The sequence below is a fragment of the Thunnus maccoyii genome, chromosome 15, assembly GCF_910596095.1.
Source record: "Thunnus maccoyii chromosome 15, fThuMac1.1, whole genome shotgun sequence".
NCBI lineage: Eukaryota > Metazoa > Chordata > Actinopteri > Scombriformes > Scombridae > Thunnus > Thunnus maccoyii.
The window spans coordinates 24,106,359-24,178,447 of NC_056547.1; the positions used below are offsets into that span (position 1 = coordinate 24,106,359).

Consider the following 72,089-nt stretch of genomic DNA (forward strand, 5'->3'; position numbering starts at 1 on the left):
GCTAGAGCCAGGTGATTAGCTTAACTTAACATAATGGCTGGAGGCATGTGTACAAATGTTTAAAAAAATAATTCATAAAGTCCCAGGATAAGCTTAAATTTTTTGGTCAAACAGTTTTTAGTTCTGTCAAAAACAAGCGGCAGCAACCATGGCTTGAAGTTGAAGTCAATGCAGAAGTCCCTGAAAGTGCAATACCACTCCCATTCAAATAGCCTCAACTTCTCTCATGAAATACTTAGTCAAAATATTTTTTCAACGAGTCATTATGGTCTCAATCGCTAAATTTGGGCCCTCTGATGAGTGTGTTGGTGGTCATTTTGGAAATGAAGATTTGAAGGCAAATAGTAGCTTATAATAATGATAATAATAATAACTTTATTTGTATAGCACTTTTCATACAAAATGCAGTTCAAAGTGCTTCACATTAAAGAGATAAAAAAACAAAAGAGAGACATAAAGAACATAAAACAGGAATACATGCGTAAAATAAAAGGAGGCAAACAAGAAAAACGGAACACAGTTGCATTAAAAGAGAGGACAAGAATAGCTTAAAAAGGAAACAGCAAAAATTCTTAAGTAAAAGACATAGGCCTAATCAATCATGAAAAAGAATAAAAATGTCTTAAAATGGAATGAAGTGTCTTAATGATGGTGGGATATGGTGCAAAAGAAATGGTGCAAAAGTCATGCTATAGAAAAGCTAGGTTAAAAAGATGTGTTTTTAGGTGTCAATATATTTTTGATGTCTAGTGGGGCATGTCTCCAAACTCCTCATTTGGAGATTCCTGGCTCCAAATGGAAAAGATGGAGCTGACTGTAAGCAGTAACTCTGGGCTTCAAACAGGCTCCAGTGCAAACCAATGGATGATGTTACGCTTTGCTACATCCATCTTTACATACAAGCTATGGTCTAAACTCATTAAAGCTAATGAATTAACATGTTATACTGCTATTTGTTTAATCTGTACAAAAACTGATGTGTGAAACCAACGAGTTATGGTTTTACAGGAGTTATGTACAGGACTAATTCCTTTGGACAGAGCCACGCTAACGGTTTCCCTGTTTCTTGAGCTTAGCATAGCTAAAATGCTAAACCTCCTGGCTGTAGCATATTTAATAGACAGATATGAGATATCTTGTAACTCTTGGCTAGAAAGCAAGTACGAGTATTTCTCAAAATGTTGAACTATTCCTTTGAGTGATTCTCCACCTCACCTTGGACCTTTTCAATTGGCTAACATACATTTGGACAAATGGTGCAAAAGTTAACTTGACACACACACACATGCTGTAGGCTACATAAAGAAAACCCTGTTCACCATATAGTGTACAGGCAGACAATGACACGGATGGAAGATTCTGGCTTTCACTCAACAGCACAATCTCATGGGTAAACAGACTTTGCAGCGGTCAAAGAGGGTATACAGTGGTTATGTCACACACACACACACACAACTTTACTGGTGTGTGCGTAGTGTTATTGTATGGCTGAGGCAAGCACTGCAGCAAAACTGGCTCAGCATCGAATAAACATTTAAACAAACTAATCCATAGCTTTAGTTTCAAGGGAGATTAATCTACAGTTTCTGCAATCGATGCCAGTCTTAATTCACATATCTAATAAATTTCATGCATAATGTGACCTGCCATCGGTAATGTATTGGAGCAGTTGGATGGAGAAATAGTGACATTAATTTTGCATTGTTCTTCCGTCTGGATTTTCAGATAACAGCAGTTAGGGGAGGGAGAGAGAGAGAGGCAGAGATCAAGGGAACTTTAAAGACTTGGATAAGGGACAGAGCTAAGCTTAAACCTGCAGTGCGGAACTTTTACGAATGTCTGTTACATTCAAGCCCTTGCCAAATGAGTTCACCCAATGCTGATTAAGCCTATCACCACCAAATAAATCTCTCTGTATTTCATAGTATACAGAGTTTCAAAATCTGGTGTCAGTTGTTACATTCCCACGCTGGCCAGATGAATGCATACTGCACATGCTCTATGGGCAGAGCATGCGCACCTGTGCGGCTAACTTCTGGTTAGCCCTCTGCTAACTTGAATGGGGACAAAATAATTTAATTGTACGGCTTCTCTAGACTTTCCAAATGATATCGGACTGAATGGCTCAAATTCTGATAGTGTAACGAGTCATCTGGGGGTTGTGCATCACTCAAAACAATTTATCCACCGTTTTACAGCTGCAACAGCAGTGACGGAGTAGGCTACGAAGGAACCTACAATGTAAGCACGTTAACAGTGTTTTTGTAATTACTCTCACTGTCAGAAGGGGGAGGTAGAAGTACTCCAGCTTTAAAGTCCTATTGATGCAAACTAATGATTGTTTTCCCCATATGTGCTGTGTGTATGTTCATGTCCTTTTCTTCATTTTTGACATCACATTAGACAGACACCAGTGCTTCCTGCCATCCAAGGCTAGAACTGAGAACAGAAAGAAGTGTTTGCATCATTAGGCTCCATCAGCCGGCTTTGACAATCTACTGAGTCATCATGTGCCACTACTGTTTACCTCATTCATTATGAAGCAAATATCACCATTTTATTTGACACAACACCATTAGCTCGTGGGTGTATGCGTGCCAAAGTGTGTGAAAACCTGCGGTTGTACACTCTCTGGAGCTCTGGTCTAATTTATGTTTTAGGTTCCACAGGATGCCCAGGATAGGCGGTAGTGAGTGAGTGAGTGTGTGTGTGTGTGTGTGTGTGTGTGTGTGTATATGTGTGTGTGTTAGGGGTTGTTATATTGATGCATGGTGGCTGCTGATCCAGCCTCATAAACCAGCCTTGGGTTTGAAGGCCTGGGCCACATCCATTGCAATCTAACCTTGTCATGGCCCATATGCTGGAGGCCAACTTTGGCCACCCACACCCTTCATTAATATTCAAAGAGATAACATCCGTTCTCACATAGGACTGTAGGTGTGGGCCAATAAATGGGGCTGATATTGGTCTTTGATTTAATTCAGGAATAAGGAGAAAGTGTTACCTGACTCCTGTTTGATTGACATGATGCAGTTTGATACTGTATTTAAAGGATAGCTTTGTCTTTTTTCTTAAAGGGGTCCTATTATGTACATTTCCAGGTCTATATTTCAATTCTGGGGCTCTACTGGAATATCTTTGCATGATTCACAGTTCAGAAAACTCCTTATTTATCTTATACCGGCCCTTTATACAGCCCCTCAGTTCAGCCTCTGTCTGAAACACGCTATTTAAGCTTCTGTCTCTTTAAGGCCCCCCTCCCGATGAGCTCTGTTCTAAATGGCAAGCTTCAGGAAGCTGCATCACGGCCAACTTCTGGTCACTCGGGAGGCTATGTCAATAAACCATAGAACAAACTATAGTAGTAGGATTTCACTACTCTTTCTCATTCCTTACTCAAAATGTCAACTTTTCAAATACATCTGTATGTATTCAAGCTGGAATCCAACCAAAATATGTGAGTGGACAATGCAAACAACACATGGAAAAACTTTAGCGACAACCTTTGCAAACGAGTATAGAACGTACTGTTTATGGACATGTGTGACAATCTGACGTGAACTCGTCGGCAAGATAGAAAAAACCGTATCAAATGAAGCGTTCAGAGCAGGCTGAAGCCCCGGCTTTTGACTTGCAGGCAGCATTTCTACCTACGTTAACCTCAAGTTTTGGAATTTTTACCATGTTTAACATAGTCCCCTTAAAGGTCCCCTTTAAACTAAAACTGACAAATGCACAGTGGAAGTTATTTGTCATTATAATGGTTGTTCCTGTTCTGGCTGTGAAGAAATCCCTTAACAGTGTGATTCTAATGTTGGATGGAGGACAACATCCACAGTCCTCTTTCTGTGTTCCAAAATGTAGCCAAAGCTAATAGACTTCAGCAGTGTGTTAGTCTAATAAAGGAGGTATATTCCACAGCATTTTAGTACAAAATTCCCTCTTTTTGTTGCAATCCCTCTACCCTTTCACACTGTCCAGGTGAACAAAAACAGGAAATTTTGTACTTAAAGGACTGTGACCTTGAAAGATACCCACTTGATTTGGCTGACACACTTCATGCTTGACTTTAAAAATCAGCAATTTAGAAAACAGTTCAACCACAAGGTCCATATAGTAGCTGGAGTTTTGATCATATCACATAATCGTCATCAGCAGATGGAGTTTGCTAATTTGTCATGGAATTGTAGATGTTTTCCATTCCATGACACGTTACAGAGCATGTTAAGGACTTCCCAATTACCTTGTGGTAAGATTGTTTACTCAGCTGCTGTTACCAGCTGTTTTGTTTGGTGTATTTTCTTAAAAAAAACTGTTGATTGATGAATCCATCAATCAATCATTTCAGCACTAACATTATTTACTATAATGTATTTAATTCTCTTAATTTTTCAGAGTTTCAGTGTCTCATAATGGTCTACATACTGTTTTAGGGCTTTTTCAACCTAGACAAGTATAAATGGCATTTCTCTCTTTGCAGTGTATTTCCTAATGCAGTAGAAAGTACAGTAAACACCCAGACACATAAACGGTGCATTGAAAATATTTTATTTCTTTTCTGTGTTAATACATAATTAGACATTTACATTTTCATAGAAATAGTATATATATACCATAGGTGTGAACAATAGCAGAGTCATGCTAGCCCTCATGAACAGGTTTTATCCCATGAACATCAAAATGTTTCAACACAGACATCATGATTGTACATAAAACACTGACTCCATTATTCTGCTGTAAATCCATGCTTCTTGGTTATTTGCTTCGACATAAAGTACAAATATATATGTCATAGGTAAACGGCCCCATTCTTTACTATGTGTAGGGCCATAGGGTGATTATTCAAAGTTCTCGATATTCACTCATCCAGTCATGTAGAGTAGCCTAAAGGCAAACCAGTGGGAATGGGGTAACTTCAACCATGTTGTAGCCTTCCATTGGCACATGAATATTAGGGAAGCAGGAGTTTGGTTTAAGGCCGGGGTTATTAAGAAGCTCATGGTGTTGTAATGGGGCAAACTGCTCTAATGGAATATTTACTATATTGAGATTACTTAAATCTTATAGTTTTATTACTACTGAGGGCTTAAAACATTCATACAAACAGTAATCTTACTTTGGAGAGATTATGAAAGCAAGCAATCACTTATTGGCAAAATCCAGGTGTATCCATTGATTTAAAACCTATATCTTATGGTGAAGTTCCCTGCAGTAAATACAATTTGCTACCAGTACCTGCATCGGAACAAAGTGGAGCAATGATTGATGATTGATCAGGTATTATTTGGCCATTGTGATACTCAAGTTTTTGTTATGGTTTCCAAATACATTTCTGTCAATATTCCTTCCATATTTGCTCAGACAATGAACCCTAAAGTTCAAATTGGGACCTAGGCTGTGCCACAGCGAGCTGACACCCCCGTTAACATTCAAACATCACATTATACTGGACTGGACTTGACACTGCAAACCCCACTGGGTGTAATAATCTTCTCTCTCCCTCTGTGTCTGTCACTCTCGATTTTATTCCCTCCAAATCTCTGACTCATCTTCCCCTCGCTCTCTCTCTCTGTCTGTCTTCACGTCTCTCTCCTGATCTGAGTCTCCAGCCCAGGCTCCATATTCACACATGCCTCATTGGATGTTCACCTTGAGCAGCTGTTGAGTCGCCTCCTGCAGCCTCAGATAGACAGAGACAGAGCTGTCTGGGCCAGACCTGCCTTCTGCTGCTTCCCCAATGTGTCAGTTTGGACGGCAGCCAGACGGAGAATGGACTCTGGTGCGTGAGTGAGTGTGTGTGTGTGTGTGTGTGTGTGTGCCTGGAAACTGAAACCGGAGACTGATATAGGAAAATGACCACTTCAAGTTCAATAGTATTACAGTTACAAAGCACATTCGTACTTTTATCACCTACTATATCAGATTAATGTTCAGTGATCCAGATGATGTTTACCCAATTTAGAAAAGAGAAATTTAGAACAGTTCACTTTCTCATTTGTGTGGCTAAATGATAGAGCTACAACATCAATAGTGATTGTTTCCTTTGATCAATCACAAGAGAGTGAGAGCAGCGTTACTCTGATTTCTGAAGGCAAGTGAGGATGCAACTTCCAGTTTCTGTGAGCGTAGTGAGTCAGTTGAAAAAAGGTTCAGCAATCAATATCATCTCAGAACACCTTCAAAACAAAAATAAGGTCTGGAAAATGTTAGCCTTAGCCTGATTAGCCTTGCTAATGACTTAACAAAATATACCCCTTCCAACTAGATGGTGACATGGGAGTGAATTTTCACTCCTGTCCCTTCCCACAAAAATACAGAGTAAAAAAAAATTCCTGTCCCATCCCAATCCCGGAAGAATGACTCTCATCCCATCCAGTTCCCACGGGAATCCCACAGGAATCCTGTGAGCAACAGCATTCCTGTAAAAGTTTAATAAGCCTCTAGCTGCAACCAAACAGCAACCAGCCACCAGAGCAGACAGGAGAGAATAAAAAAGAATAAAAAAAGAAAACAGAACAACTAGCATTATGTTCAAAATAAAGAAAATAGCGTTTATTCATATTAGAACTGCATATTTAAATATAAAAACTGACCTATTATTAATATGATTCCTGTCCCACCTGCTTCCATTGACTTTTTTTCCCTAGTCATGTGATGAATAGTGAATTTGACTCCCATCCCGTGGGAATCCCACAGGAATCCCATGACCCACAGCATTCCTGAAAAAATGTCAGCCTCTACTTTTTGTTAGTTAGGGGGAACATTTTGCTAGTCTGTTAATTTGTTAGTGACGTATCCGTCGGCCTGATGTCACTTCAGTCAACACGAAGGTTGTAGTAGCAGTTGCTAGGAGTGGTTAACCTGATGTCATTTATTAGGTTTGAAAAAATATGCTTATTTAAGAGTTGCTATTTCTGCAAGTCAACTTAGAACAACTTGTACAGCTACGCAATTCACACTTGTCTCCATCTTGCTGTTGCTCATTTTTTTGGATGTAGAAAGATAGCTAGTTAGCCATGTAGAAAGGCTTTGTCCCCATTCTGCCTACAAAACTCTGATTGGTCGAAACAACTGTCATTTGGCACAGCACCAGACTTATTTGAACTGCTGAACAAATCAGAGTTGTGGGCGGTGATTCAGAGGTCCAGTACCAGGCTATCCTAGCTTAGCACAAAGACAAACGAATGCAAACGGAAACTGCTAGCCTCATTCACATCTGATTGGATTTGACGGCAAACAAGCGCATTCCCAAAAATGCAGGACCGTTCCTTCAAAGAGCCAACATTTGAGTAAGAAAACAGCAGCAGGCTACTTTGTGTAACTGCTATAAATAATTGAGATGAAGAATGGAAAGTGGAGTATATGTATATGTAAGTCTATACATCAGTGAGTACACAAGAGTGTCTTCATGCATTGAGAATCTGGTCCATGTCCTGTTCATGACACAAGGAAACTAAAGACATGATGGCAAACAGGAAACAAGAGGAGGTGCAGTTTGAAAATACTTCAAAATTTGCTGATTGCAATCTTTCACCTGGTCCATCTGTGCAGATGGAGCAACAACAGCCACTCTGATTTCAGCTTCCAACAGGCTCCCTCAGACGCTACTGAGCTACACTACCCTTGAAAAAAAGCTTGACATTCAAATCCCCAGCGTCTACTTTGTCGTACACACTTGTTCTTTAATTCTGCTGTGTTCTACACGCCGGTCATGATGCCCCACTTCTGTCATCACCTCAAGTATCCTATCTTCAATAATTACACGTCTGCTCTTTTAGTTTCTCTTTGTTTGTATGCAGGTACTTTCTTTCTCAATGTCAGATGGTTTCGCACTGCAGCCATCTTGAGTTAATAACACAACTGAGGAGTCACTTATTCATGTTTTACACCCATGGTTGGCATGTGAATGAATTTGTAATTTTCTTTTTCATTAAGCTACATTAATGAGTAGCTTAATACCAGGCTGAAAAGCAGTGTTTCACTGTCCTCTGTGGCTGAAAGTTTATTGCCTGTTTCATCCTTGTGCTTTGTTGCACCTAGAACTACACTTGTAGTACATCATTGCAACAATATGAGAAGTTAAACTATTGGAGGTCAGCGAAGGTAAGATTTTCATTTCCAATTGACCCCTCACTAAGCAGCAATCCTTTTACGCCTGTCAAACTGCAGTTACACAGTTTACAAAACAGTAGCAGATTTACCATTGAAATTCTTAAGATGTGTAACAATAGGTCCTTAATTTCGGAGATAGACGGAAGCCAGTGATTGTTGATTTTGGTGGCTAAAATGAAACCTATTGCGTTGCTAGAATTTATCAGCCATAGCTAGCTTGCTAATTAGGCTAATGGTAGCTCCATGACCACTGTCGCCATCTGACTGTGTTTCAAGTTGACTTGTTTTAAAAGCTCTTAAATATGCACTTGACGGCTGCTTACATGATATCTTGCTAAAAGACTGACGCTGAAAGGTCATTTATTTAAGTCATATTACAGCTCCTAGTATTATATGGTATGATAAGAAAAAATGTAAGCCCATACTATTTTAACCCAATTTGGCTGCATAGTTTACATACTTATTTTCAAACAGTAGAAAATGATTTTATGATGAGGACTAACAAATTGTTAGGCAAATGTAACACTGTCTCAGGTAATGATAGCTGGAGTTGCTGGAGTGTAAACTTTCCCAAACCCAATAAAGAGCAAAACAGAGCTGCTAACGTTAGCTTAAACTCTGATACCAACCAGGACATACCACGCAATGGATGCTAGTTGTGAACGGGGCTTGTCAAAAAATAATATAACCTTGTTAGTCAATGATGCTTGGAAGTAACATTCAGGTACTACTGTAGTAAGTGCTAACAGACAAACACACTTTTAAATCCATTCCTTACACTTTTGCTCTTGTGTTTTTGATCTTGGAAAGGGTAAAAGAAACTCTTTAAATGCCAAGTATTGCTCTCACTTCAACCCCATCCACATAAGCAGTCACTGTTCTGGGGAGAGCTTTAGTGAACAATTAAGTGTCCTTGTTACATCTTACAAATCTTGTTCCCATGCTTTTGCTAAAAGCACTTTTAAAATCCAACCTTTACATACAATATGTGCTTATTATTAGAGTAGAAGAGTGTTTTCAGTTCTCCTCTTTCCCTGATTCTTTCATTCTCTTCCTCCCTCTAGTCTATTTCACCTTACTTGTTTACTAGGTAAAGTGTCCATCCAGGCCAGTCTGAGACGAAAAAGTGATAAATGAGCAGAGGAGCGAGGGATAGGCAGTGGGCCAGGAACGAATGAGAGAGAGGAGAGCTGATGCAGAGAGGGAGAAGGCGGCTAACGGGACTCTGAGAGTGGATATAATGAGAAACAGGGGAGAGGGAAGCTGGGGGGGAAGAGAAGTGAGGACAAGACTGTTGTAGAGGAGAAACTAGGATGGGTGGAGTGATATATGAGGAAGAGAGCATTACGACAGAGAGATAGAAAATGAGGGGAAATTCATATATAGGAGAATGAAGGCGGATGAGGGTGGCTGTAGATAGAGGAGGAAAGAGAGAGGCAGATAAATGGATGGCAGGGTGTGGGTTCGGTGTGCTGACAGAACAGATGATTGAGATGAGAAAGTAATGGCTGTCTCTCTCAGCACAGAGCAGTATTTAAATACGGAAGGCAGTATTTAAATCCAGTGTGTGTGAATGTGTGTATGTGGTGCTGATTAGCAGTCATCTCAACCAGCGAGGCATTCAGACATTCACTCATTATCGCTAATATGGCTGCAACTCTGCTGAGTTCAGCTTCGCAGCGTTTTTCTGTCTGACTTTTTTATTGAACTCAACTGGTGAGCGTCAGTATCCAGGGGCCGGGGTCCAATATATTTGCAATTATGTGGATAACACATCATAATTGAACAGGGAGCCCAAAACAAGATAATGAAGCTTTATCTTTAGCTGTATGACTCTGATGAAGTCCTTTGCTTCTTCACATAAAACTAGTGATGAAGAGGTAACTGAAAAAGTGAGAGATATGCTATGATTTCTCCTTTAATGACAGAATGTTGAAGCCTGCTTAAGAACTAGGGTTGCAAATAACAGTGATTATCCTCATTGATTAATCTATATATATATGTTTCTGCTTTAAAGGACTAGGTTGTTATCCATCTCTCAATACTTTCCAACTTCCCGTGCCTGTCTGTTGCACTCAGCCCTAAGCCCATTCATCTCCTAGTAGTAAGTAATCTTTAAAAACAGCTCACAAATGTACAGTTTAATTTCCCGGGCACTGTAGTTTTTAGCAAGCGTGACTCCAGCAGGAGTAAATAGTGCCTTTGTCGGGGACTATTTACAACTGTGGATTAGTACACATTGCTTTAATGAGTATATACAGCAGCAGGACAGTTTATGTAGAATTGTAGTGAAGGATCATGTCAATAGTGTGACTCACTGATGTGTTTTTAATAGCTTTTGGACAACAATGGAGCTCTATGGCACAGAGAAATAAGATATTCTCAGGATTTGGGTACACTACACAGGTTTATGTACCCAAAGTTGTTTTGGTCTTTTCATGGGATTTTTTGACAGAAAAATATAGAACATCACCAGCTTTTAATCAATTAGTCATTTTGTCTATTAAATGTCAAATTTAATTGAAGTGTCACAGTTATCAGAATGCAAAGTGATGTATTCAAATTGCTTACGTAAAAAATGTACTAAAGGTGTGATATGAAACAAAGAAGCAGGCACATCCTTACACTTCTGAAGCTCTCACCAGCAAAGCTTTAGACTTTTTTTACAGCACTGAAATGATTATCAAAATCAAATCTTGCTCTGAGGCCCTCCAAATGACTGACCCCTACACTGGCATCTTGACAAGCATCACATATCTCTGGATCTGCCTGAAGCATTAGAGTTAACCCTTTAATTGGATGGTCCACCTAAAATAATACTATTTTTCATTATTAGACCTTCGCTAGGTATTTGCACTGATGGACTGAAGGACTGCCAGACTGTGTTGAATGTAGGAAGACACCATATTTTTAAGATTTCAATTTTTATACTTTACCACACACTGTATTTGGATTATGTTTATGACGGGTTCTTTTTGAACATATGATACATGTTCATGTAACATTTCATAGAACTAGCAGTCCGTGAAAGTTCCTGGCGGTTTGGGTGATCAAATTTGCAGTCTTTTATGCATTTAAACCTGGGTTTTATGGATTTTTGCTGTATCCCATTACTGTCTGTTCACTTAGTAGTCAGATAGTTGCAAATGGGGTTTGAGAAAAAATGGTTTGCAATGGTTTACGTTTCAAAACAGCCACACAACTAAGTTTAGCCACACAGCTGAGTGCATAATCTGTTTGTTTCTGCAGCTTTGCATCCGTGCTGGTCTTAAGCCAAACCAGAGTGGAAACCCTGCCAAACTTTACCCACTGTATACATTTCATTAGGAATAATGCCCTGCATATCTCCATCCCTATTCCCTGCACATCCTGCTGCAGACCGCAGACAGCATATGGTGCTGAATATGCAGTGACGAACAATAAACCTCAATATGAACTTAAATGAGTCATTTTCCAGACATCCCGGTCTTTTAAAAGTTTGATGTAGAAGTGAACTTCTGGATTTCAGACTTGGAAGTTGCTTTACTTTTTTGTGTGGAGTGAGACACTGCTTTGATGAGAGATTGCCTGGTCAATCCTTGAACTTTGTCTGAATCATGGTTGTACTCAGACAGCGTCATCCAACTCATATACGGAAAATATGGGGTGCTGTAAAAACCGTGTCAGATTTTATCCCCGAACTGACAAGGGCACTCAGGTTCCAGTTCAGAGAGGAGAGAGAAAAACAGGTGCATCATTTAACTGATGACAGAAAGGGAGACAAAGAGAGAGAGAGTCAATGGCAGGAGACAAGACTCAATGTGCAATATTTCTGACCCAATAATAAAATGACACCGTAATCAGGATTGAGATTGTGAGGGTTCAAACAATCACAATAGGAGGAGCACCAAATGGCAATGTGCTTATTAGAGAGACACCGACACGGAAAGACAGGGAGAGAGATAAGCTGCTACTCAAAGGACTATAATAAAGTCAGGAATGAAGGAATGACAGATGGGGAGATAGAAAAAGAGAAAGTCCTTGGTTTTAAAACAGAGCTCAGCTTGTTTTGTTGTGCACTGACTGATAACTGGACCTTGAGACCAGCTGTTCTTGAGAGCCCACCTACATTACTGCCATGTCTGACCAGTGGTACAAACCTAGAAAAAAGAACGACAACAGACATTCATGTTTGATGATCCACTCCTGGGATTCCATGCCACTGATGAAAAGTAACCAGAACGAATGAATCAAGCAGTTCTTGTCAAGAATAAATTATGTCCCCTCCAGTGCTTTCACCGACAGCCATTTTATGTCTTGTGTCGTTATCGGCAGTCCACAAAAAATATGCTACAGTCCAGTTTTGGTCACAACAAAGGTGAATGTTTCCTGTTTGACTGTTTGCAGACTTTGATTCTGCAAGTTCATATTTGTGTCCATTGTTTTTAAAAGTTCTTCATTGTGTCAAGGAGAGTTTCTGTAATGGTTAATCTGTTCTTCAGTACGATGATTTCTGAGAATGGCTTTCTGTTGGCCTCAGGGTCTGAAAGAAACAGATTGACTGTACTTGATGAGAGACAAAGGACAGTTCAGAGATGGTAAGGACAGGACTGGAACAATATAGTCATGATACTGCTTGTTGCATTATTCACAAAAAACTGTTTTTGAGGTGATTCTTTTTTTTCTTATTTCTAATAAACCTTTCACAAAACCTTGCCCCCAAGCAGTTGCTGTTGCTGTGCCTGTCATGCTTTCTGCTCAAGCACTGCCAAAACAGTAGTTTACAATCATAATGGTGGCAGATTAATCACTTGAAATTTGCAGTAATTTATGAAATGATGGGTTCTTGACTTCAGGCAGAGGTAATCAAAAGCCAACCTCTCATTTCTTGGCAACAGAGTCAGTTTTGGCAGCAGAAATGATGACTGTGACTGTAGTTAAACTAGCAAATGAACTAACTCCATGATTTGGCTGAACACTCAAACTCCAACTCACTTTTTAATGATTCAATCTGACATGTTTTAAATCAAGAAGCTTGTAAAAAGGGTCTTACAGGCACTTGATGGCCACATACATGATATAATTCTAAAAGAATGAGGCTAAAGCTACATATATCCCAGGTAAAAAGTCAACATCCTCACCAGCTGATGATCAACATGGGAGACACGGATGTAGGGATGGGTGGATATAAGATTTCCCTTATATCGGGATAAAAACACTCAATATAATTTAATCGTGGTGAATTTACATTATTGGGATAATTGTGATTATCCTCACCTGAGCGTGAATATCTTCACAGGGGTGACTTGAAAAAGCTGTCTAGCTCACTAACGTACAGTCCTATCGATTTCCTGATTTATTTTGAATTGCGATTTGCCACAAGGAGGAGCCCGCATCTTTCCAGTCATGCGTCACCATGGCTGAAGGCTCGGATTGTAAATGCTTGGATATAAGGTTGATGGGTAGATTCTTTTTATTAATGCATTTCTTTCTTTCATCGGGATTACCGTACCTGCTGGATGTTAGTGAGAGTCTGAATCTGCCCTTGTTTGATTTTCACTAAAAAGGATGTTCACAAAAAAAGATATGTGTCCTTTGATGCAATAAACATATTTGTTTCTTAACAAAATGTAAGGTAAAGTGATTCCAGTATGTTTTAGTGCTGGTTTAAGCATATTTTGATGATTATTGGGATAATACTGTTAATCACGATTATTTTGGCCAGGATAATCGTGACATGAAATTTTGATATCGTCCCATGCCTACACGGAAGAGCTGAACATCACCCTGAACTCTTTTTCTGATGCAAACTCTTCTAACCCCACAAAGAGCATAGTTAGGTAACAATATGCCCCTTAGCTTTGACAGTAACTTCTGTAGGTAGTTAACAGGACATGCAAACGAAGGCAGTTTGCATCAAAGCAGACAAACACACAGTTAAATTCATTTCTTCTTCTTGAAAGTTTCAAAAAAAGAAACCACCCACCAAACTCTTGAGATACACAGTATTGCCCTTACAGCCCTGTGCATGTGGACAAATCCAAAGATTGTAAGACCTGCGATACCTAGTTACAGTTGCTAAGCTGTGATTGGACAACTGCTGGTCAGGGGAAAGGTTTGGAGAATGGTCAATTAAAAAAATGTCACATTCACCTGAAACTAGTTTAAAACCATAAAGGTATGGTGAGCTATCCAAACATATTGTTATGTAAAGGAATACCATGTTACCTAAATTCATAAAGAGCTAGTCTCTTGAGTATCAGATAAATCTTACATGATTGTGTGGAATTTAGGTTGTAGCAGCAGCACAATAATAAAATGGAGCAAAGAGAAAAAGCATAGAAATAAAAATAGAACAGTATTTCTATGAGATATTATATAACATGGGAGCTTTTTGTAGATGACAGTTATAAAGATTTCCTGTCCTCACCTGTCCTGAGGTTGGAGGAGTTGGTTATTGCAGAAGGCAATTCAGGGCTGGTCTTAGACATTGCTGCGCAGTAGCCCCCCCTGTGGGTGCTCAGGAGTACTGCACTCTGAGGAGTTCTTGGCTTTGTCCTTGTTGTTGTTGGGCTCGTTGTCTTTGATGATGTCATACTGACGACAAAACAGGGCGATCACCCCTGGGAGACAAATGGACATGATAATTATTTGTTAGAATAATAACAGCTGTTGAAATCCCTTTTGCCTTTGGTTTATTTTGCTCTCGTCCATAGTGAGGTCAGAGGTCCAGGTCAAGGCTACTGGAGCAGCCACCACTGGCAACCTAACCCTGACCTCTAACTCTAACCCCAACCCACCTCCAAATCTCACTAAATAACATATTACATGTAATTTTCTTAATCCGTACAAAAACCAAAATGTAAAAATGACAAGTTGTGGTTTCATTGAGGTTAGGCGCTGGACTTTCTTGGACAGCCACAGTGACCTCCTGGCGTCTTGTTGTCACCTTGAAGTAGCAAGACAACCAGCGGAGTATGGATTAAACAAACAAGATATAATGTGGTTTTAATGAGCTTTAAAAGTGCTGGTAGGTGGATTTTGGATTTTGGATAGCTGTTTCTTGTTTACAGTCTTTATGCTGAGCTAAGCTAACCACATGCTGGCTCTCGCTTCGTATTTAGCGTAAAGACGAGAGTGGTGTTGATCCTCTTATCTTACTCTCAGCAAGAAAGCAAATAAGTGTATTTCCAAAAAATGTTGAACTATTCCATCAAGGATTAAGTGATGTAAGATTTTTACATGAAAGCATCTTATCTCTCTTCTGCCTACACTAATCACATATTTTCAAACACAGATTTTCTTATATCTTATATTGACTATTGTGTTAATAAATTGATTTTAACATAACCCTGCTGATAAAGACTGTGTGATATGGTAGAAAGCTCCAGAACAAGTGAGTGAGTAAACCTCGAGTGGAGATTGTTTTGTCAACTGCTGTTTCAAAGGTCAAGAAAAAAAACTTTAAGTCTCAATCCTTATACGTGCTGAGAATAATGAAAAGTTTATCTACACGAAAACTGAAGACCATGACCAGAAAGCAACAGAACATGTGAGTAAGAGGGCATTGAGTGGAGATTGTTTTGTAAACCGCTGTTTCAAAGATCAAGAAAAAAACCTTTCAGTCTCAGCTTTAACATGAAGGAGAAATCCTTAACATGCTGAGAATAATGGAAAGTTTGAACATCTACATGACAACTGAAGACCATGTGATATGACCAAAAGCTCCAGAAGATGAGAGTAAGTGGACGCTGAGTGGAAATTGATTTCCAATTTCAACACAGTTTTAGCATTGGAAACATTGTCAATATGCAGTCAGGCTTATTGAAGCATCCTGAAATTGCATTAAACTGACCTGAATTGAGACAAAGAGGCTTAAAATAAATGTTTCTATATATCTCTATAAAGCTTACTTGTTTTTCACTTCCATGAATGCATTTTATTCATTGTTTGAATGTTTCTAGTTTTATACACCTTGAAATGTTGATACACAGCAGCACAATTATTTCAATAACAGCTGGAAGAGGTGATGATATGTACTAGTTATTCATCTCTATTCAGCCAACTGTCTTTTGATGTGTCAATAAAGCCGACTGAATCGAACTGAAGAAAAAAAAAAAAAACAGACACCGACACAGATACAGAACCGTGCAGACAGAGATATGAACTTGATGATAAGATAGCCATGTCAAGCCTGCCTTCAGTCAAAAAGATTAAAAACATGGCAGCGAGGAGAGAGAGAGAGAGAGAGAGAGATGTGGAGAGAGATAGAGAACAGAAATGGAGAAAGAGAATAATTCATGACAGCGGAGGAGTGTGTGGAAGGTTTAGGCAGGAGGAATTTGGCCTGAACAGGCTTCAGTCGCTGCGTTCTGCTTATGTCAACCTCTGCTCATCTGATCACTGCAATACCATAGGGCAAGATAGGATATCTCACTGTGATATCCCCAAGCATGCCCCACAGGCCCAATTAAAGCTGAAAACCACAATTCGCCTCCTTCACTTACAGTTTTTTTCACCGTCCTGCCCTCCTTATTTCTCTTCTCGAGACTCGATTGCGCAGTTTTTCACTCGCTGCTCCCTCTCCAACTCTCTTTGAATCTCCCTCTCTCTCTCTCTCAGCCTCTCTCGTCCTCTCGTGGGTAATTGGTGAGGGAGATCTAGACCTCTCTCGCTGTTACTGTATATGCAACATACAGTATATGGGCCACATTTGTATCTCATTACACTTGAAGTGGGTTAGGTAGGAATATTTATAACTGTAAGCATCAGTAAAACAGTGCTGAGATGCACAAAAGAACAGCTGCAACACGGAGCTAATCACAGGAGGTTTAAAGGTTCTTGCAGTGTGAAATACTTTCCATAGATGTTATAGTCTATCAGCATAAAAGTAAAGTATTATATAAAAGTAGGTCTTTGCCTGAGAGTGAGGAGAAAGAGGGGATGATCCCAATACTAAGATAAGTTCTGATTGACGTCATGGTTTTTTGTTAACATCGATAGGTTCCCATTATAATGTATGAGTCAGACATTCTGTAATATGGGAGTAATTCAGGCATGTTAACTGTTCACTGACTGAGCTATTCCAAGTTATTCTAACAAGGTCATTTATATTAATATGTCATTATTAAAGTATAATACTTGAGATATATGTGACTGTGTTATTGTATGTGTTATGGAGATGTCAACATGTTGCTATAGTGTGATGATGATAGGAGTTTGCATTGTTTAACAGCTAAAAACAAATGTTCTAGTTTGGTTTGTAACCCATTAAAGGATGGTAAGGTGTCCACTGAACACTGAAACAGGTTTTACATACAAAAAAAATGATCCCTTCCTAATGTATTTAAATGGTCCACAGTCCTGCTTCTGTGCAAAAGTATATTCAAAAATATATCCAAAGATAATATGAGGCTTCAGTTAGACACATCAAGTGGATTTCTTCCAAAGTTCCAAAGTTAAGTCTTCTCAGTACAAAATCTCCTTTTTTGTTACTATCCTTTCTCTGCAGCTCAACAGGGAACACAAAGAGGGAATTTTGTACTAAAAAGACTTAAGCTTTGGAAGATTTCCTCTCAATTTGTCTAACTCACATTGTTGAAGCCTCACATAAGCTTCAGCAACTTTTGAATACGTTTTTTGCACAGAAGGAGGGCTTTGGATTTTGACCACCAAAATGAGGGCTGTGGATTTTGTTCTCCATCTCTTCCAACATACAGTGAGTGCATTATGACGGGATCTTTCAATGACCAGTAATAAAAAGAATGATTACAGCAAGCAAAAACTTTTTCAATGTTCATTGATTCATTCATTCATTATTTTAAGACAGACTTGAGAAACTGTGAATTTATCCTTTAAAGTTTTGTAGTATATTATTAGTGTGTCACACTAATGACTTATTCTCACTTTAAATTAAAATATATAAAACATATGATTTAAATATGCAACACGTATGTTAAAACCTACCACATAATCTCACATAAAATACAATGTATACAGTATATTAGTCAAGTAAAGTCAATGTTATTTCTATAATCCAAAATCATGCAAAAGTATGCCTGATGTAGCTCCATGACCGTATCGATGCATTTCTACTTAGTGCCGATAGTGTGACAGAATTCAACACTTTCTTTGGCATGATATCATTTTCATTTCACACCTGTATACCAGGTGTGCACTAGACAACACTTATTGACATTATAGCCCAAATTTGGCTCTATGACTTTCATAATCAGTACCTTCAGACCCCCAATTTGAATAAGAATGGTTTTATTTTATGTTCAATTAGTGTGTGTGTTGTATGTTTTTCCTGAATTTGCTGAAATTGATCAATTTAGGGGTGAAGATCCTGAATCATGTCTTTCACAAATGCATCTCCAATATTAAAAAAACACAAAAACTCAATCTGATCTCATATCTCAAACTTGTCTTTTACCAAAACACATTTCTGTCTGTTCTGACTTTGAGAGCTGCTTGCCTCCTGCTACAGTTTATTTCCATTTCCATAGTTGCTTTCTATGTATGGGTGTACATAATTGAAACCTGGATTTGATGTGTTCTGGTCATCCATAATGTATGCTGGCCAGCTTTACATCATCCCAAAAGCACTGCAGGGCACAAAATACTCATTACAGAGAGATGGCAGCACTTTAGGCACGTGCATAGATGGATCTCTAAGGGGGCTTGAGCACCTGCTGTTTGGCCTCCTAAAGAGAAAGTGCCCTTTTTCTGGGGTCTTTTTTTTTTTAAATAAATAAATAAATTCCTATTATTCCTGCTACATCCAGTGTGACTCAACAATATACTCAGTTCCTCATATATTGTTTCTGAGTGTAGCTGACAGAGAATTCATATTGGTACGTTAGTGTTCAGAGTAGAGTTTGCTATTATCGCAAGGTAAAGTGACTTTAGGTGACAGAATTCAGTAGTGCAGAACTAATGTTCGGAGGGACTATTATTGTCATGCACATCCATGCAGAGCGGATTTAAATACTGTCACGCAACACGTTTCTCCAACTTGTTTAAGTTAGTTATAAAGTTGCAAAAAAGGGTTTGAAATTTTATCCCCCGCAAGATAACAACAACATGATGCACTTAAATACGTTTTCCTCCTTCTGTAATAAACAGCCAATGAGGTGCGTTCAATGTTAGCTAAGTTAATCTGAGACTATAGTCAGCAGTGATGTTGTTATTATGTTTGTGTTATTAATGTCAGACATTAAAGTAGCGCCTGATGTAAGATTATATGTACAGTAAGCATATATATTTCCCTTCTATGTGTTATGTTTGCTCAACACTTGAATATCAGGACAGTGAATGCAGCTACATTTACATGAATGTTGAATGTTAACTGTTTATTAAATGTCATTATATATTTAGGTAAATAATTAAGTTCAAACACTTTTTTCAGTCATTTTTGGAGGGAGGTAGGAAAGGGATGAAGGAATGTTAACTGTTAAAATATTTATCTTAATACAATTTAAAAAAAAAAAAGTGTTTAATACACCTTATCTAAAGCTTATGTGTTGCTTTTTAGAATTGAATACATTTTAATATCCCTTTAACAGCGTTGCAAAAGTAGTCATTCAAGGCATTTACTTATGTAATAATATAAAAATCACCTTTTATTAATTTGGGCCCCCACCCCTCTAACATCCTCTGCATGTTCCTGACACTACTACCAGCCTGTGTGTCTCTTAATAGGACCTCAGTCAGAGAGCCTATTTGGCCCTAAGACAGTGGATTCCGATATGGTCTGCAGTGATAAATGTGCCATGCTGAAGAGGAATATTACCTGCCCACATGATGAGCACCACTACAATGATGATGAGTTCTCCAGCCCTCAGCTGGGCAGCCTGACCAACCTCCTCCATCGTCACCTCGTCTGGAGAGAGAACACACACACACACACACACACACACACACACACACACATTCAAAGAGTCAACAGAGTGCCACTGAGGACACTGCGATTCATTGTCCCGGAGAGTAAATGTGAAATTGCCATCACTCTGGAACTCTGCAGGGAAAGATAAAAGAATCGAACAGGGCGACAGGAGAGCAGAGAGGCTGCCTGGTGTAAATTTTCCACTCTGGTCAGTGTAATTAAAGCTAAGTGAGAACAGAGGTCTACAGAGACAAAGAGAGTTGGACCACAACCCAATCACTCACTGCGTTTCTCTTGCTGACAGGACTCTGGCAGCTGCAGTATAACACCAATCAGAGGGTTAAAGGTTTGAACACAGTCTGGAACACATCCTCGCACTCTTTGTTGCCAACAGCAGGCCTCATGCTGGTCAAACTGTCTCCCATTTCCAGCCTGGGGTACATCCCCTGTTTTAAAACTGTATAATTTGAAAAGCTTGCACAAACAGCAGAAACGCATCACTATCACTGATTAGTCTGTGCTTGCATCTTGAGGTGATATGAATATTCTCAAAGGAAGGTGAGGGAGAAGGAGAAGATGTCATTTTAAGGATTTTAATGAGATAATTGAACTTTTTTTGTGGAAAAAAACATATTGGACGCAAATTATTATTCAAAGTAAAATGTTTTATATCTTAAAAACATGTCTGGAGGGGATCTTTAAGTTTCCCCTAAGTCTGGTCTCTTCTGGAGTCAGTTTGGACTGACTTGTATTTTTCAGTGTCTGAATGAGTCAAGAAGGATGCTGCCTCTCTGATCTGCTTACTCTCAGATCTCGTGATGCCATGTTAATCCCTGTGAGCTGGAGCCGAGGCCTGGGGCTTGATAGAGGGGAGGCTGAACTCTAATAAGTTGGTAATAGCAGATTATATGTTTCTGTTGTGAGGGCAAAACTCTGACAGACAGTCCTCTGATATAGATAAGCTCAGGCTGCATGACACGGAGGTCTTCGTGTGTCTGTGTGGAGAGTGCACACTGGAGATACCAGCAGGCCAGGTAAATGTTGGGTGGGTGGAAAGTCACTCTGGTGGCCCTAAAGACCTATTGGCAAGTGTAGGAGCAAGTGTAAGCATCTGGCATCATTCAGCTCCAGAGCTTCTGTAGACATATAGTCACGTGTAAAGCTCTCTGGCAGAACATGTACTCTACCTTATAAATATTAATAGGGCTGAAATTAATAACTATTTTCATTACACATTCATTTTCTTCTCAATAAGATAATTAAAAAGCAGAGGATAGTAAAAAAATGTCCCTCACACTTCCCCAAAATTATAGGTGATGCCTTCAAATGTCTTGTTTTGTCCAACCAACAGTCTATAACCCTAAAATATCAAGAAATCAATTAGGAAACATTGTAAAATGAGTGGTGAAAAGCCGCCTTTGCTGTCATTTATAACAGACTAATTATAATAATCATGATAATAATATACAGTTTGCCACTTTATTGTTCTTATTTTTATTCTCCTTGTTGCTGTTTTCCTTGATTTTAACACACATCCTTACTGTATGAATTGTGAGTATAGCCGGCACTTTTAAAGCTTTTTATTGTCTCTGTGTGTTTTTATTGTGTTTATGTTTTCATGGTTTCGTATTTTATCCTGCCTTGCTGTAAAAAGACTTTCCTCTCATGGGACAATAAGGATCTGAACTGAACTAACAGTGATATAAAACCGAGAGAAGCATGAAATCATCATAAATGATTTCAGTGATTAATCAGTTATGAAAATAGTTGCAGATTATTCTTCTGTCGATCAAATAGTTGTTTCAGTTTCACACATTATAACATTCACAGTACTTTTACATGGAGCGCGGATAAAACTGTTACGGTTAATTGATTACATGCTTTAAATTATTTGAAGTAATCAGACTCCATCTACCTGAGTTGTGTGTGCATCCTAATATTAGCTGCACTACTAATACACTAAGCTGCATTCACATAAAGAGAGCAGGCAAAGCATCTCTTGGGTTATAAGTTATGACTTTAATAAGATCAGATTATTTGGTTATAGTGTTTACTGTACATAACAGCTGCAATCATCAAAGAAGCTTTAATTGGGTTAAAATCAAATTATTAGATCCTTGTCTCCTCTGGTCAGAAACCTGATGTTACCAGCAAACTCCAATACAGATGTCTACTACTTCCTCCTATTCACAAGTGTGTATATGGTCATAATTAGAATTGATTGTCAGTGCATCTGTTCTCTTTGTAGTATGTTGAAAACATCAAGCCAACTGCCATACAAATAATCATTCATATAAGTAGGCCTACATGTTCCAACCATTCATAACTTAATGCTCTTTGTTAACAAGACAACTGCAGCTGTATTGGGAAGAAGAAAACCCTGTGGTTGTACTGGGAATCTTCCATACTGCATGTGAATGTGTGTAAGTGTGTGAATGTGAAGCAGACTGCTGCTGCTGCTGCTGCTGCTGCTGCTGCCGCACTGTCAGAGATAAATTAAAGCTTGGAACAGTTCCGACAGTACGAAAAGCTCTGTAATATTTTACTGCCGTTAAAGATTGATTTACAAAACTGGAGATTTTGCAATTCCCTGTTTAATGTAATAACCAACATTAAAAACATTATACCTCGACAACAGCCACCAAGGATTTTACTACATTATGTAAACTTTAGTGTGCACATGTCACATGCTGCTCCTCAGTCCTTCTCTGCAGCCACAATCTCTCATCCCCATCCCCCTGCATTGCTCTCTGTCTCTGTCTCCTCCAGCCACTGCTCACTTCTCCTAGGCCGTGTACTTCCCTCCAGCTCCCCAGACCTGCCATCCTCAAGCTGTCCACCATATGCCCTTGACTTTCCCTCCATTCCCCATCTTCACACCTGTTCCTACTTCTCATCAGTCCTGCAGTTACCTGGCCTAATCTGCCCACTCCTCACCTGTGACATATTCCTTCATCAGCCAATTACTTCATATACCGGCTCAGATCTTCCTTTGTCAGATTGTTGCTGTTGTTATGTTGGTTTTTGTTTGTGTTTTCAAGCTTCTTTTCAGTTACCTGGACTTGTATCATATCTGCACCTGTTTGCCCGCCTGTCTGGACTGTTCCGTATCGCATCCCTACAACTTTGTGGATTTAATACAACTGCTGTTTGGACTGTTTGGACTTGCCACCCATGCCTGTTTGCTTTTGTATCTTCACTTTTTACAATAATCTCACTGAACTTTCCCTGCCTGCTTCTATAGTCTGCATTTGGGTCCTTCCCCTGCTGCCTAATACACACCACCCCTGACAGTTCAGGATTTTTGTAATATTTTTGCTGTTATTGCATATGAGCCGCTACAGAGAGACAGATAGATACAGACACAGACAGAGAGATAGGTAGATGGAGAGAAAGATAAACAGACAGAGACATAAACAGGCTGTGTGTTGTGTTGCATTGCGCCTGCAGATACTAAATGGTGTCAGGCTGATTACTACGCGCTTAGAAGGGGTGGAGAGCAGTAATGGCTGGGAGATTTAATCAGGACAGCTAATGAATGCTTCCACGAACACACATACACACACACACACAATTTGCGCACAGGGAACTTCCATCAAAGTCAAAGCAAACAAAACGAGTCTGCCCCTCAACATCAAGACAAATTTGTCCCACTAAACGCCTACATCACAACATCATGTAGCTACGTTGCAAAATAGAGGTGCAATAATATAATTTGATATAAATAAATATTTCCGTTCAGTATTACCTTTTTGAAATCCTTTTTTTCTTGCTTAAGATATCAGCCTCAAGTTTGGTATTTTTACTTTCCCTCTAATGAATTCCCTTGCTTCAATTTTTATGAACCAAGTTTCTCCATATTTGATGCTAAACCTTCATCTCTGTGACATTTTTAATAGCTGTCAGTCAAACAGTACGTCCAGAACTGTAACAACTTCTCCTTTTGGTGACATTTAATTTATAATGGCAGGGCTGTTAAATTCTCATCTGATCAGTCGTCACAGCTAGCGCTAACGACCTACTATTTAATCCAAACAAGCAACAGGTACATTACTTACTGTTCACTTACTGACCACCCCTTTTATGAACTGAACATATAGTGAACCACTATTTTTAGAAATTACTGATGACTGTTTGCTAAACCTCTCACCCAAACAGTGATTGTCCAGTCATAGCTTAGCAGCTATACCTAGCAACGGCAGGCCAGTTCAGCTTTGAATTTTTCTCCACAAGTTGAAACAGTGTGCGTGGGACTGTAAGAGAGATACTCAACATTTAAAAAGTTTAGTTTAGTACTTTTTTGTTGTTTACAAAAAGCACATGAATGTAAGTGTAAGGAATGGATTATCTCCTCCAACATAAACTACAATTATTAGTATATGTCCATTGAACTAGCTTACCACCTACAGTACCACAGCACTACTTCCAGTGCCAAGGAACATATCATTAACTACAGTAGTTTGTTTAAGGGTTCTGTTATTAAAAAAACAAACAAAAACAAAAACAAAACAAAACAAAAAAACATGAATGTCTATCACTTCCATGTAATATTTCCCCATTGAGTGGGAGCTGGTCCTGGATGCTATCAGAGTTTAGGCTAATGTCTGTTCTTTTTTGGATTTGGAGGAGTTTACACTCCAGCAACCATAGCCAATATATAGTATCATGTTTGCCAAATACATCAGCTAGTCCTAACAAGCATTTTCTCTTTGAAAATATGTTGGCTACGTAAGCTAAGCAGCCAAACACAGGTTATGTCAGAATGAAATCTAAGTTGTTTCATTTTTCCACATCATACTGGGATAAATTAACTCTACATTGCAATACAAGAACGAAGTTGTTTATTTATCTTCCACATAGATCATCATCATTATAATATCTTGTAGCCATCAAGTGCATATATGATCCCCCTTTGACGTAGTTCTCATTTTAAAATGAGTCAGCTGGACACGTTAAAAAGCCAGCAGGAGACAGCCAACTCATGCAGCATTAGCAACATTAGCTTAATTAGTTAGCTAGCTACAGCAGATGCAATCTGCCAGCAACAGTACAGTTTTAGTGGCAAAATGGACAGTTACAGCCTCCTTTTGTTTACCAATGTCTGAAATCAAGAACCAATTGTTTGCAGAAAAGCTTAAATGACTTGTTGAGATGGACATTTTACCATGTATTTCACACTTGAACACTTTTACCCCTAATAGGGCCCTCTGGAAGCTCCCACACAGGGGTGTTTCTAGGGAATACGCTGCTCCCTAATGTCCCATGTTCTCTCTCTTATCACCTTGCTGCTGATGAGCGTTTAGTATTTGCTGGGTCCCTCTGAAGCAGCTGCTCTTGGCACTATAACTGGGTCGGGCATGATAAAATTGGAAGTACTGCAAGCCGCTCCAGATACAGTAACAGCAGCCTAAGCATTTGAGAATGAGAACAATATATTGTACGGGAGGTGGGGGAGTACTCACAAAGACATCAATTTCTGCTTTATTTGTATTAAATTGTCAAATAAGCGTCTTCTTTGTCCTGATAGAGAATGAAAACACAAACAGAACATTAGTACTGCTGTGTTATTGTCGCCAGTTAAAAGCTGCTATCAAAATCTGCATGTGTGCCTGTAGATTTGTGCGCAATTACCCTGATTTTCTAAAAGCAACAGATCAGTTTAAAGCTTATCGCACTGATTTTATGTCCCCACACATTCACAAGTTGTAATGTTTCCCGCTGCAATTACTGTACTAGTTTTAAAAATCATCATTCTTTATCCTCATTTTAAAAATAATCCCAGATTACCAAGTAAAAATAGTAAAAATCGAAAATAATAAGTCCTCTGTATGTTGTCGTCCCTCACCTGGACTCTTGGATGCCAGCTTCTCCGACTCTTTGGGCGTTCTGAAGAGGATCGGCTCACTGGGGGGGCTGCTGCCTCCCATACTGATACTCTGAACGTGAACAATGTACTCTGTGTCCTCATCCAGATCCCACAATGCACATGAGCGCGTGGTGGTGTTCACCTCCTGGATGAACCTCAGCATGCGTACATCCTTCTTCTGCAGATGAGCAAGAAACAGAAGAGCAGAAGAACAGGAGGCTCAAATTCTCTTTTCTTTGGCACCGTCTCAGCAGAAAAGTCACAGTCAGGGGAAGACTGACACAGCAGACCACTGTCTGATATTTTTCAACCAAAGAATATTCTTATAGTGGGGTTGATGTTTCAGAAGTTTTTCCAACATGCAATGAACAAAAATCTGGGGAAACGCTAAATACCTAAAAAAAAAAAAAAAAATTAATAAAAAATGCTGAAATTTGAAGATAGAGATGAAGATCACTGACGTCACAGGTTCAGCTTCACTCTGCTCCCTTGAGGCAATATACAAGATTTTTCTACTTGTTAGCAAAAAATCCCTGGATGCATGCATTTGCAAATGCAGATTTCTGGTGGCAAAGTCAAAATTTCCTGCTGACAATCCCTCTTGTAGAAATTCAACAAACTGCCCTCTGGTTAAGGTTGATATGGTGTAAATGCATACATGTCTCTCTTGGTTAATAGCAGGGGGAAAAGCTGGGTTTTTTCCTGCAATGTAATTACACTAAAAGAAACAGAAGGCTGCTCAGGCCATACACGCTCTGCTGGAAATGTACATCATTTTTCAGCTAGGACTGCTTGCTCAGGTCAATTGGTGCCTGCTAGATCAAGAGTTAGTCTCCTTAGGGACATTTTTATTTACCAGGCAATTAAAGAAGGCAATTTCTTAAGCGATTTAAATTGCATGTAAATGTACATTTGAAAAACATCTGAAAGTGCATCTGCAACCATTTGGCTGTAAAAATGTTAATTATTGATCTTAAACTTGCATTTTCTAGGCCGTTTAGTCTATCATCATTATTATTAGTAGTATTACTGATATTGTGCCCAAGTTGTCAAAAGAATTAGCAGCAAAATTTACTTGTAGTATTAAAGTAAAAGTACTTGTTTTGCCCCTGTAACTGATATTATACTACATATGACATTAGATTGTTAATACTCAAGTATCAGCGTGTAAGCAGCATGTTACTGTTGTAGCTGCTGGAGGTGGAGCTAGTTTGAACTACTTTATATACAGTTAGCTAATTTAGTCCAGTGCTTCCCAACCTAGGGGTCGGGCCCCCCCAAAGGGTCACCGGATAAATCTGAGGGGTCGTGAGATGATTAATGGGAGAGGAAAGAAGAAAAAAAGTTCTGATACTCAAATCTGTTTTCAGTTTTTGGACTTTCTCTCTAATCTTTATTTTTTTTGGTGAAATATTGGATCATTTATTGAAGTGAATCCAGGTGAGAAGTTTAGAGGGAAAAATCACTATTTGGTGGAGCTGTTAACAACTCATAGACATCAGAAATGTGACCCCGACTACATACTGCTTTTTGTAAGCCAAAAAGGTTGGAAACCACTGGTTTCATCTTTAACAATGTGTTGTATTTTAAAAGCTTGTTATATTATCCATTGTGTCAAATCTTCATCTGAAAAATAAAAAGAAACTAAAACTCAAATGTAGTAGAGTAGAAAGTACAATATTTCCCTCTGAAATGTAGCAGAGTGAAAGTATAAAGTAGCATCAAATGGAAATACTCAAGTAAAGTACAAGTACCTCAAAATTGTACTTAAGTACAGTCCTTGAGTAAATGTACTTCGTTACTTTCCAACACTGACTCACACAAAGGGCACGACACACATAGAGATACCTGTTGGGTGATGGCGAATCCAATGACCGGGTCTCCTTCCAGGATTTCCCACGTGACCACGGCAGAGTTGACTTCAATCTCTCTGATGGTCACATTGAGCGGAGCTGACAGCAGCGTGTCTGAAACACACACGATGACCACAGGAAACAAATTGGAAAAGACAGGTAATGAATATTCTGTCTTTACACCTTGTTATACATACAGTAGATGCTACTATGTAGACCTGAACACACATCTTTCCTTCTCCATCACTCTTTCTCTCTTTGAACTCTGTGTTCTCCTTCACACTTCCCTAAGATCTTCTCTTCTCCTCCCACAAATTAATCTTTCTCCTTTCATTAATACCAAGCCTAATTAACCACGCACAGGTCTCTTTGTGTTTCCCTTGAAAAGGCTCTCTTTCTCATTTGTCTTCGTCTTGGTGTTTCTCGCTCACACACACACACACATACATCTTCACCTTCTTCTCTCTTCCCAGCTTCTTTCTCCCACGCACATCTCATTAAAGTGTGACTCATGAGGATGTATTTCCTCTGTCACACTGCCAATTGATTTTAATGTTTGGGTGAAAAACAACAACTCATAACCCAGAATGCAATGCATTTGTTAATCACAAGAATAACTATGATGGATGACATTACAGTCTTCTTTAACTTTGTGAGAAATATAAGTGAAAAAAAACAGAAATAGTGGGGGTGTAAAGGGAGTGCAAAGTGGAGAAAAACACATTGGCACGGTGTGTGTGCAAGTGTGTTTGTGTGTGTGTGCGCATTAGCAGGCATGTGTGTGTTCCAGCACAATGTCAAGGTCTGACTCTGACGTTGCTTTAACAAGTCAGGCTCATGGGAAATACAGCCCTGACTCTGATCATAGAAGACCTTGAGTTGGTCGTAAAACACACACACACACACACAAGTTACTATTCTACTCCCGATGGACAAGCACATGTATGAATAATAGTTTATTCAAATTGGTTCTTTCATTGTAAATTCTGGTTTATAAATCCCCAAAGGCCACACACTTCTCCCTGTTTTACCTTTACCTCCAGATGTTTATTGTGTATTAATTATGTACTCTACGGTTGGATTACCAACGGGGCAAAGTGGACAGCTGCTCCATGGCCCCAAGCCCGCAGGGCCCACAAAGGTGTTTCAGTGGGTTTGTGATAATATGTGAATTTGTTTGCCAATATGCACATTAAAGGTGCTCTAATCTAAAAAAATATATTTATATTAACAATGGATCACATGACTTTGTGAAAAGAGTTGCTGGTATTACATAAACCCACAGGGAATTATTACCAACTCTCTAGTTCCCTCTGTTTCCGGAGCGTTTTAGTGTCTTTCAGCTCATTGTTTTGTTTTTTTGTTCTTCAAATTGACTGTTTTGGTTCAGTCTGACCGCTCTTCTCAGCATTGCTTCCAGCCACAACTGGCAGCTGCTGCCAACAAAAAATCTCTGTACACTACCCAGCCAGCACCAAACAGCAGACAGACAAAGTTAACGACAAGCTGGAGAACATAATGGAGCATTTGGCGGCTAAAGAGCCAGATATTTCTGTCAGGAGAGGGTGGAGACTTCAACAGAGCTAGAAGAAAGTGGGTGTTGGACTTATATTCATCAAGTGGCCAGAAACATGATTATAAATGAATGCTAATGTTGCTCCATGCTGGATGTGTAAATATGCAACTATTTGCTAACATGTTTGCAACATCAACTATATAAGAGGATAATGTCAGTGTTGTATTTACAGTGTGTTTCTGTTGTTTCTGGTTAAACGTGATGCTACGTAACTTTGGCTGAACAGCAGCCAACATGGACACAAGTGGCAATTAAGATAATGCTAAAACTTTAAATGTAGCAGAGTGACAGTGCATTATACTGACACCCTCATTTGAATGGTAGTTATTTTTTGAATACAAAACAACTTGTCATACCAGACCAAGTGAGGCTGTAGCAGCCAAGCCTTTGTGAGTTTTAGTGCTTCTGAATATATTTTCATTCGTAAGAGGAAAAATGTGCCATTCCTCCTTTAAAATAACATCGTCTTGCTTTAATACTTTGCTCTTCTGTGTGTATTATCTCCATGTGTTATCTTATCCACCGCGCTTAAAAGTATGTGTGTGTGTGTGTGTGTGCGCGTGTGTGTGTTGTTGGTGTATGTGATCCGATTATGCTACTCTTTCTTTCTTTGTGTTTACCCGCCAGATTACCAGCAGAAGCTGCAGTCTGTCACTTTTTGCAAATTAGATTGTCACATTGTCTCACACCTCAGCAAATACTGAACGCCGGGCCTCCGACATGTTCGGGAAGTCAAATAATGGTATTACAGGAAGAAGAATGTACTCTCGCTTTCTCTTTGCTTCCCTCCGTCTGTTCAATGCAAACACAATCATCAGAGAACAGCGGAGAAGTGTTACATAGTGTTGGCGAAATGAATTTTTTGGTGGGGGACTCTCTCAGTGGCTCCCAAAGGCTTTGAGTGTGTTTGTTGATGCACAGTAGGTGTGTTCTCAAGTGCACATGTGATACATTACCAGGACCCCCCATTTGACTAGCTGTTTTCCCACTGTTTATCTTCCAGTAGTCACACACACACACACACACACAAACAATACAATAGCAGAGAGGGATACTCATCCATTCTTAAGTCGTTTGCTGCCAAAATGCCAAAAGCTGGCTGCAGAATCACAAAATTCCCTCTTAAAACTACATTTATCTCCAGCCTCAGGAAGCCAAACATCAAATCTCTGGAGGCTGAGATAAATCCCACATGATCTTATCACCAAGATTTGGGCTTTTCAAAGCACTATCTGTCATCTCTGAGCTTATCATGAAGACGCAGTGTAACCACAATGTTCTGCCTGAGATGAATGTTCTTTTTAAATACAAGAATCGCTGCAGGTTAAAAATATGCAATATCATGAAAGATAGATGAGGTACTAAATCCATCATGCATGATATATGATGATTAGAGCTGTGCTGTAGGGCTTTGATAAGGTGCAACTGCCCCTTGTTTAATTCAATATGACACTTCATTGACACTGATAGATGTCAAAGCAGAAGTTTGCAGGTAGAAACACACCTATTCAGTCTGTTGTTGAGTCATATTTTCTCCATTTTTTTTTTCTTGTTTAGATTTTTTCCAGTGCTTTCTCCTTTAAAATCAAGAACTTTCTTGAAACAACTACCGAGGTGATATGTCCTGTTTCAAAATGGCACTTATGTCTATAAATATTCTGCAAACTAGGGAACAAGAGTGGCATTTCCTCATTCGATTATCTGATTTTTCTACTTGGCTTATAAATTACAATATGAATATGAGACTAATCTATGTCAGCCATTTTTGGCATTACAAATAGTATTGTTTCTGCTTGACTGATGATAATGTTGATGCTGATGCATGCAAAAACACACATGCACGCGCATACATGAACACACACACACACACACACACGCACACACACACACACACAAACAATGTGTCATATCAGGTGCAATACATTTTCAATATGGGATCTGCTACTATACACTACAATGCACTACATGCATCACATCAGACAGTTCTGGTCCAAACTGCAGCAGCACTACACAGCAGCATGTGTGGTTTGATCAGCTAGTACATCATCCCCTGTTTACTCGTGCTGATCGCTCATCAACCTGTGGTAAAACTCACCGGCATTAACGGAGGACACGGAGAGGAAGCCCAGCAGGAGCAGCAGCACCGCCGCAGACAAGCCTGGTTTAACCATCCTCCTGCTTCTTCTGGCGAGGCTTCACATCCTGCGCGGCCCATTTATAACATCCCTTTTAACAGGAGGGAGCAACCATCCCGGTCGGTACCGGAGAGGGGACTTGTTGTGGCGGAGACGAGGCTCACCTGAACTTGGCCACTGCAGCAGAACACCGGCTGTCCGGCTGCTGGTGACGGAGCGGCGGCGTGGAGATGCTTTACTACGCGGAGAGGTGAGCGGAGCGTAAAAGCAGTGCGCAAGTGCTGCAGAGTGCAACGTGCCTCCACAGCTAAAGTCTCTCTCTCTCTCTCTCTCTCTCTCTCTCTCTCTCTCTCTCTCTCTCTCTCTCTCTCTCTCTCTCTCACACACACACACACACACACACACACACACACACACACACACACACACACACACAAGTTTGCGCAGCTATCCTTGTTAGGACATTGCATTGACTTCCATTCATTGTGGCCAACCTAACCCAAACCCTAACCTTAACCATAACCAATTCATGCCTAATTATATACCACATATATAATTACATATGTATATATATATAATTATATTCCAATTTAATGATTCGTTGTTTGTTTGAAAGACATTTTGATAAATTATTTAATCGATAAATCATTTAAGTCATGTTTTTTTTAAACATCCACTGCCTCTAGCTTCTTAAATGTGAGGATTTAACTGCTTTTATGTTTTATCCTAGATTGCTCTGGACTGTTGTTTCCTTGGGCTTTGGTGCTTTGGCTTTGTATTTTTCTGACATTTTATACACTCAACTAAACTAATTAATCAATTAAATTAAAAATAATGGACAGAAATAAAACAATAGTCTCTGACTGAAACCATATAGGCTATAGGTTTTTCTGTTATGTAAACTATTAAGCCATAACTGACCCTGTTGGCCAGTTCTATCAACTTACAATATAAATTTTGGCACTTAAGGAATTGTCACAAAATCAAAACTGACAACTGAACTGACAAGAAATACTTTCACTCCTGCGTTTCATGTGGCTAAAAGCTAAACAGAAGTGCAGTAAGCTTTCTGGAATATACTGCAAATGTCCTCATAATTCCTTAAAGGGGCACTTCACTGATTTTATGTATGAAGATCAGTTTACTTGTCATGAGGAATGCTACTCAGCTCTATGAAAACATTAGTATAATGCTCTCTGTCTGGCTTAGGAGTTTTCGAAAGTATGAGATTTCATATTTTTAACAGAAAGCCTGAAAACTGGATCTATGGGATTTGAAAGACATCAACATTTACCATGCAGGCAGGGTGTGAAGAAAGTTGCTATCTTGTTGCATTATGGTATTTGCAGGATCCATCATTTTCAGAGCTTGATTTTGGCCATCTTTTTAAAAATCTGTCTGCAAGTCCCCCAACTTTATGCATGTTGTGCGAGTGCAGTACTGTATTGCTGGACTACCCCTTTAAAGAAACTGTATTGCATACATCATCCTTTGTTGTAAGCTACAACTACATATGAATATACGTCTTAACAACTCATTTGCAATAAGTGATGTGATGTAAATGTGACGACGCAGCACAGAGGAGAGCCCTGTAGTGGAATATATTCAACACATTCAATTTTCACTTTCAACACATTTTGTTCAGCACATTCTGTTAGCCTTGACCAATATATTACATCAAAAGACAGAGAAATCTCCTGAGTCTGCTGACGACTTGAATTCCTGATGAGGAAATTTCATCCCTATATCTGTTCCATTAAAAATATATATCAGGTGTTTTACACCTGAACCAAATGAGGAAATGTGGGCTCTATATGGTCTATTAAAAAGGAGACAGAAGCAATATACTGCATGTCTATAAAGAGGGGTCCAGCACATGTGGTCTAAACAGGCACCTTATTAAGGGTAAAATAGGGCCTCAGCGTCCCCCTGCACTGTGGAAGAATGACTCTCATTGCACACACATATAGGGACCGTGGGACAAGAGTCAGCCATAGATTACACAGATCAATAGATGATTAACATTCCCAACAGAACCCTCTTAATGTCTCTTTCATTTCAATGAGTAGAGGAGGTGACAGGAAGGTAAGAGGTGTCACTCTCTTTCTTTCTTTCTTTCTTTCCTGCTCTTTGCTCTTCTCTTCACTGTCTTCAGCTGAAGGTTATGAGAATGATTTTAGACAACAGTCATATCTCTTTGCTCTGCCGCTGACAGTTTTATCACTCGACTCAGGTTCACATGAACAAAATCTCCTCCAGTGACCTCTTGTTTCAGTAGTTCCAGCATGCAAATGTGACTTTGTCTTTTCACCTATTGTTGGTCTCATCTGCTGTTTTCAAGGGCCATGATGCTGCAGAGATTTATATGTTTTAGAGAACTTCCTCTAGAGGTTAATTTGGTGCGACGATAAGATATTGTCTGTGGATTTAATGTGGGTTACGGGGAATGAGAGGAATACCTTACAGTATAAACTACTGGAGAGGCGAGGGAGATTGTTGTTTGACCTTCACACAGATGCACACACATCCTAAAGTCACCCTAACAAAACAATACATTATTCATATACTGTAACCAGTGGCATTATGGCATTTTCAATCTTATATTGTAGGTCTATTATCATAGAGAGCTTGCAACTATTCGATAGACCTTTTTCACAGCAAACATGTTATCATATCATTACCTTAAAAAGCACAGGGAACTGATAAGGACTGCAGGTTTCAGGCTGGTATTGTGCGTGCTCAATCTCATCGCCGAGACACTTGATCTGTACCATCAATAATCTTATTAGTAACACTTGTGCTTTTCCTACTGTGACAAGTCAAAAAGTCACTGTGAAAAAGGTCTATAGATATATTTAAAGAGGACGTATTATGCACATTTCCAGGTCTATATTTTTAATCAGAGGCTATACTGGAATATCTTTGCATTATTTACAGTTCAAAGAACTCAGCATTGTATTGTATGTCTGTCTGAAACAGGCTGTTTTAGCTCCAGTCTCTTTAAGGCCCCCCTCCCGATGACACCACTCTGTTCTGACTGGTTAGCTTCTGGAAGTTGCATCACAGCCGACTTCAGGCGGCTCCGGAGGCTACATCAACAAAACATGCAATAAATTTTAGTGGTAGGATTTCACCACCTTTTCTCAATTGTTACTCGAAATGTCAACTTCTCAAATACATCTGTACATATTTGAGCTGAAATCTGATCCAAAATATGAGAGTGGTCAATGCAAACACCACATGGAAAAACCTTAGCAACAACCTTAGCAACCAAGGCTACAGAACGGATAGCTGTTTATGGGCATGTGCGACAAGTCAACGTCAGTTCATCAGTAAGGGTAGAAAGCGTTGAGGGCAGGTTGAAGCCCTGGCTTTTGACTTGCAGGAAGCATTTTTACATACGTAAACCTCAAGTTTTGGAAGTTTGACCATGTTTGACATAGATATCTGACATCATAACAGTATATAAATAACAGAAAATCACAAAAGGCATAATATGTGTCCTTTAAGCTTGCATTAATTGATTTTTTTTGGCTCCTTGGGAGCAGCACAGCAAACTGTAAACACAACATTGACATATTATCACCTTATAAAGTTGACATGTCAGCAAACAGTTGCCTATTTACACACCCAGCAGACACAGAGCAACATTAATGTTCATTTGGTGTTGTGTTTCTGGTCACCCCATGAATGGAAGTCCAATATTCTCTCATCTTTTAGATGTGATTTGTTCTCAAACAACTCCTGTGGGAAATATCTGGCTATTAAGCTGCTACATGCTCCACTATGTTCACCAGCTGGTCGCTAACTTTGCCTGTCTGAACAGGCAACACATACATTGAGTTTATTGGAGATTTGCCATTAAGACAGCTCCCTGCTGTAGCTGGGTAATAGGGCATGTGATAGTGAGAGTAAAAAAACAAACAAAACAAATAAGTTGCGGAAGATAAAACCAAACAATAACTTAAATGCTCCATACAGCTGAGGGTAATTGCAGATTTGGGTGATGATTCTCAGTGGGTTCGTCACTACGAGTGATTCCTTTCAAGTCATTTAATCCATTGTTAATATAAAAATATTGATTACAGCATTCTGCCATTTTGTAAGAAATCAGGTTTGTGTATGGAATATGGTTTTGCACGAAAAAAAAGGAAAGACAACTTAAAAGTGTCTTCGATAATTAGGAATTCTTAATTGTTTGACATAAAAAGACAAGGGGAAAAAACATTAAAAAAAGACTAGAAACTTCAAATATACTTACCAGGCAAGGCTGCACATGCTCAGACGCTGAGCTATTCAAAAAGGAAAATTACAGCAGTAAAATTTTTTAAGTGTTTTTTTTTTTCTTGGCAAACTCCACTGTAAAGCAAAACTGCAAAAATGTTCTTTGTCTCCACATCTTTGTGTCATTTTCACCTGGTAACTGAAAAATAAATCAGTATCTCACGGTCACATGTTCATATTAACGATAATTGCTTCAACTACTAGCTACTTGGCTACTTATCTCTCTACCAACAAAGCTATAAAAGAGTTAGAGGTTCAAGTTACTGAGCTAACTCATCTCTAAATACAAAATAGAAAAAGATTTTGCACATTAACCCCACATTAGTGTGAACAATTGCTTTATTTCTCCAACATTTCTAATCACAATGTGCTCAATATGAGTTTATACACTTGTGACCACTTTTACTTGATGGGTTCTTTTCTATAGGGTGTTCAGAGTTTGGAGTATCACAGGAAACATTTGGCCTGAAGAGCTTTTTGTGCTGTGTATGGAACTGAAGGAGAGCTGATGGGGGTACAAACAGGCCTGAAGTGTCCTTAATCCATCTGAAGCTGCAGGGGAATGAGCGAGTCTGCAGCAGCTTTGAAGTGGCGTTATCGCTCACATTTTCCTCGCTTCCTCTCACTGCTAACCCCCCAAACTGCCCCTGGAACAGTTTAATTACACTGTATGTTTGTGTGTGAGTGTGTGTGTGTGTGTGTGTGTGTGATGGGCAGAAGAATATTTATGGTTGAGTCATGCAAATGAAGATGAAGGAGGATCACGGGCGAAATGAGGTGAGAAATTATAGTAGAAATCGGACAGGAAAAAATGACTGGAAAAAAAAAAAGGATGAATAGAGAAGTAGGAGACAGGCAGAAGAGAGGAGAACGAAGGACAGGACTGTCAGCTCTCAGAAGAGAATTTAAGTCCAGCAGAGGAAATGATGCTGGAAGAGGTGAAAAGGAAGAGACAGTGAAAGAAACGTGTCAAGAGTGTGATATAGAGATAATAAAAAGAGTTTCAGGCCATTACCTTACAGAAGTCCCCCTCATGCCAAACTGAACCCGCTCAACTCAGCATAGCACCTCCGCAATGTCACATTTACACACACACACACACACACTCACACGTGCGCACACTGATGCACGCTGCCATCCAAAACAATGCAACACCAAGGAGCTGCTGACATCATCAGATCCCCTTTCATTCCTGAATATTTGGCCCTTTTTTTCCTTGACGGTGCAATTCAATTTTAAGGCCGGTCTCGCTGGACTAAAGCGATTCACCTCTCTCATCTCTCCGCTGTACATTACTGTAGGCGAGCGGGCGGTGCAGTGTGTACGCAGCAAAATCGTTTCATTTCAGTGAGTTGAATTTAGAGTGTCAGAATCAGTTTGCTTGAAACACGTGGAAGAAATTCAAATTGTGTGACAGAAAATTATACAGTCTTGACACGTCCTCCTTGTCACCCTTTAGCCCTCTTGAGTTAAAGTGAGTCTTCTGTTTTATTGTACAGTTAGTTGAACTGCGAGGCTATAATGATGGCAAGCCAGCCATATGGCCCGTTAACAGCTTAACAAGGCAATGCAGGGGCATTTCAAATGGATGTGCACAAGCAACAAGGGGTGGTATTAATGACAGTAATGTTCCGCCTGCATGGAGAAACAAACAAAAAGAAAAAGGTCCAGTGTTGGCTTGACTGAGGAGCTCGGTCTGATTGTCTAATGTTGCTTGAGGAAATATTTCCAGCTATTTTTCATGAAAATCATTCACTGATGGGTAGAAAAGGGCAGTAAAAGGATGTTATCAGTTCCAATACTGCCAGCTCATAAGATTCTTTATCAGCTGCTTTTTGAGTAAAATGTTAAATAGATCAACGATATATGCAGGTTTTTGTTAATTAGGCACATTGCTTAAAGCTGCGGAGATCAACATTTTAGATTAATAATGCATCAAATAACTGTGTGAAGTGAAAAATATCTGTGGTGATGAACCAGCAGATAATTATAACCCAACTCTGCAGTTCCCCTCAGCTCTACAGAGTTTTAGCCTCTTTAAGCTCATTGTTTTGGTTTTATAACCACATGTTATTTTCTTTTTTGTTGTTTTTTGTTTTTTTGCAACTTTAAAGTTTTGCCTCATTGTCACCACACTGTTTCCAGCAAAAAAAAGCTGTGAGAAGCCAACTGTATGCTACCTGCCCAGCACCAAATGGCAAAGTTAGCTGACTAGCTGGTCAACATAATGGAGCATTTAGCAGCTAAAGAGACAAATAGTTTTCTCAGGAGTAAGTGGAGACCAAAACAATGTATGTATTAGATAAAATGGTCTGTGTATTTTCTGTTGCCTAATCTTCACACTTCATGAAAAAAATAGAAAAACAGATTTATTGACAGATAACAATGATAAATGACATATGATTAAAGGAGAAATGATAAATGATGACTGATCATGTGGACCAGATGTTTTGCAGATTCACTTCATTTCATAGTCATTATGAAATAATGTAATCAAATAATACAATCAGTACATAAGTACAATGCATCATATTTCTGAGACACAAAGGAATACACACACCACCTAGCTATCTTCTCTTTGTCTAACACGTTGGCACGCAGCCAGTCCTTAAATACAGTTGCACAGAATCTGAAAATATCTATAGTTAACCTTACAGGAACAACCCTCAGATAGAAACAAAGGTCAAGAGTTCAACTAGCCTAGGAATAGTATTTCTTCATGACCATATATGCCAGAATGACAGCACACAGGTGTGGACCAAAGCAGCATCACAAAATAACATTGCTATCACATTAAACTAAGAACAAACAACACTGTCCTCTAAACGCCTGTCAAATCAACACAATAAAGATACATAGAAATCTACATAACTATAATTTGTCCTTGCACTGGTTCAGACAACATAAACTAACTGTAAAACTATCAACTCTCATCTCATTTTACAGGACAAGGAACTAAGTTTAGAATAGACACAGCATGAAGGTATTTGGAACAGGTGCAGAATAACAAACTAACACTAAACACTTAGCTTAAGAACACTATTTGTAACATGTATAATATATACAAGAAATACATCAAATGATAAACACTTTTTAAATCTCTCTCACAATAGATCTTATGTGTCCAGGTCTGATGGCTATAGTTGCCCTCAAAGCAAAAGAAGCAGCTGCTGTGTTGTGCACAGTTCAGCAGATAATCTGGAGGCTGACCTTGGGTGTCCACAATGAATTTCATCTGGAGACACCATACATACTGTGATGTGCCTCTTTCTGCCTTTTGCTTAAGAGGTTGTTTTAGCGTCCTGGCTCGGGAGCCAGTGGGCGGGGTTGGAGAGGACGTCAGGAAACTACCTGCACCTGGTAGTTCAGGCCTCAGCCTATTAAGGTGGCTTCTTTATTAAGCTCTCTCCCCTCTTCCTCCACCAGCAAGATGTGTTAGGGTTTTGTTTTGTTTTGTTTTGTTTGCATCACACACTTCACTCATCCACACATTGCATTCATTACTGACAAACATCATTATGTTTTATCTTAAGTTGACAATAAATGTCATTTAAAAAGCTTTATTCATGTGTGATTCCCTTTTTTGTTGCTGACTGAACCAGTTCATGACAACACACACACACACACACACAAAGATATTGTCATTTGATTCAGGAGCTGACATCTCACTTCCGTTGAAGACAAAATCGAGAAGCTACTCACCACTCATATTCATGGTCCCTGGGAAATAGCAGGTAGCCCAGAGCAAGTTCTGCCACTGACAATTACAGCCACAAATATGTGAATCCCTTACAGGGACCAATATATTTCGTCAGAGAAGTGACACAAGTAAAAACATGAGATTAGCTTTAGACTGTACGACTCTGATATAGATCCATATACTCACATATCACAATTAAGTCACTTTTTTGACCTTAAAGGATAGATTCATCAATTTTTAAGTCAGTCAGGTACCCAAATGAACACTGACACACATTTTTCTTATTGTAATCATTCCTCCAGTTCATACTGATCATTAGAAGATCCCTTCATAATTCACTCACAAAATATGAGTAATGGGGGACAAATTCCACAGCCCTCCTTCTGTGCAAATATTTAAAAATGTATTTGAAGCTACTATGAGGCTTCAGCCGCCCAAATGAGTCAAATCAAGTTAATATCTGTCATAGTTCCAGTCTCTTTAGTGCCAAATTCCCTCTTTTTGTTACAATCCTTCCACTGTAGCAGAACAGGAAAACAGTCAGTTGAAACACAAAGAGGGAATTTGTTACTTAAAAGACTATAACTGTGGAAGACGTCCTCATTATTTTACTAACCCAGACAGCTGAGGCCTCATATTAGCTTCAAATAAACTTTTAAAAACAAGGACTGTGGTTTTTGTCCCCCATTACTTACATTATAAGTGCATTATGAAGGGATCTTCTAATGGTCAGTATGAACAGGAGGAATGATTATGTCGAGCAAAACTTGTTTCAGTGTTCATTTGGGCTCCTGACTTTAAAGAAATATATCCTTTAAAATTGCTACTTGACTGTCTGTGTCCGCGGGTAACTTGTCATAATATATTGTCAATACACAGTATGTTTAAGTGTAGAGGAAATTTTTTGTAATTTTGACAGTTTGGAGCTGTGTCCATGTGGGACCTGAGCAGCCTACTTTCCAGGTACAAATACCAGGTCTTTGTTTTGCTCGAGGACATTGCTGACAGTTTCTCTGGAGGATCAACATCCTCTTTTTTCAGAGTGTCACTCAGATGGATGAATACCTCCCATAATCATGTTGGTAACTCACTGGCAAGGCTTGGTCATAACTGATCAGGGACAATAGCACTCAAAACACACACACAAAAAAAATCTCAACACCATGGCTACCATTTTCCATTTTATTTCTTTTGGTGGCACAAGCTTTCATCAGAGACAATTTATAGAAATTAATGTGAAATAGTCATACAGCAAGCATACTGTATGAGCCAAAATTTGCAAAACTTTGTCCCAGTCAGAGTTTACAACTCTGTGGATTAGCTGTCAGTCTGCTGCACATACAGTAAATCCCAAATCCAGTGATGGATCATGTACGATAAACAACTTTGTCCAGATCCAGGACACAAAAAGTCAGGGGTGAGAAGGCTCTAACAGGTTATCCAGACATGCTTGCAGTGAATTTTGTGGAGGTTAGATCAATGTTCTGCACGTGTAAAGTAACAAGAGCATCACCAAAGACTCATAGTGTTAGTTTTTTATTTAGTCTGTAGATTCTTGAGTTTTTATTTTTTAACTATTTTACATGAGCCACAATGTATTTAATCACTGCAGAGTGGTTTTTTTATCTGTACACAGGCTTTACTATTGGATACTTTAATAATTCAAACATCATTTTCTTTCATATTTTAAGTGAGTTCTATAAATCTCTGTGATGTTTCTCTGTTTGAAAATGCTGCACCAATTAGCTTTAGTTCCCTTTGTAGCTTTTGAGAAAATTAAATACCTTTTAACTAATCATGTTAATTATAATCACATTATAGATAATCATCTTTGATTTTAATGGCTATGTTCAGGCCACTGGATCTGTTTAAGGTGGACAGTGCCGCACCTGCCTCGCTGGTTAGGTTGCAGTGTGAGAGGGAGGCAGCAAAGAGCAGTGGAAAGATGGCAGCAGCTTATTTCCTTAAGTGGTCCCGATGGAAGTGTTGGCATCAGGTAGAGAGACCGTCCTCCTCACGAGGAGGGACAGGAGTAGAGGAAAGACAGAGAGACAGGGAGAGCGAGAGACAGAGAGAGTGTGTTTGCGTGTGTGCGTGTGTGTGTGAGTGGGAGAGAGAGAGAGGGAGGTATAGCCGCTGTTCTGACGTCAGCGTCTTTTCTTAGCATCCATCTCTGTCTCTCTTCCTACAAGGACATGTACAGGTGCCCAGTGCTGAGGGTGCAAACCCCTCTGTTATCTAACAGGAAGGAGGTGCTGCAGGCTCGGGTGCAGCGACATTTCAGGCATGTGTGTGGCAGCGTGAGCGTGTGAGTTAAAGTCACTTTCAACTCATTTATGTCCAATGCAACTATTAACTGACTCTATTTTCCTGTTAAAATGAGATATGTTGTATATGTATTCAATAAAAATCTTTTTCTTAACTCAACCTCGCTTTCAATTGAAGTCATATTAGTCCCCACGGACTCATTTGATCAGATTAGTCCCTGAAACCCCACATGATATTGTTAGGGGTGATCATTTACTGTAATATTAAATTGTAGAACTGTTTGCTGCACATGTGGGGAGATAATAGTGGTGATGGTGATGCCTATTATTAAATTTTCCCCTCTCATTCATGCTCTAATGGGATATGCCCTTGTGAATCAAATTATTGTGAAATTAAACTCTCTCATTTTGCTGGGGGGAACCCCTCAAGATCCCTCCTCACTCCTGGAATCCCTCCTTAGCAAGCACTCTACTCTCCATGTCGTCAATGCTCCAACACCCCATCAAGCCTTTATTCAAGTCAACTAGGCACAGCAGGCCTGTCAGGCTTTGGATCCCCCTGCATATTGAAGCAGTGGCTATATAAAGAGTTTGGATGGTGGTTTCTTTTTTCTGACCTCCAGAAGTAAACATACAAGAACAATGGTGTAGGGAATAGATCAAACAATGTGTTTATCTGCTCTGATGTACTTTAAGCCACAAATGTCCGTCTAACTAGCTTACCACCTACAGCAGTACTGTAACTCAGCATCACCTCTAAGGCCAAGGAGCATTTCAAACTTGATTATTTTGTCAGAATTAAGCTTATGTTAAAAAAAAGCCCTGTTCACTGTGTGGTATTTCCCCACTGGGTAGAAGCCAGGAAAACATTAGCTGCTCTGTGCTTCCTTTATTGGATTTGGGGAAGATTATTCTCCAGCAGCCTCAGCCAAACTAGTTATCTGTGATATTATATTCACCAAGAGTCCTTATCCTGAAAAGCCTTTTTACTTGTAAGGTTAAAAGTGATTTGTACGGAAAATATTAACAATAAAGTATTAATCTAACCCCTGTCTTGCATGTATGTAAACTAACCAGTGAAAGAGGGTTGTGTTGAAATGGAATGGAAAGTCTGATCTTATTATTATTATTATATTTTTCCTTATCGTACAGTCTTATCATGCAGCTTTAAAGTCCCGCTTCAGTCAAAAATATGTTTTTCTTCTCGTTACTTCACTGTGATGTTTGAGCATCACTGTACAGGATGATGTATGTGCAGAGTTTGACACTAGAAGGCTGTTTTTACATTCATTTGCTGAAGAGCGAAAGTTTCTCTGGGCTCACTGAAAATCTGCGTTTAAGGCGTGCACCAATAATCATCATTTGTGACATCACAACTAGTTTGAATCGTGGTCCAGTATACAACTTATAAAAGTGTGATGTAGTCTCCAGTACATTTACACTGAGAATGAACTTTTTCAGTGAAGTAGGAGACATCTTGTGTCCAGCAGTTAAAGTTTTGAAATTAAAAGTATATGCGGATTCATAGATTCAGGATTTTTAATAAATAAGTCATTGAACTTTTTTGTGGGAAAACCATATCAGACACAATTTTTTCATGTTTTAAAACATGACTGGAGGGGATCTTTAACCACAGCTCTGCACTGCAAAACAAGAACAAAGCTTCTTCTTTATGACCGTGTCTTTTACATTCATCATCAATTTGTGAGGCTGCTGACTTTTCCTTTAGGACATGTAGCTTTAGCCTTAGTCTGTTAGCATCATATCATGTAGGCTGTGTAGCCAAAGTGCATATTTGATACCAATTCTCATTTGAAAACAAGTCAGAGGGAAATGTTAAAAAGTTACCCAGAGACAGTGTTTTCAACCAATTTTTGAAGCTAACATTAACAAGCTAGCTAGCTACATAAAATCATCTAGCAACAGCTGTCATTTCAGCTGATAAAATTGACTGCTTGTATCTACCTCTGTCTAAAATCAAGGACCTGTTTCAAAAATTACTAAGAATTTTGAATGTTAAATCTGCCCCTGTTGTAAACTGCATGTGCAAATGTACTATGTGAGAACAGCAGAGCTTAGAAAAAGGTCAATTACACAGAGTTGGAATCTACTGTATATCAGTCTGTGGTTGCTCTTTCACGCCTAATCTCATTTGAAAATGCGATATATTCATATTTTCTGTACCTCCCTTAAATTCTGTCCACCATCAGCCTAGTTTATGCACAGTCATGTATGTGGAAGTGTGTGAAGAAGAGCTGAAGAGATGGTGAGGAAGAGGAGCAGAGAAGATGAAGGAAGAGACCAAAGGGAGGAGAGGCTTTGATGAATAACTGCGGTACTGATGCTGACAGCACACTTCAGTAACAGACCCTGTTTGTGTGTGTGCGTGTGTGTGTGTGTGCGTGTGTGTGTGTGTGCGTCACTATCTCTATCTGTCACATATGAATCCAGTATCTATCAATGCCTTTTCTCTTCTGTTTTTGTCAGTGTGGCTTAAAACGCCTCGTTTTAAACCGTTTTTTTGAGATTTATCCCCTGGTATTCGCCGAGTTTTTGATGAATGGGATTCTGCCATCATCCTGACTCTCGCTCTAGTCTCTTTTCCTCTATGTCTCTCTACCTTTCTCTCTCAAGACTTGGGCTCAAGCCCTGGCTGACAATGAGCAACATCTTGAGCAAAAAAAGAATCAGATTTTCTAATCTGTGTATGACACCAGCCTGTTTTCCAAAATATAATGCGCCACTGATTTCTCCAAGAAACACACACATACACTCGATTGCCACCCCACCACACACACACACACCCCACACACACACACACACATGCATGCTGCCACACTCGATCTCCCTTTCTCTTTTATGGCTCCAGGCTTTCACATTATTGCCAGTGTGCTCTCATTAGGGGGTATGGGGACACATTTGCCATCCTTGCTGTATTGAGAGGAGCAAATACCTCCCTCTACTTTTATCCTTTTTTGGATTTAGCCTTCATATCCACACCCCCATCATCATCATCAGATTCCTCTCTGAGTCTTCACACCCCCCCCCCCCCCCCCCCCCCCCACCCCCCACAGTTTAATGAGCCTACGATTCAATAAGTGTTTCCTTCATTAGCATTGCAGTAACAGTGCAGCCAGTGGGAAAACTGTATTGATGTGAATGTCATATGTGTCATAGTAAAGTGCAGTTAGTATGATTTTTCTGCACAGGCGTATAAACCATTATCATTATATCTGCAGGGGTTGTACGTTATTGCCAGTAATTCAACGATTACTGACAAAATTCACAAAACTGAGTTTTCCAAACAATATTAAGAACTAATGCTGATGAACAATTTTGAGTCACCTCACGTTGTTTTGCTAAATTTGACACTTGAACACACCATATAAACTGCAGGTGATGACCAGCTGACTGTTTTTTTTTTTTCTTGTTATACTTGGAATACAAATGAAGAAGATTCCTGATGACAAATTGCATTTGGCACTCTAAAGTTTGCTTCATTCAGTATTGTCAACCTGTGGTTCTTTTTTGTTGCTAAACATCTGTTCAGACAGCTTTCTGTCGCTGACTGCCTCCGATTTGCTCAATTAACTGTGTTGAGTCAGCCAGGTGTCTTGTACTCAGTCAGGTTAATGAACACAAGATGATCAACATTGTTCCAACAATAACAGCTGGGTCTATCAAAACTCTTAAAATTATGCAAAAGTATGTTGCATTTTAAACATTGTCAATTTTTTTAGTTCTGTTTCTGAAGTAAATATGTTACCAGAGGTAGAATGTAACTAAGTAATTTTACTTAAGTAATGTACTTAATTCCGGGGTACTTGTACTTGAGTAATTACATTTTATGCTTCTTTAAACCTCCACAGTACTCCACTAATTCAGTGGCAAATATTCTACGTGTTACTCTAGTTACTAATTTCTTTTTTATATAGCTTTATTTAACCTTTATTTAACCTCAAAGTCTCTTAAGGTACTTTGTCTCTTCTGCAGGAGAGACCTGGCCAAAATGGCAGCGTAGGATAGATTACACAGAGTCAACATTAATATGCACAATAACATAAGACCTGAGAGGCATGAATTTTTGTAGATTTAAATTTCACAGATAAAACAACAGTACCAATCACAACACTGTTACAAAAACTCAAACATAAAGCTATTGAGCGCTACCAATATACAACATACCAACATATAGCACCACCAAAAGGTTATTAGTTTGATACTTTAAGTTCATTGAGCTGACAACACTTGCATACTTTTACTTACTGTAATTTTTAAACGTGTGATAGTTATCGATTAGAGATATAGAGCTCTAACAAAATTGGTTTTTAACTAGCTGACTGTTTCAGGGGCGTAATATTCCGAAATATGTATCTTATGGTCTGTATTTTTCCCATGAATTTTAATAAAATCCATCATATTAGAGGTGTTTGGTATGAGTGTCTGGGCCATTTTTTTGCAATATAACTTCTTCACTGTAATACAATAAGTAATGTCTTTTTAAAATACATGATTATAAAAATGTTGTTTGTATGTGTTTATGCACACGTAGCTATCAATACTGTAATTGTGTATACATCTGTCTTTATTGGTTTATCAGTTAGGGCCTAAACACTGCACTGCTGGAGCATCCACAGTAGAAAATCCTGTGATAGAGGAAAGACACCTAATAGAGGAAAGTGGAGTCCGAGAGGGTTGTGATTGATGAGAGAGGAGGAGAGAGCAAAGAGAGGACACACGATCAGAGGGAGAGGAGTGAGAGTAAATCTATGTGTGTGTGTATGCGTGTGTGTGTATGCCCAACCAGCACTGGAACCAGCCCCTCAGAAACTCACCTGGAGGCACCGCCATCCCCTGATGCAGCAAGCAAAGCAAAAACCGCACAGCCATCTCTGATTTTTAATAGCAGATAGATCAAAACAGACATCACCCTGTGCTGTATGTACTGTACACTGATGGAGGATGTCCGGTGGAGGTCAGTGGTTATGTAATAAGCCTCCTCTTTTCTGCTCCTGTACACACTGCTGCTATATTTGGCAGCAAGGCATCAAAAAGGTACCACCTCTGGGACTCCAGCTGGAAACATTACTTATTCACAACAATGGCTTTGCGGAGCAGTGGGAGGACTGTGTGTATGTGTGTGTGCACATCTTGATCAAACTGCTGCTGTCACAAGTCTCTTAGAAAGACACACTCACATGCAGAAACTCTCCTCCCTCTCCCATATTCTCTAGAGAGGGTAAAGGACTTGTTTCCATAACTGTAGTTCAATTATTTAGCCAGCAGGGGGCGAGGTTGAAAAGTTCATTAGTGGCATGCAGACACCTGCAGGACAAAATGGACATAAAATAGGTTGATTTTTTACTTCTCTGATCAGCATGGAATAACATTTATCAAAGAAAAGGAATACATTAAAATGTTCTAAAATGAAAATTAACTTACATCTCAAATAAAGATGAAATGTTCTTGGTTAGACTCCAGTGGTGGAAGAAGTCCTCAGATCCTTTACTTAAATAAATGTATTACAACAATCTAAAAAAACCCCATTACAAATACAAGTCCCTCAGTTTCTAAGCTAAAAAAGAAACTAACTACAGCGGTCAAATATATGTAGTGGGGAAAAAGATCAATATTTCCCTCTGAATTGTAGGAGAGTAGGAGTGTAAAATAGCATATGGAAGTACTCAAGTAAAGTACCTAAAATTGTACATAGGTACAGTACTTGAGTAAATGTACTTAGTTACTTATAACATATAAGTATACATTTCATGTTAAAACAACACAGAATATCAGGGATGATTCTTAATAGTTTAGATTTACAGGTCAATCTTCTTTCCTGTAGCGTCCACGAGAAGAACACATGTTTCCTACAAGCATTGAACTGGGAGGACAAACTTGGGCAGACTAAGGATGTCCTGTAGGAACTTCATCTCCCAGCATGCCTCAGAACAAATGGGGACCCTCCAGGAAAGGCTGGAGGAAGCTGCTAGAGAAAAGGACGTTTGGCCTGTTATCCCTGCACGCCTGCCTGGATCAGTGGCTATAAAACTGATAAGTAGATGACTTGGAAATAACTAATCACAAATTTGTAACTATCGTAACTGATATGTAAATGTCCACCTTTTCATTTAATAACAGCTACATTGAAAATACTGATAAGAAGTCAGAATACTAGTGCTTGTGTGCTCATAATCAGCATGTAAAATTCAATTCTGGCAGGATGAAATGATAGTCAGATAGATGAGCCAGAGCTGTTATATTCATTCATCTACCAGAAGTGTTAAATAATAAACAAAAATGATCCATCAGAAATACCTTTACTCTAACGCTTAGATGTTTCAAATGGTCTTTTCTTCATCAAACAGCCAGCGAGTGAAAGGTGACACTGGAGCAGATCGTACACCATGTACACTCCATCAAAAGCAGTTCACAGTTTGACTTTTTACCAAACGATGACAGAGTAGCTTTTGAGGTGTGGAGGCTGAGCGGAGTGGCAGCTCCAAATAGCGCTCATCAGATATGATTGTGTGAAGTGAGATCAAATGAGGTTTAATTGCAGCACGGCCGATGTTTGGTAATGAACCCGGCAGCACCTGAATATGTGCAGGAGTGACTCCTCGCAGAATGAACTGAATTTTATCTTAACACAAGTGACAAAGACAGAGATGGTGCATGAGGCCTAATCAGTGTTCATTTTAATTTCCAACAAGCGTGGTGGATGCTTTTGTCAGGTGGCAAATTTATCTTTTTCATGTCTTAGGAAATTTCATAAAGCTCACATCAGCGTGATAGCACTTACTCTGATGTATTTTATTGTAGTTTAAGTTTTTAAAATTTTATAAGCCTAGAAATGAGAATTAAGTCAAAATATGAGATTAGATGCTCCCCAGTGGAAATCAAACCCCTAATCAAGGAAGCATTATCACCGTACTTTATCATATGTGCTGTTTGCGGTTCATCATCATCATCACTAGTTACTGTTGAGGGCTTCATTCAACCACTCTACAGCTGATGTGATTTGGCAGCCCAGCACTCCCACTATTTCTCTGGTTGACACTAATGGCTGCCAACTGACTTTTGGCAAAGTTACTTTCCGATTTGCAGCTTATTAACTCAACTCACTAATGACCATGTGTGCTGAGCCAATATTCAATTAAAGTCATAATCGGCCTCAACAGTAATGACTGAAAATGACAGTAGCAAGTCTGAATGACAATTAAACACTGTCATTAAACATGCATTATGAAACACAAATGAAACGGAGAGAAGGGGCTGGAAAACAGCTTATATCTAATGGTGATTGAGCTAGTGTCAAATGGAATCCATTACAAGTCCCATTAAAGGTCTGCTATTGAATTGCTTATTGGAAGAGTGAGTAAACAGATCAGTTGTTTCAACAGCTACAGCTTGTGAAAAGAGAGAGACAGCTGAGTTATGGCATCAACCAAATTAAACAGGGAACAGTTCCTCTTCACAATAAGGCATTATGGGAGTCATCTCATTGTGGAAATAGCACTGGGGTTTTATATCTGTGTTCAAACACTCAAGGAACAGTAAAGAAGTATAAACGTAAGAGTCAATCACACAGTCATTGCTGAAGTAAAGTATCACACACATTTGTTTTTGTCACTTAAGAGGACACGGACTCATTTGCACTGATTTACATTGATTGCTTGGGGATTTACTCTAACCGTTTAATCGTTAACCCTGAAATGTAATGGTTTGTTTTTGTCCCTCTGTCGCCCTTTTGTACTTTTTGTCCCCAAATTTGAGGTTATTCCCCAAATGTGACAGTGAGAACGAATCTTTGTTTCCTTCAACATAATTAGTACAAACACACAGACTTCTCACTACCATAACACATTCCCATACCCGTAGCTCTAACACTAACCTTAAAGTGCCAAATCCAACAGTGATGCTGGATATGGTCAAAGGAGGATCAGGCCTGAGAGAAAATGTTGCTTCACTTTAGCGAGCTAGATTTTTGACTCTCTTCGCCAGCTGGTTTCTAGCTTTGTCTGTCTGTTGTTAAGTGCCAAGCAGCTAGTGAAGAGTGATGTTTGTATTGTTTTTATGTTGCTAAAAAATGCTGCCTGCTCTGGCTGGAAATTAGGATGATAGAAATGTAATTTCTGGACCGTAAAACCAAAACAATGAGCTAAAACAGTCTAAAAAGCTCTGGAGGAACTCTATATTCTCAGTGGATTTGTCACTAAAGTGACATCTTTTACATTACACATAGTCATTTTATTAATATAAAGCACAGTGGTAACACTTTACTTTAAGCCTCCCCATTCAGCATTCATACACGAGAAATTGAATAAAGGGATTAATAACATATTGCAATGTAGTGGTAAGAGGATGTAAGTGTTTATTAATGTATTTCTGAACAACTATAACTCCTCCTGAGGGCACCTATAACTGGAGGCTGGTGTATAAACAGATAGTGATAAATATTAAAACAACATATAGTAATATATAGTAAATAAGTAAAACACAGTTGTAATTTATATACAATATGTCTTCATAAGACATTATAACTGTTGACACATATTATACATGACTAAACAGTTAAAGTGTCCTTATATCTGCTCACAACTGTGTGTTGCAAACCATTTATTAAATGTGTTTGCATACTGTTTGTGAACGCTAAATAGGGTGACTTAAAGTAAAGTGTTACCAAAATATTGCTTAGTGGAGCTTTAACAGTCACAGCTAATGCTTAATCCCAACCTTTACCAGGACCTTCACCTAAACTTAATTTTTACCTTGAACCCGTAGCCAAGAATTTACCATCAAACAGCACTTTTCAAAAGTCCGTAAAAAAAATGTCCTGATTTTCCGAACACATCCTCACTCTCCAGGTCCTTGGGCCTCAGAAAGACAGAAATACGAGTACAAGAGTACATTAGCTCCCTGATTTGTATCTTAATCATAAACACACACATTAATCATAAATTGCTCAACACAAATGTATCAGCTACCTACATTTTAAATATGTAGAAATGGCAAATGTACATGGAGACATGAATGTTTTTGCCTTTTTGTGGCAAGTCATTCCCCCATTGACACACACACACACACACACACACACATATACACACACACACACACACACACACACTTCAGCTTTATTGCTTCTTTCTCTTTGTTTCCAGTTCATAGTCACTGCAGTGGTCATTTTTTGCACCTCACCAATCTCCTACATAGCCATACACACACACACACACACACACACACACACACACACGCACGCACACACACACACACTGAGGCTTCACCCATGTTATTGCTTTCTCTTTGTTTCCAGTTCATCCTCCTATAGCCGACAGGAGTGCAGTAGACAAACTGTGATTTAGTAGCAGTGTAAACTAGAAACCCGAGGCCTGCGGCTCTGCTTTATCAACGGTGCTCCATCTTGCTGTGGGGGACAGGAGAACTCATTTAGGATGTTGCCAGAGATGGTCTCGCACCAGCTGATAGCGTGGCTGAATTACGATCGTGCTGCTACTCTTTTATTTCTCTCACTTTGTCTGCCTGTGTGTATGTGTTGGCGCCTGAAGGTCCGTTGGCAGGTGGGGCCGAACGCTGCGTGAGTGACTGCCATTTTGAACACTCCGTGACTGCGGTGGCACCTGCAATTATGCAAGCGCATGCAGTTGTGGATTAACATAAAACACACACACACACACACACACAGTGCTGGTAATGAGAAACATAAGCTTGAGCCTTTTCCCAAGAGTTCTCCGGAGTTTAACAGAAGAAATTATAATAACCAGGGAATCCAATTTTGACACAAAGAGATTATTGTTGGTGTGCGCATATGTGTCAGCATGCCAGTGTGTCTGTGTATGTGTGTTTATGTGATGCCTCATATTGTGCTCCAGATGGCTCGGGGTCACCATGGAGACTAGTGACATATAATCAGGATGTGGTTGTGGGTTTTTTTGGCTTCCTGGGGTGTTGAGGGATGTTGTAGGAGGAGTGTGGGGGGGTCTGTTAGTATTTCAATTCCAAAATTACAGTGGATAAATCCTTTAGTCAATGATGTATTATAGTAATATTCTGGAGCACCTCATAGTCATCTCATAGTTTCTTTGTAATTAAAGTTGATGTTACGCAATAAAGCTCAAGCCAGCTCCTTAAAGCTCTATTTCCATTGAGATCGGTCACTCAGTACAACACATCAGTTTTTTCCTGTTGGTCTGTTTGCACATCACATCGCTTGAACTTGCCTCTTGCACAACACTTGCTAGTGATTTAACTGTCCAACAGGAGGTGAGCTAGCTCCCCAACTAGTGTGTCTCTATAAAGGCTTGTTAATATATTTAACTGAACAAAAGAAACACCATACTTGCGACCCGTGAACGGGCACGCAAGAGGATTGCAGGACTATGACAATCATTTGTGAAACGGGACAGTAGCACCATTTGCGGAGACATGCGCTCACTGTCACGTCTCCAGAAGACGACCCTGAGGAGACGTGTGGCATTCCTGTTGAAAAGTGTTAGGATACTTAGCAGCAAGTGGAAACCCTCTGCTGTCTGAGAGCATCAAGTCCCCCACGGAGGTTGAATCTGAAGGCGGTGATAACGAGGAGAGAGACATGAGGAGTGACTGACAGCTTGTGCACTCAACACCGCCTTGATGCTGCAAGTTTATCAGGCAGAGAAGTCCCAGGGCCTGCAGGAGGCTCTGTCGAGGAAAGATCAGAACAGCCGACGATGCAACCCAATAAAGCTCAAGCCAACTCCTGAAAGCTTTATATTTGCTGTTGTAAACACCTGGTGTCTGGCAACTCTCTCTGGGAAAAAAAGCACTTAAAGAGCACATTAAGTTTTCAGTTTGTTGTTAATGCATCAAAGCAGAACTGGGTAGCATGCATACCCACAAAGAAACATTATTTGATTGAAAGGTGATCTCTGAGAGGTGCCCGCATGCATCCTCTCTCCTTTCAGGAGACCTCCATTTATTACAAATAGCAGGAATTGTTGTGTTAGCAGAAACCTCTTTACAATGTCAGAGAGGACATTCATACTGTATGCCTGATCACATCCTCTGTACTGATCCACTCTAATAATGTGTATTAGAATTTTTTTCAACAGTTGAACTACAAATTGAACAGTATTTGTGTTCAGTGCAACTGTATTTATTTATACAGATGTCATGTGTCCTATTTTGACTTGTTTCATTAGGTGAAGCTACTTTGGCAACAAATTGATATATCTCACCTCTTATTATTCATTTTATTTTTGTGTGACTATTACTGGGCATTCAGACTGATAACAGCACTGCATTGAAAACATGCTACGTTGGTGTGTGTGTGTCTCTACCGATTCAATAGGGAGAATCTTCACCAAATTTGTAATATGTAAGCTAGGATTTGCAATATGAGATCATGTCCGTTATCTGATTTAGATATGTTTCATTAATCAAAAGAAACCTCATACTTGTGACTCATGCAAGAGTATGCAAAAGCCCTATGCAGTAGTTTATCTGCACTGTGTAATCTTTTGGGAAACATAACTGTCACCATTTGCAATATGTGTGTAGGGTGTTGCTTCCAAATTGCCTTTGTGAAACAAACTTCAGTGCAGCCATCTTTTAGTAATAGATCCATGAGTTAGAAGGCTCATCAGATGCTAAACTACTGCACAGCAGTTTATTAGACTATGGGGGAGTTTTATTTTTCAACTCTGGAAAGTTATAGCTGCTAAGGGAATGATATTATATTGTGTTCAACTTTTTTGCCAGACCACTCGATGTTTTCTGCTGGACTCCTTTCTGTCAAAGGAATCAACTTTCAAACTTTGAATTGAATAAGCAGGCTGTGTTTTAAAGCATTGCTAATGTCACTCTGAAAATGTTTTTACTGAGCATCAGAAAATGCAGTGTGCTCAGCTGGGTGTGTTTCTGAAGGTACAAGTAAAAAGATGAAACACAATCAATAGTCTAACAGAGAAATAGATCCATGAGTTTGACGGCTTATGACACTGCACAGCCGTTTATATCTGACTATGGATTTTACACTTTATAAAGAAATCTACTTTGAATGCACAATTTCATTTATGTGATCAGCCAGTGGAGTTTCTGAGGCAAACGCTGAGCCAGGTTCAGCTTTTTTTGCCGGCACCCTTCTCATTAAAAACAATGATGAGCCTGTGTTTTTTCACACAGTGCTCATATCGGTCTGAACACAGCCTTACACATACGCTTTCTGTGGAGGAACATCATGCCCCCCACCAGCAACCCAGCTTGTTAACACCAGACAAGAGAAAAATCACCACAATACATATTTCACTTTTTAGTCAAGGACGTCTTAATAAAGGCACGCAGGTTATACTACATTCAATTTTATTTCATTTTTAAACAAAAATGAAAATATCAAATCTTTTCTTTTTCTACACAGAACACAGGAACTTTAATTCGTCATTTGCAAGGTCAAAGTAACATCTTACTGCTCCTATTATGAATATATTGAATGAATAACTATATTGGATCGCCACTCTGTCAAAAGCACAGTTTCAGTCATTTCTATCTCTCTTCTCTCTCCCTCTCTATAGAGGCTGAAAGCTTTTTCAGTGTTTCATATTCACCAAAATATCACACACATTCACATCATTTGAAATTCATTTTCCAACAATCTCAACTGGATGTTCACTATGATGCTGATCATTGACAAGATCACAGATATTTCGAAGCAAGAACCGTTCTGTCAAGCATCGAGCATTAAAAGTCTAAAAATGAAGATCCAGCAAGCATCTCATAAAACATTTAAATATTACATAAACAAAAACATGTTTTTCAAACTCATTTCAAACATTACCACACACTCTGAAGTTAAATGCAAAAGAAAACTGTAATTCAACTTTTTTTTTTTTTACTGCAAACATGCAAGAAATGATGTGATTAAGCATTTTAATAAATAATAACATTTAAGGTAATGCAGCTCATAATGAAGTGCAAGTGATGCAACAACACAGATATATAACGTACTGTAGCTGCACAGAATATACGAGCAAAATACAAAAACCATTTATTACTGCTGATGGTGTAGAAAATATGAAGTTGAACTCCAGCAGTTCAATCTGTTCTTTTAAAGCGATGAATGTGAATGTGTAAGAAGACCATGATGTCCTCTGCACAATGACCAGCTCAGCCCTCTGATCCTAACAAAAGCAGAAAATGGAAGTCATGTACAAGAGTTTGACATTTTGGGAAATGCAATTATTGGCTTTCTGGCAGAGAGTTAAATAAGAAGATTGATACCACTCTTTTTCTTATGATTTTACTGTTTTCTTTTCTTTTGTGGAAATTGTAATAAAAAACAGCCTTGAACATTTTCTTTTTGTGGCTTCAAATTTACTGTACCTGCTCTAAAGTCTGGTGCTGAACCGCAGGATCATTCAGGTCAGACTCAGATTGAAACATTAACTTGAACGCTGTTCTGTGTTGAACTCTGGGAGGGCTGCTCAGTGGAGAATACACTTTTTGACAGATAAAATAGTGCCTTCCCTTACAGTCCAAATCCCATGTTCCTGTGGTCGTGTTCACTGTGGTCACATGATATAAGATGCAAGATATAAGAAATATCTTGAACACTGTCAATAGCTAAATGTACTGCATTCATTGTAATTACAATAAAGACACAGTGAAAGAATCTGTTCAAAATCAGTGTGAATAAATAAATTAAGAATGTAAATGTCACATTGACTTCATGTATTTATTTCTTGTGCTGCTTTGACACTTTTGAGTCCTCTCATGTAGGTAATGTGAATGAGTTGCATCACTTTTCCAGCTATCTTAAACTGTAGAGATACTAATGTAACATTACAAATGGAAAGCTCTAAAGAACATATTCATTTCTTAGATTTGACAATATAAAAAGGAAAAGATAAGAATCTATACATCGCTTTGTATTGTATTTATTCCATTTGCACTGAAATCAAGAGGATTTGTGATTTGGGAACTGACTTCAATAGTCCCAACATATGAGACACAACATGTGTTCTCTGCAGCTCTAAATAAAGCCAAGTCCACATAGCACAATTAGTGATGTTGTTATGTAGTGATGAAGTGGCTATTCAAAAATAAAATGCTGAAAGGAGTTTTAGTTTAAAAAGGGCTGGGGGTGAACCTGAGACATGAAAAGGTTTGAAGTGTTAAAGTGTGAGCGTTGAAAGGAGAAATATCAGTGAAAAGAAGGAGATGAAAGCAGCTGAAATGTCAGCTGTAACCACTGAAAGGAGTTGAAGGACAGCACACTAGTTATAAACCTTTTGTGTAAACAACAACCTCATTGATGGGACTACACGTGTCATAGAATACATATGGATCTTATTAAAATTTTATGATTGTGATTTTTTTCTTCTTTGTGGTTGTTGGTCATGTTATAATGTGACTAATGATACCTATTTCCAGTCTATTGTCTCTATAGAGTAGCAGCTGTTATTAATCTGTTTTAGAGCCTGTGAGGCTGTGTTTAAGGCTTTCAATATAACGTTTGTCCTCATTCTGCCTAAGAATACCTGAAACATGTTTTCCTTTAATTGTGTTGCAATTCCAATAAAGAAGCATTGAGCTGAATCTAATAAAAATCTTTCTTACCATAAAAGCAGACTGCAGGACATTTTTTCCAGCAGGAAGAGTCCCGCCAAAACCCTGTACTGTCATCCACAACACTTCATCGTTGGACTTCTTATTGTTGGGCTCATTTGATCTCCAGTTGCTGAAGTGTGTATCACTGTTGAAGTCTGCATTTCCCAGCATCCACTCCCATCTGATTATGTAATCATGAAGCCTTATCCAGGCATACTTTCCATTAAGGCCCTGCATCACACTCTGCAGGTTGTCCTTGTCATCTTGGTTGTGTACGGTCAGTGAACGTCTCTCTGCAGTGACTTCAGAGTAGCTTCATCCCAGGTCTTTGACTCCTTCACAAGGTGTTACTCTCTGATGATGTTTGATGACAGAGCAGACAGCTCTGATGGACAAAGGACTGTTTTACAAAAAACATTATCATAATACAATAAGCATGCAACAAATTTTGAGGCGACAGTTTGAGGAGGTGTTGCATTTGATTGCATTTACTTTAAAGTTTTCATGTCATCTCATCCACTGATTGTACATATTTGTCTACCTCACACACAACTTTCACACACAAGCACTTCTCTGACCTGGGACAGTGAGGAAAAGCAGTAGTATCTTCTTCATCCTGAAAATAGAAACATGCAGAAATTTGTCATCAACGAACCAATTAGAAGAACATACTGTATATTTTGCAGGACCAGACAGAAAACTGGTGTTTCCTAAAAGTAATAATGGGATACCTTTAATATTAGTATTAGATTGTAGTTTAGTTGAGTCATAAAAATGAGGGAAAACAGGTTTTGATTTAATTCACTGACATAAAACTTAACATATAAAATTAATTTTCATAGATTTTATATACATTTTTTACATATGATTTAATTCTTGGTTTCTTAATAAGCATTAATAATAAGCATTCATTTACTTTGATTCATTTCCTGCCTCCTTCTCCTAAGTAATCATGCAAACCATTTGCTCCTGACATTAGAAAACAGGATGTAGGAACATGCAAATCGAGATGGTGAAATTGAGCGTGTGACCTTTAACTCGTCATTAAGATCATTACAACCCAAAGACAACAAAGCAATACTCATTAGTACAGTATTGTTAACCTATAAGAAAATTCAATGCAATCAGTTTGTAAAATGTCTAATCAACCTGTAACTACTTATCATGCTCAGGGTCCTGGGGAGGGCTGGACGATATCCCAGCATGCACTGCTCAAGAGGCGGACAGACAGACAAGCGCACAGTTCATTTCACAGGTATTCAATCAAGGCTTTGTTTGTGATGTGATTTCAGTTATTACTCATTCTATTCTATTTTAAAGGCTATATATTTATTGTAAAATCTGATTTTATCTGTAAAACTTGGACGAAAAAATAAGGTTCTTTGTTATACTTTATGTTCCTATCTAATGTATTTCACCACTGCAACAGTTTCAGTGTCTTATATGTTAATACACTTGTAGGTTCACGACACAAAATGAATTCTTTACCTAAATAAGATCCGTTTTGACTCAACATCTGTATTTTTTTTCAGCCTGGGACTCATCTTGAGTCGCTATTAATGGTTTCAGAAATCCTAAAGTAATTATGTAAAACCAACCACATCACCTCATTTGTTAGCGTGAACAGAGCTTAAACTCTAATTTCCATCACTACCAGGTGGTGAAATGGAGCGTTGAACCTTCTGCTCCGGCGTCATTGGAACTATTATGTAAGCAGTAAAGAGTAAAGGTGAGAGATTTAGTTTACAACCATTGCAAGCAGTGACAGCACCAATCATTATAATACTATAAATACAGACAAAAAACAAAAAAATGTCATGTCTGGACAATGTAATTTACTGTTATATTTCCAAGTACATATTTTATTATTTTTAAATGATTTTTTATTTGCACATGCTTACATTTAGTTTTTGATATCAGACTATAAATCCAATAATTTTCATAAATGAATACAGTTTTGGCCATTTTTTCCTTCAACAACATGAGATAAAAGCAGCAAAATAGTCTCACACACAATGAATGAGACCTGGCAGCTCTGATGTGGGATTTACCAAATGATCAAATATTAAAGACACCTCTACTGTATGTGATTCATGTATTTGTCATATTCCCACTGTGCAAGTTAACTTATTGTTTTTTCCTACTCTCCCTCTGATTTGTGTTTTCTTTCCATATGTTTGAAGTAATTATGTAATAACTAAAGGATCTGTTACCATAAATGCATCATATAGCCGGGACAGCCTCTAATATCTGTACTTGAGCTTGGGCAAAAGGTGAAATTGAGCGACCTTTAACTGCTGGGTGGTCTCAGCCATTCGTCCTGTGAGTTAAAGCTGACAGCTTCCAGTTATGGATGGTCTCAATCTCATTTCTGAGGGGCATTTAAACAGATGGACAGAGCTGTCTCTAAGGAGAGGTGAGCATCTGACTTGGGTTAATGATCTTGACTTATGAACTAACCTAGATCTCCCTCTGGTGGTCACAGATGACTATTTTAAATGTCAGCAGTGGTTCCAGTTTGAAAACTGGTTTTACTCCGGTGGAACATGAAAGGAAAATGAACATGTACTCAATCAGCAATGTTTCAAAATTCCCGCTCATTCACCACAAATATGGTTTCTTATTGCTTTTTCACACAACATTGTGTAATAGTATTGGATATTTAGTAAACAACACCATCTAGCAACAAAATGCATCATTCCCCTGCTTGCTTGCTATTTCATATTGTTGTTGTTTTTTTAGTTCATGAATTTCAAACCTATACTCACTCAAAATGGCCTCTTGTGGAAGTATATTCAGGAAGAAGTTGTATTAATGTTTTTTTGCCTTCTAGGATGCTTTCCAACCATTTTGGATTGTGACTGGAGGCAGGTGGAAACATCAAGCTTGACTCTTTCCAAAGGTAACAAAATCTGTCTGCCAGCATCTTTAAAACTCACCAATTGTTGTATGTTATTATGTCATGTTATATCTTTTTGTTGTACTGTTGTATAGATCCAGGCTTGCTTTTCCCCTAGTTTCCGGTCTTTGTGCTAAGCTAAGCCAACTACCTGCTGGTGGTAGTTTCATATCCACATGAGAGTGGTATCGATCTTCTAATGTAAGTCTCTGAAAGAAAGTGAGTAAGTGTCCTAAAATGTCAAACTATTCCTGTAAACCTAAGCCATTTTCTTTTTGTGACACCTGGTTACCAATTCCATTAGTCTGCTGGTTGTGATCAGTTTAACCAAACCTTTTTTCCATGTTTTATCTTCCTGAGGAAATAAGTTATCCAATAATTCATAAGAAAAAAGCAAAAATTGTGCGAAAGTCTGGAAAAACAAGTATAACTTTGTGTAGCAGAAATGTGTTTTTTCTGCTCTTATGTTAATCATCTCACTCTCCGCAGGTTGATCCTGTGACCCATTGTTGGGGTCCTGATCCCCAGGTTGGGAACCACATTTCCCCTCTGTGAAGAACCACTGATATTCTGAAGTTCCTTCTCCCTGGCAGGTTAACATTCTGATGGTCAACTACGTTTCTCACAAAAGGATTAAAAAAAAGAACATCACTTGTAATTTGTCTTATCTTTATTCATTCCATCAAACAAAGCCTGATTGGAAAAGACAGAAAGAAAGTTAATTAAACATTTGCGCACAAATATCTACATAGAGTGTGTGTATATGTGTGTGTGTCAGAGAGACAGACTCTTGCGAGTGTTAACAGCGATAAATCAAGTCAATGGAGTGAATCGGATGTGTACTCTGAATCATCTGCTCCAATGGTGGCATGGAAATCTGCCAATCCTCCAAATGAACGACGCTGGTCCTGCATGCTCAATTGACGGTTTGGTTGTCTGCCTGAAAGTGTGTAACTGTGTGTGAGAGTGTGTGTATGTTTGTGTGTGTGTGTGTGTGTGTGTGTATGTATCGTAGTAGGGTGTAGCCATAGCTACATATTTTAAGATGCATTTTATGTATCATGTAATAAGTGTGTATATGTGTTTCAACCAGCGATTTAGTCATCAAAATGAGTTGTAGAAAGTTTATTTCTGATGTCTATTACATTTTGTTGCCTGTTGACTGTATTTTTTTAATTAAACACTAAATTCAATTCTGTTTCACATCACTTTAATCTTTTACATTAACTTACATTTCATCCTTTTCTGATGTGCATCCTTTATTTCACTGACACCAGATGGCAGTGTTGCCTTCAAAATTCATGACCAATCCCAAGCCACATTCCCCTCCTCTTCTTCCTCCTCCTCCACCTCCTCCTCCTCCTCCTCCAGCTCGGTGGACCTGGCGCGACAGTCAGATCCTCTTGCCATGCTGGTCACGCCCCTCACAGATGTTTCTCCAACACACACACACACACACACACACACACACACACACACACACACACACACACACACACACATTCGTTTCTCATGTGCATACACATAGGCCTACTGTACATACACACTGTCTAGCATACACAGACACCTCATATAGTTTGAACACTGCCCTGCATTTTAAACCCAAAATTCATATCAAAGACCCGCACCAAGCTGCATCTCTCTCAGCTCTCTTATGTCTATTTTCAATAAAGTTAAAAGCCTCCCATCATACTGTAGTGTTTCCAAGCCAAATGGTAAGACATCAGCCCACTCAGTCCTATTTTAAACCATTATTACAGTCATCAGTGAGTGAAAGACTCGGTGGCAGCAGCATAGGTGGAAAATGGACTGATTCACTGCAATTGATCAGCCAATTGAAACCAAACTGAAAATTATTGCAACCCGGTACGAGCTGATTGTTTAATGATGGCTGTCTTGAGGGCAAAAAAGCTGATTTTTGATGAATTCCATATGGATTCCAATCCAGGGATATGAGCAGGAAATTAAGTTATTTTATTGTGGTATTAATATATTTGCATTTTTGGAGGCTATATGAAAAAAATGTGTAAAAGTCATCCCAGTAGATGAAATTGATCCCTAAATTGCACGAGCACAGTGGTAAGACCTCGTGACAGGCACAAGAACCTCTCCCTGTGGCAAGACTAGACGTTAAAGCTGCCCTTATTTGGATTCAGACTGTACCCCGTACATTGGTTTGGTGTGACGTCTGCATTTCTGAAAACCATATGCTCTCACTTCACCAAAAGGCAACAAGGGTGTGCAGTGTGATACGGCGCTAAGCCTCGAAGCATCTCAGAGCGCAAACTGGGATCATTCACAGCTGTGGTTTTACTGTTGTATCAATAAAATGCCCACTATGCCAAAAACAAGAGCTTGGTTATTTATTGCCAAAAAATGCCACTACACACACACACACACACACACACACACACACATATTAAAACACCATCTCCCTACGTGTGGGAGACAGAGAGACCATCACCATGGAAACAAACGTCATGTAGCCTAGTCTCCCACCATTCACCGCCGCCCCCCTCCCCAATATGAACTCACCCCCACTTCTCTCTTTCTGTTGCTGCCTGTCTACATGCTTCTCCATTTCTCCTCCTCTGTTCCCCATTCCCAACATCCTCCATCTTCCCCAAATACCCCCATTCTATCTATCTATCTATCTATCTATCTATCTATCTATCTATACAATATTTCTGTTACTATGTCATATTTTTCTTTCTCTAAATGAGGATCCTCCTTATATGTATGAGTGTGTTTCTATTTGTGTGTGTGTGTGTGTGTGTGTGTGTGTGTGTGCGCGCGTGTGTGCACATGCATGTGTGTGAGAGAGATAGAAAGTGAGAGTTAAAATCAGAGAGGGAGGGTCGGTATGGGGGATGGGTTGCCAAGACAGACTAACGTGATATGAATTTCCCAAATATTACACAGAATTCTCCTTTTTCTCTTTCTCTTTCATTTTCTCATCTTTTACCCCTCTCTCTTCAGCTTTCTTTCTCTCTTAGTGACTTCATTTTATTATTATTCATCCGGGTCACTTACTGTATTCCAGTCATTATTGCAGCGGTAACAGGGAGAGCACAGCAGCCCAGATGTTCTTTTCCCCCAGCAGCTTTCTTCAGCGCCTCCAGATGATGTGCCCATGGCATGCTGGGAGATGTAGTCTCTTTTACAACTGATACTAAACATTTCCTCCAAAGAGAGATTTTTAAGTGCACCTCAGCTGGATCTTTTAAATTCCAATATGAAGTTCTCCTAACGTTCTTTTCACTGAAACTTTATTTCTAATGCGTATATTCATACTGTCAGTCACTACTAATGTAAGCATGCAACACTGGGACAAAGATTGACCAATAACTGAAAGCTTCACTTTACTTTCAGGTTCAGTATCATATTTGTGGCTGAACAACCTAATCAACAATCAGTATCTTGACCCTTTGGTTGGTAAATGAGACCTGTCAAATATCCGAACTCCTCCACTTGGCACAGCTTTTCACCTTTACCTTCTCACCACATCACAGCCATGTAAGGTATGACCAGTATGCACATTATGACGACCCTGGACCTGGTAAATTTAAGTTGAATGCAACCATGATTCATTTTATTAACTACACCAGTGGTTTTCCAGCTATTACATGTCAAAATATCTGCCTTCATGGTCATGTTCAATGACACTGACTTCATGCAGTAAAGTGAGCACAGAGCACTGTAAAAACCAGTATGTATAACAGTTCTATTAAACTATTAAAATCCCTCTAAAACATCTATGGTAACCACACTATGTATTTATCATGCACTTTACTTGTTTTTAGTTGTTCTGATGATTATATTGCTCAAGAGGAAGTTAAGCAGAGGTATGATGGGAATTAAGTAACATCACAATGTACTATTCGGAATCATAAAGGTCTAAATATGTTGCAACAGGAGCTAACAGCAGAGTGAAGGAGATGTCAATCGTTCACATTCTGTACACACCCACGCAATACTAAAGGTTTGGTCACATGACGTTTCAGTTCTCTGTTCAGTTCTCCACATTCAGCTCCGAAAAGGATGTTGAGAGTAATGTATGAGAGTAACACTACAGTTTGTAGTCTGAGAGTGTGATTATTTACTGAAAATGGTGATGAAACACATGAGAATAATAATTTCTCCCTTACACAGTGTAGCAGTGTTTCTATTGGCTGAACGAGCACATCCGCCGGGTCAATGTAGAATCAAAGAATCACGGGTCAAAGTGAACTCTGACCTGTGAAACCAGCCTGCTGGACATCACACCGAAATAGGAAACAGAAGAATATTCAGTGACCGGAAACGTCATGTGACCAAACCTTGAGAAGAGGTGTAATCAGGCAAGTGAGTGAAAACGCCTGTGTGGGTGGACACTGAGGGCTTTAAATAGCAGCATAAGCTGTGTCCAAAATCACTCTCTACTTACTATAGAGTACACTATATTCACTGTCCACTATCTAATTTGAGTGTCTAAATTCTGAGTGTAAAATTATGCACTATTGCACCTCAAAGATTTCCACAATGGAACAAAAAAAGTAGCATCTGTGGCAAATACACTTCTTTCTGCTAACAGTCCCACAGTGCAAATGCAATGCACTTTATAGATGTGAAGTGTCCAAAATCTGAATTTACTGCTCACTGTAGAGTAAACTATTGAGTGACTATTTCATAGGGAGTAGTGAATGAGTGGGTGAGTGAGTCCAGACACAGTCTGGGTGTATAGGGCTTTACTGTATTTAGAGACATTATACTGTATGGTGGGTATTTTTATCAGGTGATGCGAGTGCAATGTGACTGGCCTGTTACAACAGGCCTTTTTCAAAGCAGTCATTTTGTCATAGTAGGAAAAGCACAGGTGTTACTAATAACATTAACAATGGCTCTGTTCTATTCATGTGTCCCAGTAAGCATGACAGTGTCACAGAGAGTCAGCGTATACAATAAACCTTTTTCAGAGCACACAAGACATGTCAAAGCATGAAAAGCACAGGTGTGATTCATAACATTTATGTTAGTTGGATTCCATTTAGCTTTTTCTAACTCATGAGCCTGGTGTAGAGCATGATGGCACACCAGTATGGCTTCCTTGGACACTTGAACTTGGAACTAAGCCATCGTTAATGTTATCAGTTACACCTGTGTTTTTCCTGCTAGGTCAAGTCACAGTGTCTGCTGTGAAAACAGTCTGTGCCAAGACCTTGAAGCAGCTAAATGGAATTATAGTCATCATTAATTTTATTAACTACACCTGTACTTTTCTTACTGTGACATGCAATATGTCTTCTGTGAAAAAGTCGTTTTGAGCAGAGACAGCACGTCAGTAAAGGAGGCGACTGTACTTGCTAACCTGAGTTACATGCTTACACACACTCACAGCCTGATGTCTACTATGGCATTTATTTACATGGTAGAACATCATCAAGTTCAACTGTGAATTGTGCTTCTGTATGGGTGCTGGCATGCAAATTATATTTGATTCTTTTTATTTAATCCTTAATTTAAACAGGTAGCCTCATTGAGATCATGTTTTCTTTTTCAAGGGACTGTACAAGAATAAACAGTTAAAGCATGAATAGACAGAAAATTCACACACAAGTTACACATTAGAATCACATTAAGAAAAGCAATTACAAGTGAGTGATTTTTAATTTCAACATTTTTTGCAGCTCATCCCATCTATACAGAGCATTGTATTTGTGGAACAGCTAATGCAGAAATGTCTTGTGACCTGACATTACAATGACTGTATATGTATACAGAGAGTAGAGGTACTAGGGCAGTTTTTGCAATAGAGCCTTATAGATAAATAACATATAAGATAAGATATAAAATGCAATGATGACTGAGGAATTTATCACCTGTGATGAGTCTGGAGGCTTTAAGGTGGAGGGACAGGCATGCATATAAGTATCACCATAATCAAATGCAGACATAATTGTAGATTGTATAACGGTCTTCCAACTAGCAGAAAAGAAGCATGATTTAATTCTGTACAAAAATCCAATTTGGACCTTCATTTTGCTCGTCAGGTGTTCCACATGGGTCTGAAAAGTGAGTCTAGTATCCAGCCAGTATTTATAACATTCAGTAATTTCAATTTGGAAACCCTGAGGAGTATGGATATGGGCAGTAGGCTGGATATCGCAAACTGTAATAAAACCATATCACATAATGGTCATATATTGTATTATAATTACTGTAATAGATTGTTCTATTAACCAGTATGAACCAGTAAATCTTTTTTGTTGTTTGTTGTTGTTCCTGTCAGGGTGTAAAAGCCTCTGAAACAGCATTTAGAACATCATGGGACACTAAAATGTTCCACTGAAGGCCAGACTAATGACATTCTTTCATGAATATTAGCTGCTGAGGCAGGTTTCACCACAGACCAACATTTCTCCTTACAGTAAAATAATGCAGTAAATCGTCCACACCTCCATTATATGTGGAAAACATGGACAAAAAAGGCTAATTAATCTTAATCTGAGAGAGTTATTATATTTTTTACTCATTAACACTGGCATCTGACCACATTCCTGGAAGTTATTATCAGTTCCTACAATCCTCTTGAGTGGAGCTTTATCTTTTTGATAAAGCTGCCACCAAGGAGCCATTTCAATCACTACAAGGTACCAACTGGTCTCCTCCTCCTCTCTCCTTTCTGACCTGTTCATCTTAATGCTCTGGCCCAAGCTTCCTGATCCATCACAGTTCATGGTAAAGGCCATCACTACCCTCCGGCACCCCTCTTTCATCTGCGTTTTCACCTTCTCTCTCTCTCTCTCACTTGTGCTCCACCTTGCTTTCATCTCCCCTCCTCCCCTCCAATCCAAACCCCTGAAGGTTAGAGGATATCAGGCAGAGGCAGGTAGATGTGGAGGGGTGATGGGAGAGACATGGATGGATTTTGAAGAGAGATGAGTAGTTTCAGTTTCACTCCCTCATCACAGAGCCAAAAACATACTTCATGCCTGGCACTCGTCATGCCTAAAAATGAGCTTCCATCAGAATTTTACTCTTGTCAACATGAAGAGACAACATTTAAATCCATCATGAGACACCAAAACTCACTTTAAATTTGGCCACTATCTGAAAGAAATTTTAGCTTAATAAATATGCAAACTGACACACACACAAATACCCAGCCAGGGGGTCATGCATTTCCTAGTTCAGCATCGCTATGGTTGCAACCTCACTCTCACGCAAAGGTAATCAATGCGATACGTAAAGTCCTAAGTCATGTGTTGAATTATTTGCTGGTTCTACATGGGATCCTTTCCTGGGCTTGCTGAATGGATTAGCTCATTAGGAATGTGTGACAGACCACCAGAGGACACACAAATGATCCAGAGATTGATTAGTTCTGTCTGGACAGTGCAACCACAAGACTAATAGTCATTCATTCATTAGCGAGGTCTTTTACCTTGCTGACTTTCCTGCTCCATCTTCTACTCAGGTGGTGTGCTTGATTTCTTTTTTCTCTCTTCTCCAACTCAGTATTTCTCTTTTTCCTCAGTACAAAATCATACAGGGCTACTTGTCAAGCTTATTTTATTTATACAGCACTTTAAAAGCAAATAGGTTTTGCATCAAAGTGCTTCACAAAGACAGGCGTATGTAAACACAAACAAGCATAAAGACATATAGGTGCATAACAGATAAATGTGAAAAATAGAGCAAGAGTAAAATGTGTTTAAGCACAAATTAAAACCCAAGAAATCCAACAGAAATAAAAGAAATTAAACACAGTTAAAAGCCAGAATATAAAAGTGAGTCTTTAGGTGCATCTTAAAAGCGTTAAAAGACTCAGCCTGCCTAATGGCCTCTAGCAGGCTATTCCAGAGCCGCTACAGAAAAAGCCCTGTCTCCAGCCATTTTTTTCCACAAATGGAGCACAGCCAACATGCCATGGTGGGAGGATCTGAGGGGTCTGGCGGTACTGTAAGGGGTGAGAGGTTCTGAGATATAAGTAGGGGCAAGGCCGTGACCAAGTTTATCCTGTAATGAACAGGAGGCCAGTGTAAGGATGCAAGAATAGGGGTGATGTGGTCTTGTTTCTTGGACCTTATTAATAATCGGGCAGCAGAGTTTTGGATAAGTTGTAAATGGGAAACAGTAGCCTGAGAGATGCTTAGGTAGAGGGAGTTACAGTAGTCCAGCCTGGATGATAGTAGTGCATGAATGACTCTTTCTAGGTGACAGGGTGAGAGGAAATGCCTAATTTTAGAAATGTGTTCTGAGTTGGAAGAAGCTGGACGGAATTTACCTGTTTGTTGAAATTAAGGTCACTATCAAGTATAATACCCAGGTTCTTAGCATGTGGTCTAATGTAAGCAGAGAGGTGATTGAGGTTCTGGGCTATAACAGTGGTATAATGTGGGAGGCTGTCTTGTCTTCATTTAATTGAAGGAAGTTATGAGCCAACTAGTCTTTAATGTCTTGGAGACAGTTTTGTAATTTAGTTACATCAGCCTGATTTTGGGAATTGAGGGGGAGGTAGATTTGAGTATCATCTGCGTAACAGTGAAAAGAGATGTTATGAGTTTGGATGATTCTTCATAATGGGAGCATGTAAACAACATCAGATATTCTTTTTGAATGGAGAGTAGTACTGGTCAACTCCTACACAGAGTGTTGCATTATGAGTTGTTTGTAGCCTTAATGTTTCTAGGCCAGCAAGTGTCCTAAAGTCTGTTTATATTGTGTCTTTTAGAGTTAGTTAGCCTTTAAAGTGTTTAGTTTGCCCAGTTTAACCTGCAGGATTTTCTGAAGTCTGTAACGTGTTCTTCTGCAAAGGAAGACATAAATTCATTATGCCTGAGAATGAGTCACAAGCATCTCCTGACATCTTTACCACAGAAACGGGCCTCTGTCACAGATGATGAGGAGCTCAAAAAGACGCTCTGAAAGAATGTCTGAAAAGTGCTAACGCTAACTACCTGAGAAAATAGTTTTGACTGATCACAAGAGCCTGACGGGACAGACAAGCTACACAAATGTGGGGGTTATGTTCTGCTTTAATGGTATAGTTTCTCTTTTACAACAGAAAAGGCCTCAAAGATAAGGACTTTCATCTCTTAAGATAAATAGTATCTCAGAGAAACTTTCCCAACAAGATTAGCGTGAAAGTGTGATGTCTCTTCAAAAATTCTTCTTCCAAAAACAGGTGTCAGAAATGGGGCCTGCCTTATAATTATGGTCTCATTTATTTTAACAATGCTCTTATAAACTCACGGTGTATCACCTGCCCAGCACCAAACAGTAGATCGTTAGCGACCAGCTGGTGAACAGTGAGCAAGCAGCTCAAGAACCAGATAATTCCATTAGGAGTTGGTGAAGATCAAAACAGAGTTCAAAAAGTGAATGTTGGACTAAAACTTGCCAGAAGACCAGAAACAGACTTCAAATAAATGCTAATGTTTCTCTGTGTCTGCTAGATGTGTGAATAAGCAACTAATTGCTAACACATTAGCTAGAACAACTTTATAGGGTGATGTTTCAGTGTTTTGTGTACAGCTGGTTGTGCTGCTCCCAAGTGGCTAAAAATAACTTAATGAAGGTTTAATGTTATGGCATCAGTATGTTTTAAGGAAAGTGTTTGTTGAATTGTTGAACGCCAGAATTTGGGGGGCTGTGTCCAATAATTTTTGTAACTTTCCGAACCTGACCCCAACTTCATTAAGAGATTAACTAGGTGTGTGGAGGTGAGGAAGTAAGGAAGGTTTAAACTTCTCTCTCAAGCTGTCTTTCTTCATTCACCCCACCTTGAAGTGAGGCTAACAGGTATAAACACTTTTGTCTTTTGACAACAATAGTTAATTTCAACCTTTACTCTCATCATCCAGGTTAAATTGGTATACAAGTCTGCTAATGTGACTGTAGTCTTATTAAAAATGTTAGCTTGTCCAGCCAGTATCATCCACCTCTGATATGATGGAATTTCCCTTTTCACCACAGGCACTCAAAATATTTTTAGATTATTTTAATTTTTATATCACATGCTTGACCGGAGCAAATCAGTCCAGTGAGGTGTGGGAGGATTTTACATAAGTGATCATTCTAAAGACAAAATGTCTTTTTAGGGGTGTTAAGATCATTCAGACAGTCATGGGACACTAAACCAGTCCTGACATCAGATTATCATCTGCAATGGGTTTTACTGAATTGATGATATTTTATTTTATTTTAAGACCAATATAATGATGTCAGCATAGCCTAAAGAAACCAGAAAAATTGAAAGAAACTGCATATCAGCATAGATATAAGCTAAAAACAGATACAATCTAAACCAATAATACAACATTGAAGTTATTCAGGTGATTTATCACTTTAGGAATTCTCAGAAGAGATGAACATTCATACTGAGTTGTTTTTTCTGCATTGATCTGCTGCTCTGCTGACCTGTTGATCACCAGCAGCCCATCTCTAAAAAAGGTCACATGACTGGGTCAGGCTGGCAGCTGTGTGTGTGTGTGTGTGTGTGTGTGTGTGTGTGTGTGTGTGTGTGTGTGTGTGTGTGTGTGTGTGTGTTTGAAGGGTCAGAGGCACGATCCCAGATCCAAGTATATTTCGGTGTGAAACGTGACGCAACGTGAGTTTCAGGCCAATCTGGGTCACAGAAAGAGCAAATGTGTATCTGTGTGTGTGTGTGTGTGTGTGTGTGTGTGTGTGTGTGTGTGCCATCTGTCCTGACAAGATTACTGGAGTCAGACAAGAAGACCGACTGGACCAGATTAGAGTATGAATATAGGGCAGGAGAAAAAGGAGGAAGAAAGAGAGAAAAGAGGAGGATGAGGAGAGAAAGAAACAGAAGATGATAAAGATCAGGGGAAGGAGGGAAAACAAACAACAGAGGGAGAAAAGAAAGCAGAGATGACACAGAAGTTTCGTTTCGGATGAAATCTGTGGAATCTGTGAAAATAACTATTTAGTGGCAAAGATAAACTGAAAAAAATCAACTCCATATTTCATCAAGTATTGACAAAATGATGGTCAGATCACTTCCTGCTTCTAATGCAGCAGCAATTAGATTTTAAGCACAATCTGATATTAAAAAACTGACTTTTTAAGGAGGAATGCATGTACAGTCAGATATGAGAATCAATAACCATTAACCAAATATTTTTTTTCTTTTTAAGTGTCCAAACTGCAGCTACAGGTTTACATTCATTCGTTATATACTGTAGCTGCTTTATATGTTCACCTCTGCATGTCTGCGTATACACATGGACAGCATGTGTGTGTTCATATATGTTTATTATGCAGGTAAGGTCGAACACTGACAGCACCCAGGAGACGAACACTTCGACTGAAAGCTGATTGCATCGCCATGGCAACTGGGTCCTACTTTCTCTTCCCTCATCCTCTGTCTACGTCGGTTTGAGTGGCGGTTGGTTTGATATGAGTCGCTGCAACAGAGACCCTCCCATCTCTCTCTCTCACACACATAAACACACATGCACACATTGATTTATAAATCTTTCTTATCATACACACACACACAGATTACACAGATTCCCATACACATAAACACACAAAATTTGATTGTAAAACTGTTTCTCCTCCTCCATCTATCTACTGTATATTTGTGTATGTGTCCGTGCCTCAACAAATATGTAAGTCAACATGAAATTTTTGTAGCTCCTCTTTCATTGTTGCTGCTTTTCTTCTCCAAAACCCATCCATTCATCAATTCAGCCCCCTCATTATAAATCACTACAACTCTCCCACTTATTACTGTCACTCAGACCCTTCACACACACACATATATATATACATATATATATAATCATCGGCATTCATCCACTCTTCTCTCCCCAGAAGAGTGACAGCCTGGCAAAGAGTTCCCCAAGCTGTTGCCTTGGTAACCCTGGAGAATATTTCTCAGTGGCCATGACAACCAGTGATGCACATCCGGTGTGGTCGGTGGATTTTTATTTAGACGCTTAGCAGGGGGTCGGTGCGCGTGTGTCGGCATTTGTGTGTTGATGAATTTGTATGTGTATGTAAATGCGTGCGAATATCTGTGGTTGCATGCAACAATGGTTGTACTGTATGCCTGCGTGTGTTGCATGTGTTTGAGTATGGTTTGTGTGTATGAGGCCACTTTGCAAACAGAGGTTTGTTTGTGTAGAGGAGATGTAATTTGATATCCTCATATTGTTGAATGGAATAAATTTGTGTGAACATACAGTGGAAATGATCCAAACATATTTTCTTTTTCTTTTTTTGTGAGATTTTGTGAGTATTGACATACCTGGTAACTATATCCACTGAAAGTAAAATACATTTACAATTATTTCACTGTTTTTCAAACAAAAACATTTGACTTTTGAAGGATTTGTATAAACTTTTGAAAATACACCAAGTCAGGCAGTAACATTGGTATTAATGTTCGAACTGAATACCAAGTTTTGAATTTTGGATCAAGATTTATGGACATTTGGCCTGGATAACCTCCTGCAAGTTTGTCTTAAAGTCAGTTGATGTAATTTTTGAAAAAAGAAATGACGTCATCTTCCTCTAACAAATGAAGAGTTACTACCTCGGCTTGAGGCTGAAGCCAATGTAGAAGTACCTTAAAGTGCAATGCCACCGCTAGATGCTGGCTCCAAACAAATCCCTGGCTCCAACTGACTCCCATTCAAAGAGTGGCAACTCCTCTCTAGAAATACTATATCAATAATTCATTTCAACATCATTATGTTGGCATATTCAGGCAATCTAATAAGTGTGCTGATGGTCATTTTGGAAATTATTGCTCCGTTAATAAGATTTGAGGACTTATAGTAGCTTTGATGTCTGCTGTGTGGGTGTTGATTGACAGCTGTGACTAGCTGTGTTTCCATCTCATTGAAATCTCAAATTTTAACTACTGAAGTGTCAAAAAAGAAAAGAAAAAGGAAAATGCAAATTAGGCACATTTCCATCAAC

General features: G+C 39.1%; 1 protein-coding gene across 3 annotated transcripts; it reads right to left on the reverse strand.

The window, feature by feature from the left end:
* Positions 1–4,527: 4,527 nt before the first annotated feature.
* Positions 4,528–31,694, reverse strand: fndc5b (fibronectin type III domain containing 5b). Of its 3 annotated transcripts, none has more exons than XM_042436444.1 (6): positions 31,369–31,694; positions 27,693–27,811; positions 25,824–26,022; positions 19,886–19,975; positions 14,522–14,714; positions 4,528–12,251 (listed from the first exon to the last, which is right to left on the reverse strand). In XM_042436444.1, exons 1-5 carry the CDS (start codon positions 31,442–31,444, stop codon positions 14,575–14,577), a joined length of 624 nt encoding a protein of 207 aa, XP_042292378.1. In that variant the 5' UTR covers positions 31,445–31,694; the 3' UTR covers positions 4,528–12,251; positions 14,522–14,574. The 3 variants fall into 3 exon arrangements, with proteins under 3 accessions (XP_042292378.1, XP_042292377.1, XP_042292379.1); XM_042436443.1 differs by having other exon boundaries at positions 4,528–12,634; XM_042436445.1 differs by lacking the exon at positions 4,528–12,251 and adding an exon at positions 16,599–16,771 and having other exon boundaries at positions 14,632–14,714.
* Positions 31,695–72,089: the final 40,395 nt, after the last annotated feature.

What these genes read in the sequence shown, in the direction of transcription:
- fndc5b (XM_042436444.1), bottom strand. Translation starts at nt 31,444, where the DNA reads ATGGTTAAACCAGGCTTGTCTGCGGCGGTGCTGCTGCTCCTGCTGGGC. An exon ending in GCTGGCATCCAAGAGTCCAG is followed by an intron (nt 19,976 to 25,823) that starts GTGAGGGACGAC and finishes TTCTCTCTCCAG; the next exon opens with ACGAGGTGACGATGGAGGAG. An exon ending in GGTGCTCATCATGTGGGCAG is followed by an intron (nt 14,715 to 19,885) that starts GTAATATTCCTC and finishes TTTGTCTCCCAG; the next exon opens with GGGTGATCGCCCTGTTTTGT.